Source organism: Dipteris shenzhenensis, chromosome 24 (genome assembly GCF_047967505.1).
Source record: "Dipteris shenzhenensis isolate YYH24624 ecotype China chromosome 24, Dip_SZ_1.0, whole genome shotgun sequence".
Lineage (NCBI taxonomy): Eukaryota > Viridiplantae > Streptophyta > Polypodiopsida > Gleicheniales > Dipteridaceae > Dipteris > Dipteris shenzhenensis.
The window spans coordinates 31021301-31085243 of NC_141619.1; the positions used below are offsets into that span (position 1 = coordinate 31021301).

Here is a 63943-nt window from a genome sequence, read left to right on the forward strand (position 1 = left end):
AAGTCTGAAGTTCCTAGGTTCTTCCTGGAATCTTGGCCATGTGTCTTCAATATGCTTCCACACAAGAGTGTCTGCAGGAGATCTCCACTTGCAATCGGTTGATCGATGGGAGGAATCCCATGCCATGAGCTCTGTAATGGATTTGCACTTGAACATATGTTGGATGAGAGGGACTATGGGAAAATGTCATAGAACCTTTTGAGGCACATCCAAATTTTTGAGATCTACTCTATATCTTGCCTCGCCACAAGTAGGACACCCTCGAGCCTCCTTATGTGCTCCACGAAACAGAACGCAGTCATTGATGCATGCATGGATGCGCTTGTAATCCATTATCCAACCCTCCAAGAAATGCCAAATGCTACCTTGCCATATCTTATGAGGTCGGTAATTTATTATCCCTTGGAAGCATTTTAGACAATAGCCTCCACGTCAAGACTGTAGATGAGAAAAAGTATTCTAGTAATTGATCCATTAGCATAATTCACCATGATATTACAAAAAGTCTACTTGAGTAATGCATTCAAACTTGCATTGCTCCGGCTACAAGTTTAGTTCTCCATGCTATCATCCCTACTTGGGGACTGATGGGCAAATAAATCTCACACCATATAATCGAACACCTCCTCCTCCATGGACTCATGAGATAATGGTGGAGGGCTACTATCACCTTCACTCCATGCATCCATAGTGGTCCCTCCTGAAGATCCCACCTCATATTGCTGATGCTTCGCCTCCTCATGGTGAGCATAGGGCAACATATGTGGGTGTGGTGCTGCATCCTGTATCAAATTTATAAAGGATCATATATCAAACACTTGAGCTTCTAGCAATGGAGAATGTCATGGAGATGGAGGATGGTGGTAGGAGACAGAGGTTGCAGGAGGGAATGTGCAGAGTGGCAATCATCATGTGGCCAGGGACATGCATTCATTCATGCGTGTTGCAAGGTGTGTGACATAGGATGAAACCTTCATACACATGGCAATTGTGCCACCAACAATATAAGCGGCCTTCAACACATAGAGGGGTGGTAAAACAAATAATAAGGCATAGAAAAGAGACACATCTGGATTGCAAGTGGTAATGATAAAGGATTTGATTCCTAACATGCAAAAGATTCTATTTGAGGGGTTGATTTTGAACTGTTACGGCATGGATGACAGGAAGAGAAATTCATCCTACCCAAATATAAGAGCAGACTTGACTGACATAGGTGCCCTCACAACAATCGCATTTAAAATACTTAATAAAGAGTTTATCGAAAAACACGAGGAAATAATCAAGCATGGTAACTATGTGAGAATCGAGAACTTTTGGCTTTCTAAGAAAAAGCTACAATTTGAGAGAGGGGATTTTGAGTTGACATTATAAGTGACAGCAAGTACAGTTGTCATGGTATTGCCAGTCCCTAGAATCCAATTGAATCTCTATGATACTACAACCATATCAGAGTTATTACAGAGCCCGAAAACATATCCAACTAGCGACATTGCGGTTGTGGTTTTGGAAGATGTTGGAATACATACGGACAAAAGATTCTCAAATTGTTTCTTAAAGGTGACTGATGGAATGGGTCTAGATGATTGCTCAATTGTAAGCCTACAGTAGCCAATTTACATATGGTCACCATCTGAATGGAAGGTTTATATAAAATGTGGTGATATCTTAGAAACAGAACCAATACAAAGTATTTACCATGATGGTCCAATGGATGCACCACACTTCGAGCCACTTTTTCAACTAGGTAACACACCTTCAATGTGATAATTAAATGCACAAACCAAAATTAGTGTTTGATTATGGTGGCTCAATTTTGGTGGCAAAGATTGCTCGAATAGAATTGGCCCGAAAACATCCTCGCTTGCTTGGAGTGCCTCATGAGACGTTGCATCAATTCCAAGTATGGGGACGAACTCCTAGCAGACATTATAGAAATCTAAGAAGGCTAATCTGAGTTACGTCATATTGATGAATGTTCCAATACATAGTTGTTGTAGAATCCGTGTGTCCTTTGGATCACAACTATTCATATTTGTTTTACAATGATTGAATTAAATAAACATATTTGCATTATTTCCTATACATCCCCTTAATGCTAATTCTATGATTTGTTAATTATTTTAAGTCCTAAATTAAAGCAGCATGATTCATGTTTTGATGTAGGCAATGGCTTCGTGAGAAAGTCTAACCACCTAAACTCTGTTGGAGTGTGATCCAACTTGATCTTATGTTCTTCAATCATTTCATGTATGAAATGATATTTGAGGTCTACGTGTTTCGTCTTTTTCAAATGTTTCGGATTGCTTTGCTAGATAGATGCATGATAAATTGTCACAATAGATCTTCAATGACATCTTCGAAGTAAGCTTCAATTCTTCAAGTAACATCTGTATCCAAAGTCCTTCTTTGGTAGCTAATGCCATAGTGATCAATTTCTTCACAATTTGAGGAACATAATACATGTGACCAAATATGGTTACGAGATTGCCATTGGATCACTTGATCATGGCATTGGCAATGCCTTCTGCTTGCTTAATGCCATTATCTCCAAATCAAATGTCGATTGGTTAGAGAAGGGGACGACAATCTTAAAGCCATTCTAATCTGGATGTTAAATTGTAGGTCGCGCATATGTCTAAGATTTAGGTAGACTTTGAGGCTTCAAGAGGGCTGTGAGAAGCGGTGTAGGCTAAGCATTAGGGGGAGAATTGGGGTCTCAAAAGGGCCTCCAATTAGTGTTTCCTAATTTCAAGGGATAAGAGAGTGATTTGAGGTGTACCAATGAGAGTGCTAGAAGGTGTGGAGTAATGGTATGTTGAGGTGGCAGGCCAAAGAGCCCCTATTGGTTGCTCCCCTTACACTAGGGACCACCCAAACCATCCCCCCCCCTCTTAACCCATGTTTGACCCTCCTACTAGGTGTACCTCCCCCACATGAGCCCAAAACTACCTTCAATGGGATGGTAGGGCCCTTCTCGCGAATTTTCCTTCTCCCCTTCCTCTTTCTATGGCCTCTGCCCCCCATTGTTTTGGTCCAGCCTGCCAAATCACTCCATTTGAACCAAATCCCACACATTTTTCCTATTCCCCCTCTTTCTCTGCTCCCTCTTGCTCTAGCCTGCTTGTTGCAGCTCCTCTCTCTCTCTCTCTCTCTCTCTCTCCCCTTTCCCTCTTTTCGATTACTACTTGTAGATGCAAGCCAGAGCAAGAGCAGGGAAGGCACCCACACGACTCAGCCCACAACACCATCGCTAGCAAGCTCCAAGCTTTGCCATCATCAAACGACCTCTCCAACGACAATAATCTGCCTCCCAAGCCAAGCTCCAATGATTGTGGATCTATAGCTGCGCCCTCTGCATCTCCAACATAGCCTCTCAATGGACTGCCAACCTCCAAGCTCCAACGATCCTTGCTCATAGCAAGACGGCTCCCTACCTTCAATGCTGCTCGACAACCCATGCTGCATGATCGTCAACACACCCCTTCACAGTCGCACTCGCTCCTCAGAGCACCTGGCTAAGCATCACACGAGCGAGAAGAAGACGCAGCAGAGGGAGAGAAGTGGAATGCCCACAACCAGACGTGGAGATAAGGATAGGCTTGGTTAAAGAGGCTTGGTTAGTAAAGTGGAAATGCCACGTGGCAGATAGGTGTAGTTAAGTGAAGTTTATGGTTAGGTTTGTTTAAACTTTGGGTTAACTCATTTAGTTAAGAGTATGCCACATGGCATAGGGCCACCTAAGCACAGAGCCCCTGCCAAGCACAGTTCTGCAAGCAGCATATGAATGTCTATGCCACATCATCAAGGCCCCCTCTTCTTCACAAAACCTTCAACAAGGCGTAACTTGCAATCCAGAAAGAATTCAGACATGCTCCAAAAAGGAAAAGTGATCGTCTTTTTGAGCTCTACACGCCTGTTAGATCAGAATCATTGTATGCAATTAGACACTGCCAATATTGAAAGAAATCAATTGGTAAGACCTTTGAAACAAATGAAAAAGCAAAGCATGCATGCAAACATCGATGTAAAAAGCAAGCCAAAAGCACAAGTGTATGAGATGACCATAGCCCGAAACATGGCATCCACACATAAAGCATTAAGGCACATGGAAGAACAAAGCATCATGCATCAAGCTACGTTAAGAGAAGAAGACAACGACATCGACATGAAGCATTGAAAAGTAAAATCCTTGCCAACCTTGCCCATATGTTTGAAATGAAGCCTGACCACCTGAGAGTAGCTATGTAAGCACCCAGGGGAGGTATTGACATGTAAAAACCACACTTGACCACCTTAAGTAGCAATGCATGCACTAAGGGGAGGTGATGGATTTGTAACTCACATCTGACCACCTTGCAATAGCCAAAGGATCATGGCACCACGGGGAGGTGTTGAGAGATATGGTGCCATGAGCACATAGATTAAAGGGCTAAGGTATGGTATAGGAAAGAATTAAAGTAGCCACCCTAGGATGTGGACTACATGATGTGGAGATGTGGATTGAGGATATCCACAAGAAGAGATGTGGATGAGAGGATCACACATGTGTTGACTATTCTAAGGGCTCTCTGTATAAGAAGCCTATCTCTTGTATTGCAAAAGCATAGATTTGGAATGGATTGATTCATAGTTGCTCATCATCTCTTTCATGGAGTTTCTTCTATGCTTTGAGCCTCCGTAGTCTTCTGCTCAATAAGATGCACTAGGTTTAGCATGATCTTACATTCTCCCATAGAAGGGGCTCATCTTGAAGTTCAAGTTTGGGAAGAAAGGATGGCTTGCAAAAGTGCAACATGTTTACATGGGGAAAGATATGCAGCTTCCTCCATCATTCAATCAATCTAGGATACCATCCAAGGATGTTTTTATCGAAGGTATAGAAATATATTATTATAATATACTGGCGAAATTTTTCATAAATTATTTTTAAAAGTTTCAAAGAATTGGCGAATTATATCTTTTGTTATAATTTTTGTTTCAAAACTTGGCTAAATATTCTAGGACATTTAAAAAACTTTCAATTTTCACAAATATATTAAAAACTAGTTATATTAAAAACTCTGTCTTTTCCGTTTTACATAATTTCAAAATACATGAAATCGATAGCATTTAGGATACTGTAGAGTATGCAAAACATAAAATTGTTTAAGGATAATGAATATCCTTCAAATCCAATGGGGGAAGAAAATTCTCAAAGTCTAGTTTAAATAGTCCAAAAAAACTAATTATAGCCTTTTCTTTTACAGCTTGACTTCTAGAGTGCTAATGCTCTATCATACGGAAAGCTACTAACATCATAAGAACAAGAATATAATCTCAAGCTAAGATCTAAGTTATCATCTAGCTTATTACGAAGCTTATTTTTCAAGTAACCGAGAGTACTAAAACACCTTTCATCCTCAACTGAGCCAAGAATAAAGGTTTGACATAAATTTGCAAGCTTAAAGTACTCAGAAATGTTATCTTGTAGGAATGTACTGCGAGAGAGCTCGTTCCAAAGCCGAACCATCGAACCTTGCATTTGAACATTTTCCATTAAATTACTTTGCTGGTGCATGACTTCTCCAAAAAGGGAAGACTGTGAATAAAGCTTTCCAAAATCCAACAAACCATTGTACTTTATATTGTCCATGTCAATGTCCCGTCCAAAATGTTTTTTGAGAGCATCCAAATGATTCTTTAGACCTGCTTTGATATTTTCATAAGATCCATTGACCCAAAAATGTGGAAATAGGATGGTAAATGCTTCCATTAGGTGATTTCGTGGAAACCTACTTCTAATCTCATCTACCACTGCACTTGCAACTTCACTAAGGGCATTTTTCACCGTTTGTACTTTCTTTAAAAAAGCCTCTTTTTTAATGTATTGTAGTCTTTTGTGTCGTTTGTTTTCTCTTGTCATCCTAAAAATCTGATTGGTTGCACAAAGGCAAACATATCCTTCCTGGTCACATGTTAAAAGTGAGGAATCCCCATCTAGGTCTATTAAACTTTTCCAATCTTTGAACAATTTCTCGTCTTGAAAACTGGAGCTTGACTTCTTATCGTATGCTATTGTTATACTCAAATTAGTGAGTTTTATTGCCTTGACATATTCATTGATATAAATATCCTTCGATTGCGACATTTTACTCAACATATTCATTTTGTCTAAAAGTGGAATAATTCCACACAATCCCAATTCGAATCTATGTTGGTCAGTTTATGATACAAAATATCTGCCTTTTCAACCTCTTCTTCTACCTCCATGTGCATTAAATAGACCAAAGTCCTGTATTCATCCCATAATCTTTTCACTGGCTGAACCAAAGATATCCATCTAGTATCCACATTCTTCAAAATCTTCCTCCCTTTTGTACCCACTGCTTCTGCAATAACTCTAAATTGATTGTATCTTTTTGGACTCTTGCAAAAGTAAGAGTAGCTTTTTTTAACCAACGTCTCGATTCGTTGTACTGATGGAAATGTGGACACAACTTTGTAAGCTAGATTTGTGCGATGAGCCATACAATGTATCCCAACACAGTAAGGAGCATATTTTGTTTCTATTTGTACAGAGACACCATTCCGACAACCTTGCAAGACTGAAGCACCATCACATGCAAAACAAACAAGTTTCTTGACCCATCTCAGACTCTGTCACACCTCCATACTCTTTTAAAGCTTGGATCAAAACTTGCACTAAGTTATTAGCATTGGATTCTGAATCAAGTTTGTGTACATGTAAAAAATATGGTTTTCTCTTATTGTTTTCCACCACGTACAAATGCATTCCCAACCACGATGTAGTATCCACAGCTGTGTACTCATCCAATGACACAGAAAAAAAGTCTGCAAGTTTTAAAGTCTCCTTTAAATCATCAATTATGACTTGGTTCATGTGGTTAGCCATATCTGTTGCACTACTCCTTGACCAATGCATGCTTGCCAAATTACATCCAAAAATTGAAGATATGATTGGTAACCCGAGAAGTCTATCAGTGAGTGGCCTTGCTTCAATATTTGCATGATAGTTGAGAATTGCACTATCTTTTCTCTATCAACCTGATCATCGATACATTCCCAACGCTTTTTCAATGATCCTTCACTTTTATTTCTGCTAGACTCTTGTGCAAGCAAGAACTTATTGTACTCAATCTCATTTTTTAAGTGGCGGTTATTTTCCTTGTCCCATTCTTTGATCACTTTCTTTTCATTACTTGTATCTTCTACAGTCTTGTAAACCTTCCCACAATGCTTCTCAATTGTATCAATCTTCAATTGTAACCGTGCCTCCTTTTTCCTTGCCCATGTGCATATTTTACAAATGGCCCACTTTGGTGCATCCCCAGTGTCCACTTGTTCTACGTCTAACCAAGGATATTTGGCTATCCAATCTTCTTGAAAATTCCTACGAATATCCCAAGCTCTCTTTCTCTTCTGCTTACTTGAAGAGTTGCAACCTTGTGATGCATTATCAATGGCTTCTTCAGTTGGTGTTGACATTGATGATACTCTTTCTGACATTTTTCCACTTTCCAATCCAGTTAAATCCACTACCTCATTATTTGTCAATGATGTGCCAGCTGATGAATTTTCAATTCCAATTGCATTCCCTTGATTACAGTTTTGTGATCCTATCTTCCCTGCTTCCAAGACTTGAAAACTCAAATCCCTGTTAAAACTATCATCGTTAAGTAGTGATCTAGAACATTGATTTCTAGCATGATGCATTGTGCCCGGAGCATGTTCAGGAGTCCCATAAATTGCTTCATGATTCATGGATGATGAACTTGAGAGTAAATTCTCTGGTGTACTTGATGTTGTAAACATGTTTATATTAGTGCCCAATGATGTGGAAGGTAATAAGAAAGATGTCATTTTTGTATTTTTCTCTAGAGCTTGAACTTTCTTCTTTCTTCCCATGATAAGTACCTGTTTAAAAAATTATGTCTTTATTAGTTGAGCATAAAATAGAACATAATTCCTTTTCTCTAAACACATGCTGAAAAAATAGCATAATAATTCTTATCCTTATAAAATTATGTGCACTTCAAGTGTGTTGCAAATCAAGTATAACACACCTTCCAAGAGAAGAAATACTTTAATTTATTTTCATACAAATCTACTATATGAATACAAAATGAATATAAGTCCACCACATGAATACAACAACAAGATATTGCTAGCTTCAAAGCAACATTCATCTCATCAAGGGGCTGCATTGCTAGACTTGCATTACATCCAAAGCAACATTTAAAGGTAGACTGAGTATACTTTCTATGTTGCTAGCTTCAAAGCAACAATCATCTCATCAAGGGGTCGCATTGCTAGACTTGCATTACATCCAAATGTTGATAGGATTCTATAGGTATCCATAAGTGCTATTCTCTCTAAAGATTTCTCAGTCATCATCTTTTCACAGGCATGTTTTTTAATACACTTTAATAGTGCACTATCAGGCATGTGGCGAGACTGTTCAAAATACCCAATTGCATCTTCCCAAAACTGTATAATCTCTGTAATTATCCATCCTAATGCATATATGTCTGACTGAGGGCTATACACACCTCTCCTAGAAAAACATTGAAGCTCAGGTGCAAACCACTTCTTTCGTGCATGCTCTTGCTCTTTCGTATGCTTCCTTTGTGTAAATTGTTGGTCAGTCTCTAGAGGTGTCTTCTTCATATCCTTAAAAGCTTTTCTAGTCTCTGAAGAAACTAGTGCCATCCCCCAATCAATTATGCCAACTCTACATGCACCATTTGCTGTGAAATCTAACAGAATGTTACTAGGATGTAAGTCTGTATGAATCCATTGACCCTTATGTAACCTTGCTAGTCCAGCAATGAGTGCATGTATAATGTGGTGCACATTTGAACTAAAGTAGTTAATTTGCTCTATTTGCTCCCTTGTGCATACATCTTCCAATGTTCCTTGTGCCCTTGCCTTCATTTCTTTGCCTCTTTTTAGGACTATGTCAACATAGCGCCTAAACCTGCCTTGCTCATATGGTAAAGTTCTCATGAAGTCCATCAAGCTACCACCATTAAAATATGGTGTGATAGTCCATAACGGCTCTTCTGGAGTTGTTACAATAACACGAACAAGCACAAGATGCCGAATTTGCATTTGTGCCTCCTTCCTTGCCTCTCGTGTACGATCCCCTATGTCACCCTTATATTGCTTTCCAGCATAGCATATATGCTGTAATAATCCTGGAGCACCTATGAGTTGTACTTTGTAAACAAATCCATATGTGCCAAAACCTATCTTTTCACCAACTTGGATCTCATTTTCAGTTATGTACATCATGAAGGACACATTGCTTATATGACTTGCCCTAATCTGTAGCTTTTGAGAATCACTACCTTGTACTTCTCGTGTTTTTCCATTCAAAATCCTTGCACTTTCTTCTCCTTTTGCTACTTCCTCCGCCCTTCCGAAAGTAATTGCTGACTTTTTCTCCCAACTTACAGCTAGTATGGTTTTTACATCCGACTTTATAACCTTTGTCTTATTTTTAGCCCAAAAGGAATTCCATAAATGCATCTTTTCCTCATTAATATCATTTGCAAATGTTGGGTTCCTTGCGCATGCTTCATTAAACCGGGCCAAGACATTCCCAATCTTGCTTTCTACCCATAGCATAACATCAGTGTCCCATTTTGTGATCCCTACAAGGTGTTTCCTGTTAGGATCTAGTTCTACTTGACGCCTTGTATTCAAAACAACTTTACTCTTTAGAGTATGCAATCTAGAAGTGCCTTCTATGGTCATCTCCATCTCCTTTGCACTCATGTTATTTATCTCTGCAAGAAGCTCATCTCGAAGGACCTGATTGACATACTTCCACTGTCCTTTAGATAACTCAAAATCAATCGCCTTACGCTTAGATCCTTCCATCCCTAAACCATTTGTAGGATCAAAACAAAAGAGCATTCAAAAATAGTTCTAAATCTAAGAAATGGAACAACTTTATCATAGCCCACCATACATGAAATTGATATCAACTTATTAAGAAAATAATAATCACATCACATCATGCATACCAAACAATAATGCTAGCTACATATTCACAACAGAAACTTTTAAAAAATAAATAAGCATATATTTCTGCCAGTTGTCCACTACAACTAAGGAACTTGGTCCTAGGTCGTGGTGCCTCTTAGCCCCCTGCCTTGTGAGCGCAGGAACCAGACACCACTTCCTGAACCAAGCCCTTATTTCATGTTTGAAATCATAATACTACACTACATAAAGCATGCCAAACCAATTTCAACTTACTCTATACAATGCACCAATAAATACATTAAAAAAGAAAGAGCACATCACAGGCAATGATGCATATGCATATTCACAACAAAAACTTTTAAAAAATATATAAGCATACATTTCTTCAGCTTGTCAACTAGATCTAAGAAACTTGGTCCTAGGTCATGGTGCCTCTTAGCCCCCTGCCTTGTGAGCGCAGGAACCAGACACCACTTCCTGAACCAAGCCCTTATTTCATGTTTGAAATCATAATACTACACTACATAAGCATACATTTCTTCAGCTTGTGAACTAGATCTAAGAAACTTGGTCCTAGGTCGTGGTGCCTCTTAGCCCCCTGCCTTGTGAGCGCAGGAACTAGACACCACTTCCTAAACCAAGCCCTTATTTCATGTTTGAAATCATAATACTACACTGCATAAAGCATGCCAAACCAATTTCAACTTACTCTATACAATGCACCAATAAATACATTAAAAAAGAAAGAGCACATCACAGGCAATGATGCATATGCATATTCACAACAGAAACTTTTAAAAAATATATAAGCATACATTTCTTCAGCTTGTCAACTAGATCTAAGAAACTTGGTCCTAGGTCGTGGTGCCTCTTAGCCCCCTGCCTTGTGAGCGCAGGAACCAGACACCACTTCCTGAACCAAGCCCTTATTTCATGTTTGAAATCATAATACTACACTACATAAGCATACATTTCTTCAGCTTGTGAACTAGATCTAAGAAACTTGGTCCTAGGTCATGGTGCCTCTTAGCCCCCTGCCTTGTGAGCACAGGAACCAGACACCACTTCCTGAACCAAGCCCTTATTTCATGTTTGAAATCATAATACTACACTGCATAAAGCATGCCAAACCAATTTCAACTTACTCTATACAATGCACCAATAAATACATTAAAAAAGAAAGAGCACATCACAGGCAATGATGCATATGCATATTCACAACAGAAACTTTTAAAAAATATATAAGCATACATTTCTTCAGCTTGTCAACTAGATCTAAGAAACTTGGTCCTAGATCGTGGTGCCTCTTAGCCCCCTGCCTTGTGAGCGTAGGAACCAGACACCACTTCCTGAACCAAGCCCTTATTTCATGTTTGAAATCATAACACTACACTACATAAGCATACATTTCTTCAGCTTGTGAACTAGATCTAAGAAACTTGGTCCTAGGTCGTGGTGCCTCTTAGCCCCCTGCCTTGTGAGTGCAGGAACCAGACACCACTTCCTGAACCAAGCCCTTATTTCATGTTTGAAATCATAATACTACACTACATAAAGCATGCCAAACCAATTTCAACTTACTCTATACAATGCACCAATAAATACATTAAAAAAGAAAGAGCACATCACAGGCAATGATGCATATGCATATTCACAACAGAAACTTTTAAAAAATATATAAGCATACATTTCTTCAGCTTGTGAACTAGATCTAAGAAACTTGGTCCTAGGTCGTGGTGCCTCTTAGCCCCCTGCCTTGTGAGCACAGGAACCAGACACCACTTCCTGAACCAAGCCCTTATTTCATGTTTGAAATCATAATACTACACTGCATAAAGCATGCCAAACCAATTTCAACTTACTCTATACAATGCACCAATAAATACATTAAAAAAGAAAGGGCACATCACAGGCAATGATGCATATGCATATTCACAACAGAAACTTTTAAAAAATATATAAGCATACATTTCTTCAGCTTGTCAACTAGATCTAAGAAACTTGGTCCTAGGTCGTGGTGCCTCTTAGCCCCTTGCCTTGTGAGTGCAGGAACCAAACACCACTTCTTGAACCAAGCTCTTATTTCATGTTTGAAATCATAATACTACACTACATAAAGCATGCCAAACTAATTTTAACTTACTCTATACAATGCACCAATAAATACATTAAAAAAGACTTGCTACCCATGTGGCAGTAGATCTGCTGCCTATATGTCAGCCTTAATTCTTTCCCTACTGTAGTCAATCCTCTACAGCTACTAGCTATGGTGTATGAAAGACCAAAATTCAAATAGACATAGATAAGGGTCTATTGGAAAAGGTTCCTCTTCATCAAATACTGCAGATTGAATTCCATTTTATGTCTTTAGAGGATGCTGCACGATGCTAGCTTATGCAGATGTATGCATTTATTCCTATGTACTTTAAGAGTGGCTACTTTTTGCAAGTAGTTTTTCTCGTTTCTTTTTTCTAGACTTCTGAGCATGTTGAGCAATGAAGGTGCTTCCTTCTACTCCAGATTTTAAGAATCACATCTGGTAAGCTTCCTGCTTGATCGTTAAAAGCTTTGCCATGGCTCACACACCTATTTCTTAAGGAATGATAATGCCCATTCTTTCCAGGGAATGACATGAATGTTATTGTGTATTACCCCCTTCATATGTCTGACAATGTTCCGTAGTATGTACGAAAGAGTTTGTATTTCTTTTATGGATAATGAGTTTGTATTTCTACAAGCAACCTACAACTATGCAGATGAAGAGAGAACATCACCAAGCTACAACGTAGATTAAGAGAGAATTTTGTCAACGTGTCTCTACAAATATGCAAATTAATAGAGAACGTCATCATTGGAGGGTAGAGAAAAAACTTCAATTGCTAAGGGCATCCGTGAGCTTGTAGAACGAACAAAGAAAGAGGCAATGATCTGAGTTCTCACCAGATTTTGCCTGGCACAACCAACAACCAACAGTAGCTGATTTCAACACGTCAACAGCCCCTAATCTCCCTCAAAGCTTCGACCTATTGGTAGCCACAAATTCAAATTTATGTATCTGAATACATCTTCAATGCACTGATCAGTACTTTGGAGACTACCAAGCAACTTTACATACACTACCACATAGAAACATAGCAGCCCCAACACTTGGATTATACAATGAATTAACAACTCAAAGAATCAAAGAACTAGCTCAAAAAAAAACACGAATCGGACGAGAAAACTACACGTCTAAAATTAGAGGGAGAGATGCCTGAGTGGGATACTCACATACGAGAAATTGTGATGCTGCCCAGTGCCAATCGAAAGATGCAGAAAAGATCATCACTGCTAGATCACGAGAGAGACAGAGAAGAAGGGTACTGGTCCTTCTACTGAGAGCAAGATTCGGGCTGCATCAATCAACGGGGCGGTGATTAGTAGTGGATGGTCGATGGAGGGAGTCGATTGTCTGGATATATTATTATATAAAAAAGAAAAGCTCTGCGCAGTGTGGATTGTGCTCTCAATCAAAGGTGGTGTCAATGAAAGGTGGTGCGCGATCAAGTTAATGCCATAGGGAAACCTCGATGTACTACTATTGACATATAACGTAATCCACAAAAGGAGATGCCAACAATGACTAAGTTTCGGTCTCAACACACAGTAACGCAGGGAGCAGTGCACCCAACGAAGGCAGTCTGAGAAATCCCTCAGTGCTTACTGCAGGAAATAATTGCAGAGGGGAAGCACAACAGTTGTTTCGGTTGATAGTTTTCAAGCCGACGTCTAGACTGTGTTGAGCAGCTTCGACACCCTTAGTGTCAGTATCGATGCTGTTTCTTCCAAGCTCATCATGACACTAGGCTTGAGGATCCATCAACCCCTCGTACTCAGATGTTTTGGGTTTACTGGTGCAACCACCCATGGTGCCCGCAGCCCGGTCCTTGGAGATGAACAAAACAATGGTCACATGGTGTATGGTGTGATTCCTCGAGAGGGATTGTAGCAGCACGAGCGAGGGAGGGGCGTAAAGGAGGACGCTTTGGTATTACGCTGTGTGGCTAACTCTCGTAATACAAATGTGTTCCTGCAGAAAATCGGCCATGTTGGAGGTTGGGCAACCCGGTGAACTCCCTCTCATGAGTGAGTTAATCTACAGTACCCTCTCGCAAGTCTCCTGTTCTCGAGCCTCCTCCTGGGATTGCTGACTTAGATTTGCCTCTGGAAGGGTCTGAAACTGATGCAGTAGTTGTGTAGAATGATAACTCAATCTCCGAAGGGGAGCTCTATTCCCTTCATTGTCCATATAGTGGTGTATCTCTTGATGGCATGGATCAGAGGAATAGTGGCAATTGCAAACAACAGGAGGGCGAGCGGGCACCCCTATCGGATCGATCTGTGCAGGGGGAAGCTACCTTCCGCTCCACCGTTTATATAGAGCACTGCTGATGCATTGCCAAAAAGGCAATTGACCATTTTGGAGAAGCCCTCCCTGAATCCCAGGCGATCCAAAACACCCAGGATGAAGTCCCACCTAGTACGATCATACGCCTTTTTGAAGTCGACAGCCAGCAAGACAATACCTTGATTGGAGTATGAGGCATAATCTAGGGCTGTAGCAACATTTAGGATGTTAGCAAAGATATCTCTTCCTTTGACGAAGCCGTTGGTCGACCACCTCTGTACATAGATCCCTGATTCTAAGGGCTAGGGCTTTCACAATCCATTTGTATGAAGTATTCAACATGCTGACGGGGGGCGCCAGTCCGCAACCTTGAGTCGATTGGGTTGTTTGGGAAAGAGTTTCACTAGCACTGCGTTCACGTCCTCTGAGAGAGTGCCTAAGCTCATCGCGGCATTGGCCATCTGCATCAGATCTGGGCCCACCAGGCCACGAAATGCGCGATTGAATTCCGCTGTTAGCCCATCCGAGCCGGGGGATTTGTCGTCGTCGATCTTTGTGAGTGCTTGTTCCAGCTCATGAATTGTGAAGGCAGCTAGCCTGCCTCTATGGTAATCGGACAGCCTACATTGAAGGTCCCTCAAAATAGCATTAAGGTTGGATTGCCGGGGTTGGATTGCCGGCTGGCTGTTGCTTGCTTCTGCTTCCTCACCTACGATTGCTCCCGGCTCTCTGATAAACGTATCCGCAATGTGCCAAAAATCTGTCACCATTTTATCTTGGGCATCCACCACTCTGTCAATGGTTTCCCATTGATTTTTACGTTTCAAGGACTGAAAAAAGACCCTTGACGGTCAGTCGCCCACTCAGAGCCACAATTGACGGCTCTTTAAAAGCAAGCAGACTCTGCTGCCTCTAGCTCCGCCGTCACCAGTGCCACCTCTGTTTCCACTAGTAAGGTAGAGAGGAATAGAATCGGCCGTAAGGACTGCATGGCGGCCGTCAGGGAACCGGGGGGGTGCCTTACCAATCGGAGTCGGTGGCAGTGGTCGCAGGGACACTAGACGAGCGACCGTCAAGAAAGGCTCTTTCAGATCCCAGCCACTGACGAACGTCGATCCGAGGTTGAGCTGGGACTTGGGACGAGAGACCTTTGTCGCCATGGACCCCAACGATGGAGTCGCAACGGATTATCACCAACGAGAGAACTTTAGAAGCCACCTTGAAAAGCTCGGGGTTCTCGGTGAGACGACATGATGGGGTCGGCAGGTGGGGGGGAAGTCGATTCTGCACAATTGGAGAACTCCAAATTCTGTAGGTGACTTAGAGACCGAAGATTCTACAGCAAGAGAGAGCACTGGACAGCGAGAACCTGACTCTCCAAACATCATACGAGTCTACGACATGGTCGTAGCGTAAGAGATACAATGAGGATGGATCATGGGCCAAAGTTGGTCTGGGCAGCAAGGTGCATTTGAAAGCCATGCTGAAGCAAAGAAAGTCGTCCCTTTCGTGGAAGACGCAAAGGATGCACGGAGATCGACTAACAAGCAAACGAGTTATTCAAATGCAAGATCCTCGTAGGACTTCACTCCCCCGGTTGATAGTACGACCCAGCGTCCACAAAACCCTCCAGAAGGAAAGCAGTGCTGCAATGCAGATGAGCGAACTTCCGCCATCTGCGAACTTTCGGCACACAATGTAACTACTAACTACTAACGTGAATCGTGATTCGTGATCACGCCCATATTTTACGACACAGAACACTACGAGTAACGACTCACGAGACCATAAAACCACCTCCAGGCTCCAACTTACACAAAATGGTGAAGCGTCACGATAGAAACTTGAAAGGCGAAGCGTCACGACTCACAAATCACGATAGCAAAGGTGTCGAGCATGGGAGACGAGAGGAAGGCAATCTACGAGAGAAAAGACCAAGCTGCACTCTGTCACAACCTAATATCTCATAACGGCCTACATTATGACCACCTAAGTGGTAGCGCCGTCGGCTTTAACCCATTCCTTTAAAAATAATCAAATTAATTAATACACCTTAGAAAAAGGAATGCCCTCCTCCCCACCTCTAGAATTTGATCCCATAGGTGGTCTCCTTTAAGATCTAGTGGGTAGCTCGTGGCAAGCCACCATGGTCTCATATTATATATATAATTCCACAGCTTTGCAACTACTTGTTTTTCAGAATTGTCAAGTATAAATCGTTATGTAGTTCGAATTTATGAGCTTCTGTAATACAATTGAATGGACCCAAATCAGTTTCACTGGCAATGGATTCCGGGTGCCGTTACCACTCTATCCATGAAGATCCATGTACTTCTTAAAATCTGTGTCCATGTATTCAAATACTAGGTTCAGAAGCAGCTTGCTCTTCTTCTGAACATGCTCTATGCATAGTAGGCTACAAACAATGGAAGGGTTGTTCAATGTGCAAATGGAAGTAACAGGACACCACAGTTAGCAAGGAATTAGTGAGCAAAAAGAGACAGAAGAGAAGCTAAAAGTAAAAGAGGAGTTGTTATGACAAAAAGCTCCAACGAAAAGCCGTAGCTACTATATCAACACACAAAAAAGGGACAGCAGCACCAAGGTACTAGTGGATAGCCTAGCTGCCTATGAGAGCCATAGTGCTTGCAGTTGCAAGAGAGGGAAGAACGAGACCTTGCGAGTTGAGTAACGACCTTGAATGTGGAGTATGTAGTAGAATTGCAGAGGAGATAAGGGTGCAACATAGAAAATAAAGCCCACAGGAAGTTGGTGCGCTGATAGCCGAGCCATAAGTGGAGACAAATAGAGGCTTGAATGAAGGGATGGGTTATTTGTAGAAGGAGAGAACCTGTTTGAAGGAGGCATGGTAGGGAAGGCACTTGAGATGGTAAGAAGGAGGAGGAGGAGAGCAAGTCGGTTGATGAAGTTGGGATGTAGTGAAGCATAACCAAAGGAGTCGAGAGCTTAATAGAGATGGAGGAATTTCAAAAAAGGAGGCAAAGAGTAGGATGGAGTGCTCAGTGCACCAAAAAATAGGGGTTACAGAGGTGAGGCGCAAGTGTGAGGATGTAAGGATAAGAGCTAGAAGGTGGCAGTGCATAACGGTGCATAATGGCTCCAAGATGGCGGTGTATAATAGTTAGGGGGTGTGGTTTGGTGGGTGTTGTGTGTAACTGAAGGTGCATGTGGAGATAGATAGCACCTTTCATTTGCACTGAGTCCAAATGAGTAAGAAGGTAGAATGATAAATTAAAAAGTTACATGGTAAACAACCATAGGAAATTAAGAAGGAAGCAAGTAAAGGAAAATAATCACTATATAAGTATATATATAGGGAAAGTATCTAAAGACTCAAATGCAAGTTTAAAATCACATATACCATAGGAGCTCATTAATCATGTATTTTAGATTACGGATTGCATTTACATTTCATGCAATATCAAACGGCTTCATGTTCAAATAGATAAAACCTCTACATTATTATCATTCTAGCAAACATTAAATGTTAACACTAGATTATACTTGATTGCACAAGTCTTCTTTTGGTGCTTAATTCTATAGATCCACCCAAATTTTTAAATTGTATATATAATATGTTGGCGAAAGTTTCCAAATATATTTATCTATTATATAAAACTTTGGCGAATTTTCATGGACTTTATTTATAATTTTATAATCTTAAAGGCTAAACTTAGCTCTTTTTTTAATTTTAGTTTCAGATTCTGGCGAATATACTAAGCTCTTATTTTTATAAAAGCATATAAACTTTCACAAGCCATATAAAACTTTCGCTTATTAACGAAACTAACGTGAAAAAATCATCCATGATACCATCACACTATGAGCCTTTCTATCTATGTACCTTTTTCACCTGTAAGTGTAATGAGTCCATTTGGAAATTTTGTGTTTGGTTTTTAAGAGCTCTTATTCATGGTGGCAGATGTTTTCCCTACAGAGTGGGAACCATTTGAATCATTCATAGGCAAGTTCACTGTGATTCATGAGGATTTAGGTAAGCAAATGCATGCCGGGGAGAAGTTGGCCTCCTTGCGATGAATGAAGAATATGTATTGGTATAATACAACATACATCACTCCAATGACATCAAGCTATGGCCATCTGCAAACCATTGCACCACCACAACTTCAAGACATGAATTGTAGCAATGTGGACTCGAGGACATTGCAATCATACAAGGACAAGGATGTGGGCATGGCCATGAAGTTTACATTTGGATCCAAATGGGCAAGGTTATCTTGGTTTATGCCTCTACACATTTTTTCTTCTTTATTTCATAATATACATATGCATAGAACAAAAACTATGTGGTTCTGCAAGCGTGTAGATGAAAATGCTCTTGAAGATTTACTTGGGATGAATTGGGAACCAAGTCAGGTGACCAGAAGGGTGATGTGTTTCAATGTCACGCATGTAAAGACAATGTGGTTATTAGATACCATTTGTCATGCCAAATGTTGTATTTAGCTTTTCAGTACAGGTGCTAGAAGAAAACAAATGGCCGGTGGCTTCCCCTAGACTCTAATGATGAAGACAATATGGGGGTAAGTCTGTCTATTGATGTTGAATAGGGATATGTCAAGAATGTGAATGTTACATCGCAATGGACTCTGAGGGATGTGTGAGAACACCTATTGGTCATGGAGAATGGCATGTTAGAGTCCTTATACTTTACCTTAAATGGTGGTAAGATCAGCCGCCACCATGTGGAGAAGTGCATGCATAGTGCCAATTTCTTTCCTCCTACAACTTTGAAGATTGCTAACAATGTGTTTGACTAGTGCAGCATTTAATTTTTTGTCTGTCAAATCCTAATTATTGCTTCAAAAGATGATGGACAATTAAATTAAAATGTTATTTCTTTTAATATTTTCTCCTTTCAGTTCATGGTAAATGTTTTTCAAAAAATTTGGAGATTTTATGATTAATTTTAATTTTTAGGGTTTTGATATATATTAAGGGGTAGGAGCCCTTTTTACATCACATTCTCACTTTCACGTTTAGAGAGCCATAGAAACTCCCATCCTTAAAAATTACTCCTTCCATCAGTTGTTATTTGCCATGGATTCAACTAGAACTACATTCCATGACTTCATCTGATGAACTGCATTTGCAAATCGTGAGGAAGAGCTATTTTTAGTGTTTGATAGGACTTTAGATGTCCTAGGCACATATATGCGAGCCAAAGATGACTTCTCAGATCTCATCCATTACATGCAAGATAATTTCTCAAATTTTGCTTACACACACTTGACCACTCTTCAAAGAGATGGGTTCCCATAGATTACATAAAGTATCTGTTCGTAGAGAAACCTAAGTTTGTAAAGCGCTTGGCCCACTTTTGTGACAACCTTACAGACGAAGGGTTTAGGACAGTCGAAGTTCAAGACATCCTAGATGTGGGGATCATAGGAAATACAAGCACCAAATTCCTTTCATGGGAGATGACATTCATCTTCCTTCTCCAAGAAGGAAATTTAGAGGAAGAAGCCTCATCGTCTAGCACCCCTTCTAGTAGAATTGTTGATTTGGTTGCTAGTAAACTTAGACATGTACATGGAAGAGAGTCTTAACAATGCAACAGAGGAGGTGGAAGCAGCTCAAGCATTGAGCCTACTTCAAGAGCCCCCAATAGAGCAAGAATCTACATCGAAGGCTGCTGACCCAGAATCAGAATTATGGTCCTTGTCCCCCCTCATCATCGATGGACAAGAGTATGTATTCCTACATGACATAGAGGTTCTTTTTGGACTACGAGAGGATGAGGCACTCGAAGTCCTATCAGGGTTCGATGTTGACACAAGTGTCAAAGATCCCAGGGTTTTAGGTTTCGAAGACCAGACAATGGAAGACTCTCTTAATGATGCTGGTTTCAATGAGGGATGTAGACATGTTCGTATACGATGCACAACCCTCTCATGCAGAAGCTTCCACCTCCAACACAGGTTTGGAGAAAGCGTCCACTCCCAAATGGAACATCACACACCACCTAGTTCCATCAACATTACATATGAGGAAGGGATAGAAGCCGACGACGCTATAGTAAGTTCGAACAATATTTTTTATTTTGATGTTCTTTCGGTATAATTTATTTTGTCGGTCTTCCAATGTTTGTTGAATTATTGTAGGACACGTTTGAGCTTGATGAATTCTGATCTCGATGAGGTAATGTTCACAGTGCATTTGGGTGAGATCATTCTTTGTCCAATTACTTTGGCAAAGTCACAAAGCATATCGTGGTATTTCACAGCAAATTTTCTCCTCGAGGTCCTTTGGAACTGCTAAAGTGCAAGGCATTGTCGCGCGCTATCGGATACTCCAACATTACTCGAAATGCCGACAAAGTCATTTTGGTACACCGCCTGGCTGCTATCAATGCCTTTCGATCGAACATTCATGGCAGGGCATTGACAGCAATGGCTATGTCTTTGGCAGTAAAAGAGGAGGACGTTAGTGCTGTTGCGGCTAGATTTATATCTAGGAATCCACTAGGGGATTTAAAGACCCCTATTCGCAATATACTCGAACTAGCCAAGAAGAAAGATAGCCTGTGAGGCCTTTTGTATATATAAACATATATTTAAATGGATATTTCAATGGATACATGACTATATGTCTTTATTATTTATTTTAAGTTATTGTTGCTCGTCATGAATTCCATTGTATTTTGTTTAAGTCGATGGTATATTTTCTCCATCATTTTAATTGTGTTAATTTAATACATTTCTAGCCAATTTATTATCATTTTCATCAATTCTAGGTATCGAAAGTTCATTTCTGTAAAATCCTAAGGCAAAATGCCCAAATTCATGCCGTGGTGGGTTTTAGGCTTTCTAGGGTCTTGGCGACGTCCCAGACACTTTTCCCTTCTGCATGACGGTGAAATTCATTCAGGATTTGATAGAATTCAAAACTTACATTAAAATAATCAGTTACTTCAATCATAGAAATGGAGAATACACAAGAATGCGATAGTGTAGAGAATGTGGATATATTTTATTAAAAAATATCGGCCCTTGGGCCTTAGATACAAGATAGTGCCTTCAAGGGCAGGGGGTGTAAGAATGGGCTGCAAGAGAATCTAGGGCTTCAAGCTTGGGTCACTCTGTAGCTACTTTGCCAGAGCCATGTCCTTGTCCATGACCATGACGTGCTTTGCGTGGATGGCACACAAGTTGGCATCCTCAAACCGAGCGGTGGTCACTTGCTCCACAACCTCCTTGAGCGCCCCCATAGCTCCTGTGCTGAATTGCACATTGTCCTTGTATCCTTGTGCTATCTCCCGTACCACACATTGGAAGGGAGCACACGGGATCATGTTGTCGATGGTCTTCTGCATTTGCCTGATCTCCCTTAGGGCTTGCGCTCCTGGCTTTGCTTTGTATGGTTTCATGACTCTTGGTGGAGGCTTTACAAGTACCCAAACACGACCCCACGACCTCCTGTCTACCTTGAATTTCTTTCGCTACTCTTGTCTGCATTGATCCTCCTCCGAATCCTCCTCTCGTGGATGTCTTGAGATTTGTCCTTCTTTCGGATGGGGCTTCCTTGGTGTTTGCTTTACCCTCTTGATGGACATAGGTATCATTTCTACGATGGGCTGTATCACTGTGAGAGGGAAGATTGTGCTCTTCCCAGTCTGTTGGCCCTCAGGAAGCCTCTCTATGTCCAGGAGGTTATCGAATACATTTTGTTTGATCAGGGGAGTGCTCTCATGGGGAGGGGAAGGTTGAGGGGAAGGCTGAGGCTGATGAGGGGAAGGCTGAGGGGAAGGCTAAGGGGAAGGCTGAGGGGAAGGTCAAGCTCTTGGGGATTGGGAGTGGGCTCACGAGATTGGGGAGTGGGCTCACGGGACTTGGGAGAAGGAGAAGGCTCACGAGACTAGGGAGTGGGCTCATGGGACTTGGGGGAGGGCTCACGAGAGTTGGGGGAGGGCTCACGAGAGTCTTGGGAGACCTCACGAGAGTTGGGGGAGGGCTCACAAGAGTTGGGGGAGGGCTCACGAGAGTTGGGAGAGGCACCACCAGACCCAGATAGGTTCGTGTGCACAGATGCCATGGAGGTGGTAGAGCTAGAGGAGGAAGAGTGGAGGCAGCATCCCATGGGTCTAGCAGTGTTCTTCACTCTTGCCATTGAATCATGAGAGTTAAGGTTTTTTTTTAACGTTTTATATAGGCCCATCATGTTTTGACACCCCTTTTATTTAAGTTTAGGGTTTCATCGTGCCCCCTTCCCCTACCCTAATGCCTCCAACCCCCCCACCCTCATCGCCCTCCCCTCCCATTGCCCTCCCCCTACTTGCCCCACCCACACCCATCACCCTCCTCCATACCCCCCCTCCCCCCACCCTTGCTACCACTCCACCCCTCCCCTTGTCCCACCCTACGCCCCTCCCTTCTCTCCCCCCTCCTTCACCATGTCCCCACTTTCCCCAACGTCGTGTGAGTACAAAAATTGTGTTCAAAATAAGCAAGATATTAAAGAGTGAGTACACAAATTGTGGTCAAAATAAGCAATATATTTATTTGACATTTGTATACAATTACACCATAGCTTCTGTTGGTGGTTGGACCCACGTGCTCCCTTCTCTCACTCTAGCTTGCAACCAACGTGCAACTCCTCGACTCCCTATGGATGCCTTCCAAGCAATATGCCTTCTATTCTTTGATACAATTTGAACTGCTTTTTGCACATTCTGATGCCTTCGCCTTTTCAGACGATCTTGTTGCAAGGAAAGTTTTGGGAATTGGATTTCAATTTCTCTAAAAGCCTAATTCCGACCTGTTGAACAATTTCTGTATTTCTCAGAATTGTGCAACCAGAATCTCCTTCTACAATGAATTATGATCATGAACAATTTATCTGAAAGCTTAATTCTAACCTATTGCATGACAATTTGTCTCAAAGTAATTCTAGCCTACTGAATGATCAAAGAATCTTCCGTTGCACAATCTTTCCACAACGTTGCCATGTTCTAACGATGGAATCTATCATTACAACAGGGATTTTGAGATGCACATGAACGCACCAAAAGTTGAATATGTGAAATGCACACTGTTCCTATCGATGCAATTTTATGCAAAACCAAAAGTTCCACCCACCTGATATGGTTTTTGTTGTTACCTGTCTTCTCTATATTTGTTATAGAGAAGTGCATACAAAGACATTAAGAGACTATCTTTCAATGCCGTGCTTATATAAAGTGTTTCTTATGAGTACTTCCTAATTTAAAATGAAGCAACAACCTTGCTTGTTTTTCCGTGAACATTCCAAGTTCTGAATGCCATTTTGTAACACTTCCATATTTTGACGCTCATCCTGTCGTAGCTTAATACAAAAGTTTGAAATTTTGAAAGTCTGAAGGTCACGTTAGCTTTGAAATGAAGAGCATGATCAGGACCTTCTCTAACGCAAGCATAAGAGGATAAATTGAAACAACTCCATTGAGCGAGCATTTGTGAACACTCATATCATCCATGTCTCTACATTAAAGCCTCCGACATGATCCTCTCTGACTTCCACGATAAATTTGTTCTTCTTCTCAAATCTTGTCTTCAATAGGAGGAGAGTCTTTTTCTTCCCACCTATTTTTTTGTCCTCAAAAAAATATAATTTCTTCTCAAAACTCTTCCTTTTAGTGGCTTGGAAGTTTGAATGATTTTGCTCCTTCAGACTTCTCAAGTAGTCTCTTGAAGTCTAGAGGACTAACACCACCTTGTTTTGGCATCTTGTAGCTCTTTACAAGAAGACTTTGAAATGGTCTTTTAACATGCACCACATCATCTTCATAGAGTTAGCTTAGTTTGATGCCCAAGTTTTGTACTCGGACTTGACATCTATATATGTTTTCTTTCTCCATATCCAAAGTGTTATTTATCTTCTCACGTGCGCGTGTTGAAGAAGGATATAGTGAATGTGGTATTTTGGCACATCTTCTAACTTTGTTGTTTGGTCAACGATTCCTTTGATTGCCCCAAGAAACACCTCGCTGGTTTCTCTAGGACGTTCTCATCTCCTCCGATGTCCAGTTCTAACTTCTCATTGTCTGGCTCCTGGGATAGGGAGCTCCGTCTCTGGGACCTCAACGCTAACACCACCGCTTGACGATTCATCGTCCACTCCAAGGATGTGCTTAGCGTTTCCTTCTCGAGCTATAGCAGGCAGACTGTTTCCGCCTCCAAAGACCGCACCATCAAGCTCTGGATTACCCTCGGCAAGTGCAAGTACACCATCTAGGGCGGTGATGCTCACACAATTTTCGCATGTGACCAAACTATCAAGGTGTGGAATCTCACTCCACTTTAAGAGTTCTCACAGAGACAAAATTTGTTTGCATTAGTAGCAAGAGTGTTCTCGCAGAGACAATATTTTTGTAAAAGAATCTCGAGGATGGCAGCAAGTGATCGAGCAATGGAAGGATCTCAGATCAAAGGACGCAGGATGCCATCATTCCCCTCCTTTATCTTGTTCTTAGGGCTTCCTGATACAGCTGTTATAGTTATCTTGACTCAGAGATTCTGCTTCAACACCGGTGCTTCCCGCAACCAAGATTCACTTGAGGGACAGTGCAGGACGGAATAACTTCCATAAGATAGGTTACAATGGGTCATAGTCTAAAGAGAGTCGAAGAGGCTGTAGCCAAGTTGCTGAACTAAACCATTGTGTAGCATTGCCATGGAACATACTTAACAGCGAAGGCTAGAGTGAAGATGCTATGAGGGAGGGAAACGATGGAGGAAGAGAGCGGCTAGAGGGTGACTGGCAATTCAAATGCCAAGGGAAAAAAAAGGAAGGAGAGAAAGAGTGCTTTGAAAAAAAGAAGATTGGGGCGGGAAACGTTATCGTTGCTCTCATGCCATCCCTCAAATTTGCAAACAAGGTGGGGATCCCACTAAGGCCCTGCTGTCATTATAACTCTAAGTGTAAAGTTGCTTGGGGGTGTTGAGAAATGCGGTGTGATTGGTAGAGTGGATTGTGTCGACGAATCGATGACATGTGTACTGGAAAAAGATGATGTTGATCTTGTACTCTAGGTAGATGAGTGAAAGAGACTAGAGAAAAGAGGTGAAAGAGGTGGGTATGTGTATGTGGTGGTGGTGGATGGATCATTAAATAAAAGTGGGACAGAGCATTAATAAAAGTGGGGACGTGGCTATTTTGGCAAGAGTAGTGTCTAGAGAGAAATACCCAATAAAAGACAAAAGCATTTAATACCTCCACAAGAGGGCAAAAACTTGACCCTAACAACACATTAGGAGTAGATTAGAAAGCCTTAAACAACCACTAAACCAAAACTTAAAGTGGTCAAGTTGACCAAATAAACTGAAAGAAGTGGGATGGACCTGATTAGCAAACAGGGTGGGGATCCCACTATGGCCCTACCTTTTGGAGTGTCATTATAATCCAAGTATAAGTAGCTTGATAAATATTTCGAATAACTTGTGAAAGGAAACGATAGGTGTAAATCAGAAGGAAAGGAAAAGAAAAAAAGCAAGTGAAGGTGGAGGAATATTGGGAAAGGTAGATGAGTGAAAGAGAGGAGAGAAAAGAGGTGAAAAGGTGTATGTGTGTGGGTGTGTGTGGTGGATGGGCCATTAAATAAAAGTGGGGACGTGCTTATTTTGGCAAGGGTGTCATACAAGAGACAAAGAGAGCCTCCATTTTTAGAGAGAAATACCTAACAAAAGACAAAAGCTTTAGGATGAAAGACAAAAGCATTTAGGACCTCCACAAGCAAACAAAAACCTTAAACCCTAAACACATTAGAAGCCCTTAAATTTCTACTAACCCACCTTTAAGCCTCATGCTATCCATAATTTGCAAGGTCAAATTGACCAAATGAACTAACTTCAATACTATGGCCCTTGATTAGCAACTCACTACCCATCATCCCTTAGGACCCTTGCAGGGCCAAAAAGATTGGGGTGACAAACGTTATTGTTGCCCTCATGCCCTCCTTCCTTGGCATGTTTGGTCAAAGAGGGGTGCCACGTGGAGGGCCTAAGAGTGCAAGGAAGGGTCTTCGTTTGCTCGCCATGTGGCACCTTCTCTATAAGAAATATAGAGATAGAGATAGAGATAGAGATAGAGAAGAGATAGAGAAGACAAGAGAAGAGATAGAGATAGAGATAGAGATAGAGATAAAGATAGAGATAGAGAAGAGATGCATATACATTTATTTAATTGAATCATTGTAAAACAAATACGAACAGTTTTGATTCAAAGGACACACTGATTCGTAGAACAACTATGTATTGCAACATTCATCAATATGACGTAACTAAGATTAGCCTTCTTAGATTTCTATATGATATCCTGTGCCAACGCATGGAACCAACCCATGCTAGCCTAGATTGTCTCTGACGCTCGCACAACTCTGACTAGCGAAATCTGTACCAAATACCAGATTCGCCATGGCTAATGCCTCAGCATCTAGAACATTCAAAGTAAACAAACTCACTGATACGAACTATCAACCATGGTGGATGACCATGCAACTGATCTTGCAAAAGCAAGACCTTCTTGTAGTAGTGGACGGATCAACCCCGATGCCGGATCCGACGGTCAACACAAATGCACAGGCCATGATCGATTAGAAGGCCAAGGATCTTAACACGCACCTTGCACTTTTCCTACACATGAAGTATTCACAAAAGCAATTTTTATCGCCATAGCCAATGCTATGTGGGAACAACTAAAAATGACCTACAAACACACAGATGTCTCCTCATAGGTTTCTTACTTAAAGAAACTAATGAACTCTATGTTCCCTCCAATGTACATGCCATATGTCTATTGGCTGCTCTATCTCCGTCATGGCAACCTTTTATCACCAGCAAGATGAACCAAATCAATGTTACGATACCACTGTTGATCCTAGCCATCCTTCAAGAGCATGCTATGCGTGATAACCTGACACAACAAACCACCCAATCATTAGATATGACAATGTATGCCAAATGCAACAATCCTTCACAAAATTGAAACAATCGATTCCCTACCCAAAATTCATCTCGACGTTTCCAGCCAGACAAAAATCCACAACGGCGTGCGAGTGGATCCCATAATACAAATCTTCAACAACAGAACTTTCGTGTTGACCTTAAATGACATTGTCATACTTGCGGTCCAATCACATGAGACCAAAGACTGTTGGTTCAAACAATCAAACAAAGCAAAATAAAAAATGTGATCTGCAAATTGCGCATCAAATTTCGGTAGTCAGTATGAATCTCCACCCGATTATGATGCACAATCAGACGCATCTGATACCTCAAGCATAGAAGACATGCACCATTAGGGGAGAGTTGGGGTCTCGAAAGGGCCTCATAAGGAATGCATTAAGAAATGGATTAGTCCTAATGAAAGGGCCAAGGTAGGTCCCAAAAAGTCCTAACCCCCCCTCACCTAGGTGGGTTAAGCCCAAAAGTGACCCCACCTCTTACACCTCTTACACAACTCTTACTCCTAGGTGGGAACCAAAAAATTCAATATTCAAAATTTGAATTTTGAATTTCCTTTCTCCTTCTCTCTCCTCTCTCCCTCCCTCCCCCTCCTCTCTCCCCCTCCCTCACTCCCCCTCCTTGCTCCCTCCTCCCCCTCCCTCCTCCTCCCCCTCCCCCCTCCTCCCCCTTCCCCTCCTCACTCCCTCCTCCCCCTTCCTCCTCCTCCCCCTCCCTCCCTCCCTCCTCCATGCCTGTTCCTCCTACCCTCCCCCTCCCTCCCTCCTCCACACCTGCTCCTCCTCCCCTCCCCCCTCCTCCACTGCTACTCCTCCTCCCCCCTCCCTCCTACTCCTCCCCCCTCCCTCCCTCCTCCTCCATGCCTACTCCTCCTCACCCTCCACAAGTGCTGGTCTGCCCCCCTTTCCTCCTCTTCAACTAATGGTCCTCCCTCCCCCATCCCTCCTCCTCCTCGCCCTCCCTCTTCCTACATGTTGCTCCTTCAAGCTTGCATCTCCACACCTTCTCCTTCTCTGCACTCCTTTAGTCATGGCACCATTCGAGGACATCTCCAACAAGTACACGGTTCACTTAGAGTTAGAGGGTGAATATGCAAGCACACGTAGTCTGGGATTGAGGGGAGCTTCTAAAATCCACAGTCTTCGTTCGCAAGGAAAGAAGCATCTCGACCTTTGGGTAGAAGGATCCTTGTATCCTTTAGATCGTGCCAACCAAAAGAGCCCTCCTTTCCATACAATGCATGAGCTAGTTTGGTTTGTTGGAAATGGACATGCGGGATTGTTTGGTTATTGCAATCGGTCAAACAATGCTCAGTCAATGGCTATGCAAGCAAGCGAGATGTGTAGAGCCCAAGCATAGATGCTAGCACATTTAGAAAATAGCACCATTGTTGCAATGCATAACTCTATGTAGGATCTTCAAAGGAAGAACCAGGATCTTCATGATAAATCCAAAGCAGTGGACTTGGAGCGACAGAAATTAGAAGAATCACTTTGTAAGCTAGTTGAGTCCAAAAAAGGCTTGGAAAGATCTATATACAATCAAGTTCAACGAGCAGTAGAGAAGGAACAAGAGAAGGTAGAAGAATGAGTGCAAAAGATGAAAGAAACACCTTTGGGATTGAAGGAGAGGAAAAGAAGGTACTTACATGACATGGATGCATTGGCACCCACTGGTGGTGCTAGAAAGAGGAGAGTCCGGGCTACATGGTTAGTTATCAAATGTTCCAATGAAATTACACTCTTTTGTGCTACACTGTTTGTGACTAAGTTTTTCTTGTGTTCTTCTTTAGGAACTTCATGGAAGATGTGATGGGAAGAACAAACAGGGATGATATGGGCACATGGCAAGAGTAGCCAAAAAGGACATGGATGGTGACATATGGGCTTATGTGATTGATGGGGAAAAGAATCTATAGGCAGCAATTGTAAATGGGTGAAGGAGGGTGACAAAATCTCTATAAAAGGAGCCCTCCTCTCCCTTTTCATAATCTCTTTGACCATTAGGCCTCATGTTGTTGTAGCTCTAATCTCCTCAAGCCTCTTCCATGAGCCTCCTCTCCCTCTTATAGATATTCTCTTATGTAGACTCTTGAGTCCATCTCTCTCTAGTTCATTCTCTCTCTATGAGTAGTCTTGGAGCTTCCGCTCCCTCTTGTACATATGAAACCTCTTCTTCTCCCTTGTGTTTGTAGTATTTTGAGTAGCATTAGAGTGGAGTCTCACTCTATTGGTAATGAAGGTCACTTCAAGTTTTCTCTCTTTCTCTTCCCTTTTTTCCATTGCTTTCTCTTCCAAAGTGCTCAGAAGTGTTGTCTACTCAGCTGCTCATTGCGCATACATGGTTTATCTATTTCCCAAGCCACAAAGAGGGCTCTTTCTTCCCTCCTAGGTGACCTCTATGGGACTTGGATCGTTGATGAAGTCTAATCATGGAGGTAGTATTCTCCCAAGTCGGCACCAGTAGAAGGAGTAGGTGTTTTTCATGACAGTTTCACCCCCTATCAGTATTTTGCTCATAACTTTTCGCTTGGTGGCCCGATTTAGACAAAAATTATATCAACATGAAGCTCTTTTCAAGGAGCATCATTTTATTTCTTTAGTTATTGTATTGGATGTCAAACCAAAAAATCTATGACTCTCTGTGTGTGACTGTTTCTTTTTCAGACAATTTTTACCCCTGTCCAGTAAACTGTCCATATCTTTCCGACCGCTTCTCTCTTTCTCATGAAAATTATATCAAAGTGAAGCCCATTTTGAGGCACATTTGGTTATGTGTTTGAATATTTTATATCATGACTTTGCTGAAAGTTATGGGTCTCTATGTCTTATGACAGTTTGGAGAGTGTTTTGAGCTAAGTGTAAAAGTGTCTATGAAGGAGGTGCAATGTTTTCTCGGAGCCTACCCATCCAACCCAATCATCCCCTTCAAAGTCCTTGATATATATCAGTTCATGTCATGTTGAGCCACAAGATCTTCTTTCAAAAATGTATCGCTCTTCTCTTTGACGCAGACCGGCTTGCTAAGATAATGGCCTCCGCTGATCCTTTCCTTCTCCCTATGCTTGAGTACAACATCACTTGGGATGTTACCATCTTCATTCTCAACTAAGGGAGGAAAGTATGGTGTGGTCTCTTGGTATAAAAGCTTCTTTTAATGTCCCTTTCCTAGTGATAAATATCTCTATCACTCAGTTCAAAAGTAGTAGGAAGTGAAGAGGTGCGTGAAGTTTATTACCCCCAACTTCATGTCACAATACCAACGTTTCTACAGAAGATTTAAAAAAATTAGGTGGGGTATGATGGGGTTTGTTTCGGTCCCATCTTGCCCCACATGATTTTTTTCCATTAAAGTCATGATTAAATGTTACAAATGTGGAGGTGTACATTACAATTTTACAAAGAAAGTCTAAAAAGTAATGGCAATATGCTACAAAATGGAAAATCCACCGAAATAATGCACTACAAAATGGCAAAAGTGCCAAACTCTAAAATTGCAAATCCGCCGAGGCAATCAACTACAAAAGGGTAGAAGTGCTGAAATATTGAACCACTAAATGTCTTATCCTATTATTGCTCCTCCTTGTCCTCCTCGCCCTCCTCACCCTCAATCTCTAGTCTGCGTGTGCCCTCCTCGCCATCCTTGCCCTCGGTCTCTCTATGTGTACCCAATCCCTCGCCCTCCTCTTTTGCATACCTAGCCGTTTCTTTCTCAGATCTCATCTCTCCGTTCAAATCTCCGGATGGGTCGAACATGCCTCCCTAAGAATGAAACAAGTTAGAAAAACTAAGAGTGTTGATTGTAAGATAATGGTGATAGTCAAGCAATAACAAAGAGGGATAGGGTATACTCAAATGACATGCTGCCACCATTTCCCAATCAATGTGGACTCCTTCTCCCCTGGCTCTAATCTTGAAGGCCCTTCTGTACTCCTCATTGTCTGGAGGCCTTCCAATCACAGATTCCTATGTATCCAAATTCAATTAGTTAGATATGAATGACAAGACATTTGAACGATTTAACATATCAAAAATTAAGCAGAAGATAAATATATACTTACCACCCATGCCTCATTTTCGAGTCTACCATCGCTCCCGAGGTCCAAAGGACCTATGGTCTCTAGGCATATCCTCGTTGGCCTCCGCTGAGGCTCAAACGCATCTAGATTCTCTCTGTAAAACTTCTTCACTTTCTTCCAATCCTTTGGGTCCACCCACCCTGGCTTGTGCTTACCCCCCTTAATAGCATCCCTTAGTTTGTATCTATGAGACCTAAGGAGCTCCCCCATGCAAGTAAGCATGGCATTTGTTTCAAACTCAAACCCTTTAGGATTTGGAAATTATCTCCTAAGGGCTTCTATGCAGGCTTCCTTGGCTTTATTGTCCAGTTGGTTCCCAAGGTCTGAATATATAATTGGGGAAGTGGGTGCTCACCTGCGATCGCCTTCGTCCTATATAACCTCCCCAATGTTGTTCGCTCTGCAGGAAAGGTCCTCATGCAAAACAAAGTCCAAAGAATTTACGGTGGATGGAGTAGTAGAGCTAGAGTGAGGGGTGGTGCGAGCGCTTTTAAGGAGCAAGGAGTAAGGGAGCGAGTGGTCTCTGGGGTGCTATAGCCTGTGAGTGGAGAGGGAAAGATACTTGACTAGTACTGCATCTCATGAGGAAGTGTGTATAATCGTCTACATCCCTCGAGCTAGCAGAGTAGCCTTGACCCTTACTACTCTTTCTGGACCTCTGATGGGTACGCCCACATGATGACCCCTCGGAAGGGGCTACAGGGGACGACCTTTGAGTAGGTAAATCCATCAATGTCCCTAATCTACCCCCGAGGGGAGTAGGAGAGGGAATAGTTGAGGTCCTCTAAGACAGTAGAGAGAAGAATCTTGCTGCCTCCACATCACTCATGGATGTGACAAACTCGTTGGAGCTCCTGACGAAGCCAATGGGCTACTAGAGCAAAGGATTTTCCCGAGGCATAGTCATAGGGGTAGGCGTGAGAGGAGTTGGCTTGTGGGGAGTCCACCCAGGGGTGGTCGTAGGGGTAGGCCCCTCAAGAGTCGGCTCAATGGAAAGAAAGTCATCTAGAGAGTACAGATCATGACGTCTCCTCCTATGAGGGACCCCATGATCACGGGCTCCATACTCTATGGACGTTCAACATGCTAACATGTCTAATTTGAGGGGATTGGACAAACACAAACACAAACACAAGAGCGGGTAAGAATCGGAGAGACAATTTACTTAAAAGACAATACTTACACTTTACTTAAAATACAATTTATTACTTAAAACTCAAGTTCAATTTACTAAAACTATGAAAAGGCAATTTACTTAAGACTTAATCATATATTATCATATATCTCCATAAGTTACATTACCATATGTATCCAAAAGAGTAATTATATAACAAATTTGGGTCCAAAAGAGTGTTCAAGTACAAAATTTATATCCAAAAGAGTTTTCATATACAAAAATACTCGCAAAAATAGTATTATTAAACAAAATTTGTCTCCAAAAGAGACATTCTCCAAAAATGCCAAAAGAGAGGAGGAGGTCTACTGATCGTCCTCACCACTAGACAGGTCACTCAGGACCTCATCTTCCACTTCTTCTAATATATAATTATACTCTTCTTGGACTATGTACTCGCGGTCCGAGAAGATGTCTACACAAACCATTATGTCTTTTATAGTGTCCTCCTTGCTAAGTAGTTGGTCAAAGTGGGCTCTCCAAAGATAACAAACATCCCATAGGTTGCATTGTTCCTCCCTCAGAAAATGCCTCTCCATGTATGATCGGTCTCGACACCACCCATGCGCATGCACTTTGACCTTATACTTTACTCAATTTGCATCATGTGCAATATTTTTTACTACATGTGATAGCGGAGTTTAGATGTCCCGAATGACAACAGCAAGATAGGGAACTGGGTTGGGGTTTTCAAAAGACTGTCATGGAGAAGGGCATTCCATTTTTAATCTATTTGAAAAAAAAGAACCAAATACGGGCATATACAACATAGTACAAATCATATCAAGGCACTCATTCAAGATATGTAAAAGAATTCAAGGTGCAAACAAGCTACATTCACATTCACTTCTATTCAACAAATTATATATATTACACAAGCCAATATTTTCCTTAAAGATAATTCTAGCTAGGAAACGTTATTGCATCCACTCTCCTTTATTCCACAATCTGCACCAATCACGTCCTCTATCACCCTATTTGCTTTAACCTCCTTAGCTTTTGTACGTTTGATTCTTTACCTTTTGTATGTTTGATTCTTTACCTTTCCCTTCTCCGCTTCATCCTCCCTCAATCTTTAAAGTCTCCCCTCCTCTCTTCTTTGTCTCACACCACTCTGCTGCTATATCCCTTCTCACACCACTCCCATCACATTCCTCTCTCGTCGTCGCTCTCTTGTCGCTTCCTTCTCGTTGCTCACCTCTAGTTGCTCCCTTCTCTTCTCTCTCTCTATCTCTGCTACTCCCCATGGCCCCTAGCGAAAAAGCTATGGTAGCGTACTTGGATGAGATGTATAGACAATATCACGATATAAAGGATGGGAAGGTAGATGTACCATCGCTCCCTGGTGCGCATCTATGTCTAAATGCACATGTCGAGGGTTGGGATCATTCTGACAAGGACAAGACCGATCGGGAGATCCTGGAGGATTCTATTGAGGAGATGCAGAGCTTGATCTAGGAGGAAGTCCACATGCCTAAGGAAGCTCCTTGGGCTAAGGAGCAAAAGAAAAAAGAGGTGAAGGATAAGAAGAAGAGAGATGACAAAGGAGAGGGTAGCACTTCATCGAAGAAACGATGAAGAATGTCTTTACAGTTTATAAAGTACTCCAATTTGGAGAATGTTAGCTACAATTTCTAGTGTATGAGAGGGAGCCCTTTCTTGGATATTTGTTGTAACCCCTCTTGGATATTTGTTATGACCTATGATGAGATTACGATGTATCCCTCTCTTTGTTATTCGTTATACTGTATGTTTTTTTTAAGATAGAAAAGATAGGGGAAAAAGTTTGAAAAGATAGAGAAAAAGATAGGCTCCTCGCACTTGTGCAACCTAGGATTTAGCACGCATTTATAGACTCAGATCATTCTTTGAATTCTTGGGTCTCAAATCTTAGACTCCAGTTGCCATGACAGAGAAACCAAATGTCCAAAATGCATTTGAGACAATCGAGACTCTCATGAATTCAAAGAATGATTTGGAGAGGGGCGCAGTGACACAAATCTGCATATGCTTGCTCAATATCAGGCTGTTGAAGCTTCAAGTGGGTGGGACCTCAAGCAAAAAAGACAAGAGAGGATATAAGAGATGAAATAAGAGAGGGGAGAAGGACAAGAGTGCCAAAGAGAGAGGGGAGAAAGAGGACATGAAAATAAGAGAAAGGGAGAAGGAGAGAGTGAAGGAAAAGAGAGGATGGAAGAGGAAAAGAGAGGGGGGAAAAGAGGGAGGGAAATGCGAGGAGAAAAGAGAGAAAGGAGAGGAGAAGAGAGAGGAGATAAGAGAGAAAGAGAGGAAATAAAAGAGAAAGAGAGAGGGGAGGAAGAGGAGAAAAGAGAAGACGGGAAATAAGAGAAGTGAGGGAAAGAGAGGAAAAGAGAGGGGAGGAAGAGGGACAGAAAGAGGGGAAAAGAGGGAGGAAAAGAGAGGAGAAAGGAGAGAAAGGAGATGAAAAGAGAGGCAAAGAGAGAAGCAAAACAGAGGAAAAGAGAGAAGGAAAGAGAGGAAAAGAGAGAAGAAAAGAGAGGGAAAAAGATAGCAAATAAGAGAGGGGAGAAGAGAGAGGAAAAGAGAAAAGAGAAGAAAGAAGAAAAGGAAAAGAGAATAGAGGTAGAAAAAAGAGAATAGATCAATGAAGGAAAAGAGAGGATGGAAAAGAGAGGAAAACAAAGAAGAAAAGATAAGGGAAAAGAGAGAGGAGAAGAGAGGAAAAGAGAGAGGAGAAGAGAGGGGGGAAGGAAAAGAGAAGAGAGGTAGAAAAAAGGGAATAGAGGAGTGAAGGAAAGAGAGGATGGAAAAGAGAAGGAAAAGAGAGAAGAAAAGAGAGGGGAAAAGAGAGGAAATAAGAGAGGGGTGAAGAGAGGAAAAGAGAGAAGAGAAGAGAGGGGGCAAGGAAAAGAGAATGGAGGTAGAAAAAAGAGAATAGAGGAGTGAAGGAAAAGAGAGGATGGAAAAGAGAAGGAAAAGAGAGAAGAAAAGAGAGGGGGAAAGAGAGGAAATAAGAGAGGGGAGAAGAGAGGAAAAGAGAGAAGAGAAGAGAGGGGAAAAGGAAAAGAGAAAGGAGGTAGAAAAAAGAGAATAGAGGAGTGAAGGAGAAGAGAGGATGGAAAAGAGAAGGAAAAGAGAGAAGAAAAGAGAGGGGAAAAGAGAGGAAATAAGAGAAGGGAGAAGAGAGGAAAAGAGAGAAGAGAAGAGAGGGGAAAAGGAAAAGAGAGGAAAAGAAAGAAGGGCAGAGAGGAAAAGAGAGAAGAAAAGAGAGGGGAGAAGAGAGGGGAAAAGGAAAAGAGAATAGAGGGATAAAAAAGAGAATAAAGCAGTGAAGAAAAAGAGAGGATGGAAAAGAGAGGAAATAAGAGAAGAGTGGGGAAGATAGGGAAAGAGAGGAAAGGAGAGGGGAGGAAGAGGGAGGGAAAGAGGGGAAAAGAGGGGGAAAAAGAGAGGAGAAAAGAGAGAAAGGAGAGGAAAAGAGAGATAGCTGGCCATTTTACGGGATGGGCTATAGCGAAGCTCGTGTGGGCACCGTTGATGGTGTCGCAGTTGGGGGAGCCAAGTAGAGCCGTAGGTGGCTTGGAAACCTTTGAGATACTAGGCCGCCGATTGGCCGTTGATACTGCATGGAGTGGGGCTATCAACCCATGGGCTTGGATCTTTACTCCTTGAGATTTGGAGGCAGTGCTGCATGTCAGTGTGGAGGCGAGCTCATTGAAGGAGATGAGAGCGTGAGTGTTGTAGTTGATGAAGGGACTTCTGTGAGCTGTCACCTTCAATTAGGGATCGTTCTAGCATACGCGTTTGGCTATGGCATTACAGGAGCCACAGGAGCCATTTGGAGCCACAGGTCGGATGTTTTGGGCTATTGTAGAGTCAGTTGTTGGAGTAGAAGGAGCCGCTCAGTACTGCTAGAGTTATAGAAGAAGAAGCTACCTTTGCTATTGTCACGGTGTAGCTTGCATGTGCACCTAGTTTGGCAACGCAGGAGATCAATGCACATATGAAAAGTCGTTGGATGACTCCCGACGACTGAAGAGGCTTTTTAGTTGTAGATGTATGAGGAAGAGCGAAGCATGCTAGCTATTGAAGAAGCTCAAAGCTATCGAAGGAGCCCTTGAAGGTGGGGTGGCCTTAGCTCTTGAAGGTCCTTGCTAAGGACCTTTGAAGCCCATTTCTCTCAAATACTACAATGAAGTCTCTCTCAAACTAAATGGATTTTAGTCTCTTTCTCTCAATGAACTCACAAGTAATTTCTCTCTCACTCATGAAGAAAGTCTCACTAACACTCAAGAAGAGTGAACGGAATAAATCAAAAAATGGATGGAAATTCTCTCAAAGAACTCTTGATGAATGTAAATTTTCTCTCACGAAAGAGAACACTCAAGAACTCTCAATCTCTCGATCTACCACACTCTCTCATACTCTCGCATACGGATCGTAGTGCCTCAACGGAAGGCAAGAGAGCTCTGACACCATGACAAAATATGAAGAGGGGAGAGGAGAAGAGTGGAGATGAGGAGAGAGGGCACAACTCGAGAGCACACCACAAATGACTAACTGTACACTAGATTTAGTTGAAAATGTAGAATATATACAAACCCATTTAGGTTTAGGGTTAGGGCATCTAACCCTTTCCTTTATAGCACTCTATATGTGTTAGTGCTATGCACATGTAATCACATGATAATAAGAGTGGTCTTTCAACACCTTCTTCAACTAGCAACTTCAAGAGCATGTTCCAACCAATCAATGGTGCATTTAGTTGGCATTTTTTATAACTCCAAGGGATACTTCTTACAATTGGCCCTTCACCAAGCTTTTCTATCCTGCTCTCTTTTAGCTCTTTCTTCTTCATATTGTTTGATCCATTTCTCCATAATTGTAAAGACAAAAGGTATTCACTTTTTGTTGCAAGGTGTTACTCATTGTCTTCTACTTTCATTCCCTTGTCTGATCTCTCCTACACCATGTGGGTCATCGCTATCATCCCAAAGTCGAGGCATATCTGGAATGAGTCTTACAAAAAACTTCATAATGTAAAACATTGACTCTTGTACGAGCCAGACATTGACTCTTGTACGAGCCAGCCTTTTGCCATGCTTCCCTCTGGTCTTGCTTTTTGTGTTGCATACCCTTTCAACACCTTCATAAACTGTTCCAAGAAAAACATCCATCGGATATGCAAAGTGCCTGTAGATGCTACTTCATCTGCCAAATGCACGAGCAAACGCAATTGGATGTCCATGATACTCGTTGGAAATGCCTTTTCAATCAAACATATGGCTTTGACTGTGGGAAGTCTCATTTGCAGAATGGATGGTTTCGTGATCTCTTTTAACAATATCCACCTACATTTACATGTCGATGGTAAGTAATGGAACTTGCTTTTGCAATGAGCACAAAATTTTGGCATGCATTTGTATATCCTCTAACATAGCTTACAAATACATTGAGCTTGTTGATGGCCTCTGATGCATCTTGCGTACTACATCCTTGCAAAGCAATTGAAAGTAGATACTATAGAAACTATGCTTTGTCAGTCAAATTCAAACAAGAGGTCAAAAATGGATCGAGCTAAAGTGGAAGCAATGTTATTTGAATCATATTGTGCCAATCATGAAACTTTAGACCACTTAGTTTTCCAAAGTAATTAAAGGCACCCTTTAAGTTATGCATGTATTCAGTTGGGGTTTTCATACCCGCGATAATGCTCTTCACCCAGGTCTCCTCTACTTTTGTCAAAACCCAAGGTGCCTTTGGTAAAATCACCTTGTCGGTATAGATTTCTCATATTGGTTGGGGCTCTCATACCAGTGATAACGCTCTTCACCCAGGCCTCCTCTGCTTTTGTCAAAACCCAAGGTGCCTTTGGCAAAATCACCTTGCTGCCACAGGTTTCTCTTGGTCAAAAGGCTCTTTTGGTTTTCATCACTTTCAAATCATCTCATGCCTTTGGGGTGTGTCTATCCCTAATCATATGTTTCCACAAAATTTTAGACACATTTTTTAATATATGCATTGGGTCCAACACATATGTGACTTTGTGTTGCCTCCAGTAAGAAAGAGTATTAGATATGGAGAGACGTTGCATGCCAAGTGGAGGTGTTTGGATTTTTGGATCATGCCAAAGTCATCCCAATCTCCAGACCTCATCACTAGAGGATAGGAGCTAATCCTAGCCCCCAAAAGATGGATCCACATGATACGGATGGTCCATAGAAAGAAACCACTTGTGCTTCTCATATACCAACTTCTTTAGGTATTTTGAGTGCTGTGACTAGACAAACTGTCTCCACAATTTGGACACGCAAAGTATCCAAGCACTTGGAGACCTATTAAAATTCCATTGGAAGGACACAAGTTGCATATTGTAAAAGTGAAAGACCACCAAGGCAAAGAGCATTGGCAAAAGTTACATCTTCCATTTTAATAGGCAGAAGAGAATTGAGAGGAATAGAAATTTGGTACTTGACCAATCATGCAACCTAGGATAATCATGCATGGTCCACATTAGAATGCCTTTCACTTTGCAAATGATGTTGACCCAAAGGCTTTGAAATAGGTTTGAAATGTCATAAACTTGCATGCCATTCCATAATATTTGGAACTCATTCACCAAAGGGGCTAGATACACATCCGTGCTTTCCAGCTTGTGCTTGCCTGGCATAATGAGTGCCAACATCAAATGGCCCTTATTTATGGTCATCCAAGGGGGAATATTGTATATTGTGACTACTATTGGCCACGTGGACCATGATCTAGACTGATGTCCAAAGGGATTAACACCATGTCCATAGCTAGCCCAAGATACAAATGATTAGCCACCTCTTCTCTACATGTCTCCAAGCCTTTCCATCCACATGGATCCTCAATATTCCATCTGTTGAGCAATTGTGAGAATGCCAATCCATAAGTCAGCTACTATCGATCCACAACGAAACAAGTGCATGATGTATGTTAGGATCGGCATGTGTCACGATACCTTTTCCAAAATCTTGTTTCCTTGTGTGTCTTGTCAGTATCGAGATGCACCACATGCAAATAGCTTATAGAGTGCTTGTATGTTCCTCTGTAAATGATGTAATCATTGGGACATGCATGAATTTAATGTAATCCTTTCCTGATGATGCCAGCATCTTCTTTGCATCCTTTCTTGAGTCGGGCATTGTATTTTCTTTTTGAAGTAGGGTTTGGAGTAACCTAGAACATTGACTCATTCAATGAATTTGAAGCAACAATTTGGAAATACATGCATGAAACTATAGTTTAGACTAGATCAAGACTCTTACCAAAGGACGGATGTAACGCTAGTGTCTGACCATCCATAAGTTTATTGTAAATTCAAGATCAGAAGAATCGAGGCAAGATGAGAATGGCTTGCCCCTTCATACAGCATGGTGCTTGCTACACATTGCAAGCTCTCCTCTTCAGGACTCATGGTATCCTCCCCATTCACTTCCACATCTTCATCTCTTTCATTTTGTGGTGAAGGAGCATCAAAGTAAGTGTTTATCATGTCCTACATTATTTCATCCTCATTCAGGGCATCTTCCTCTTCACTATTGTTGCTCTTCCAGTTCTCCATCTTCCCTTAGAGTGTTTCGATATCATTGGGTCAACATCGACTCATGTGGACGATTATACATTACGTGTGCTCTCAAACTTCCCGGAACAATTTCATCTCTATGCATGAAAATAATTTAGTTAATTGTCTCACATAAGTCACATACAAGCATGGAAAGTTAGTACATGAAATGAATTTAATGAATTCACTCATAAAGAATGAATTCTACCTCATCATTCAACTATATCTCTGGAAAGGTTGAAAGCGACCATATCTCCTTATCTGTGTTATTGATAAATTGTGTAATCTCCTTATTTGTCCTTTGCATCATGCACAATCACACAAGACTCATTGATAAATATTTGCTCCATGCACCTTATTCATTGAAATTTGAGAACTTTTGTCTTCTTGGAACTTCAACATGCACAAAGTTCTTCTACCCAAAAGTATACAAAGTATAAGAAGAAGCCATGTGATGTCCTCTTTGCCTTAGTTTTTCTTCAATAGACTCAAATACTTCTTCTTTTCTTAAGCCCACTTGGAAGGTGCTTTTTAGTGACCTCTTCATTGTTAGGAAGTTTATGAGACAAATGGGGTTGAGATAAACCATTTTCCTCTATAAAATCATCAAACGTGCTTCTACCTTAAAGTTGTGCTCCTTGTTTTCGACTTCCTTTGTGTTTGTGTGTTTGTGTTAGCACTCCTTATTTGGCCTTTCCGACCAAATCCCACTATATTCCATGTGATGATCCCATAATAGGTCAATATGCATTAGTGCAAATCATCTTTCCATTTAAAAGAGAATCGATCTTGAGTATTAAATTCCTTTTCTTGTCATTTTGAAGAAAGAAAGAAAATTTTGTGAAGATGCATTCATTCCTTTCAATCCCTCTCCTTTCCTACACATTTTTTCCACATGTTCTAATATCAAGCAAGTCAACAAAAGGCATGCATCTTTGTTTACAACACCTAAATCCCAACATATGCTCCTCATTAATCATTCTCATTCTCTTTGGTGGCTTAGGAGGATTTGTTTGGACCCCTTCCTCTTCATGCATCTATATGTTTGTTTTGGTTCCTCATGCACGTCATTCTTTGTATTTGTTCTTTTTTCTCCCTCACAATTTTTTTCACATTCCATCCTTTTCATGTTGCATCCTTGATAAATGTCTATATCAAAGTCAAAGACCAAATAATCCTTTGGTAATTCTATCCTTACGTTTGATATAATCAAGGATTTTGGAAACCAAGTTTTGTTTGCTTTCATTTTGAGACTACATCCTTTTGCATTAAACGTGTTGTAAGAGTTTGAGAATCTTTAAACTCTACTACCCCCTAAGATAATATCACTCATTGACACACCTTGCCTACTTTTCACAACACCAGAACTTCCTTCACTAAGTTTGTTATTATCAACAAACTCATCCACACCTAACAACACATCACTAATGATACCTTTCCCTTTCTTAATGTTTATGAATTCATTTAGTCTAGATAAGGCATAAGTTTTGAAACCTTTTACTTTTTCAATCTCAATGAGCTGATCACTCTTGATAATGTATCACTTCTGTAGTTGAGTACTAAACATCCATAATTGAAATCATCCATGTTTGGGATACAATTTGTATAATTACTCCAATATGGTGATTAATTTCTAGAAGACTATACAAGCTTAATGTGTGGGAAAGATTTTTTGGTCCTTTGATATTGTAGTATAACTTTGTTATTCATGTCTCATTTTAATCTCCAAAAATTTCATACTCCATATCATAGCCTTGATTACCTCATAGTAGCGACCATCCAAGGAGGTTGTGTTATCATCCATTGTTCATGAATTCATCTAGTCCAGATAAGGCATAAGTTTTCAAGCCTTTTACTTTTTTCAATCTCAATGAGTTGATCACTCTTGATAATGTATCACTTCTGTAGTTGAGTACTAAACATCCATAATTGAAATTATACACATTTGGGAAGCATGGATGATGTCATAATCCATCCCAACCATCATCAACATCTCTTCACTTCATCTTTGGAATTTGGGACATGCAACATCTTTTGGAGCAACCTATTACAATTTGCATATCCAAGGAACCTTGTGAATGAGATACTAATTAATTACAACAATTAGGAATGAGATACTAAGATCGAGGCTCTACACAATTAAAAGGAAACTAGAGTACACACACAACTACATGAGTGGGGTTGTCCGTCCAACATTAACTATCTGTGCTTTAAAAGAACTACTTGAAACACCATTGTACAAGGAAAATAATGTTAAATTAAATCCATTGTGGCTTGACCACATACCTAACTTGCAAGACCATATGAGACAACATGAACAAATGAGAAACACTGATGGGTGCATTGACGATGAAGATGAGGTAAATACAGATACATTGGTCCATGGTATATACACTGCACAACAAGTTGTTGATTTTGAGGACAAAACAATTATGGTTGCTTCTTCCAAAGGCTTTTCCCCACTAAGCATTTTCAAAGACAAATTCTTTAAAGAGTTAGCATTTCCAAACTTGTTTTATGGACAACCAAGGAACTACAACATCCCTACACATACAACCTATCAAGAAATAGCTCGATGGGAACTTATAAACAAAGACTATCAATTCACATACTCTATAGAGAACCTATTTTTAAGACAATTAAAATTATTGTGTGACAGGTTCTCTCCTCAATGTGGGTTCGCATGAGGAAAGGACAGCTAAGAGGAAGAACACTAAAAGCAAAAGAAATAGTTGAAGACACGAACATCAAGAGGCTGTTACAGTCAAACATAGGATATTGATATCTCACATGCCTCCGTATATCCTTGGATTACAAGTATAAGCCAAAGAAAAACTTGTTTGCAATGATTCAAAAACTAGGCCGTCCTATGTTCTTCATCACCTTCTCCTATGCAGAAAGTCCTTGGGAACCATTAACAACATGCCTACTGTTAACATATTGGTTAACAATATGCCACCGCTGGTTAAGTGATGTGAGTTGATGGACAGTGGCAAGTCCATAGAGCCAGGATTGTGTCTTGGAGCTAGATGGGCCCAAGAGGATGGTAAAAGAATGAGAAGAGAGAGTGATATAAAGAGATTAGGGCTCAAGGATTAGGGTTGGCCCTCCCTTCAAATGTTGACTTGTATAAAAGTCCAAATGGTTGACTTTGGTATTCATTGTCGTATGCACAAGTTTTGAATACAAGCTCCCTCTTCTCTTTCAAGAGTGTCTTTGGGTGTTATCTTGTTTCCTTTGTAGTGCCTTTGTGTTTGCCACTCCATCCCCCTTCACTCTTCTCTTCCCTTCTCCTCCTGCCTCCCGTCTCTCCTCTCTTCTCCCTTCTTCCCCTTCCCTCTTTCTCTCGTGGAAACACATTGCAACAATCCGGGAGCTGCTTGAGTGACACATGCGGACAGCTCGTGCCTTGCATTGCTCTCACAAGGAGTAGCTTGGAGTAGAGTCTCCATCAACATTTCTTCAAGGTCCCCAGGACACGTGAGTCACCATCGAGACTACACATTTTTGGCACCGCTGCTGCCGGGGAGATCAAGGTATGCTTTTGCATTGTATTTTCCTTCTCTCGTCATCTACCCATTGCTCATTGTTTCAAGCTTAACTTGGGGCTTTGATAGTGGAGTTGTAGGAGAGGAAAGAGTGAAGAAGTCTGAGTTTGGACGAAAAAGTGAGAAAAACTGACATTTTCTATTGGAAAGTCATTTTGGATCATTTGAAGCTTGCTTTTTATGTTTTTTAGTGTTTTGAGTCAGTAGGAAGATAGTTTGGAATATTGCTATGGAGTGTATGGTGTCAAAACTCACAAAAAGCAACCAAGAATGATGAATCATGCTAAAAATGGAAGTGGTTTTGAGTGTTGACAGTCACCTCTTCAAGAAATCTCTCATTTTTATTCAAATGTTGTTTTTCTTTCTTCTTTTTTGCATTGGGTAGGTAGATTAGGTAGTTTAGCATCCCCCCATCACAAAAAAACATGAACAAAAACCTCCAAATAATTAAGAATCATCAAAAACTAGTGGGCAAAACTATGCATTCCTATCCCCACAGGTCGTCACCATCCTATTGGCTCGAGGGGGTCAGTCATCATATGCAACCCTATCACGTGAGTTCAACAGAAGGATATTTTTAATATCTAAATTTTATAGAAATTAATTTACATAAGGGAGTATTTAAATTGATTTTGGGAAAAATTTACAGATTTATATAGAAAAAGGGTACATTTTATTAATGGAAAAATTACAAATAAGGGATTTTACAATTAGGCCTTGAACGCACATGATATTGAGGGTTTATACATAGTGACCCCCCCGAGCCTATCGGTCAAACTTACGTTAACTCGATGCCTTGGTGCTATCTCATCGGTCAAACTTGCATTGACTTGTCAGCTTAGCCCTATCCCCACGACCTGACACATGTCAGTACCTAACCCGCCGCCCTGATTAAATACTGTCAATCAGCTATCCCACCAGTCGAACATGCGTTGACTGAGTGCTATAAGGCTATCTTACTGGTCGTTGCCTTATGTCTATCCCTACGGGTTATCACCATAGCTCTATCCTATCGGTCAAACAGGCATTGAATCATTGTTTTAACTCTATCCCACTGACTTGCTATCCCCATGGGTCGTCGCCATAGCCCTATCCCACTAGTAAAATAGGCGTTGAGTCGTTACCATAGCTCTATCCCATCGGTCGTTGCTTTAACTCTATCTCGTTGACTTGCTATCCCCATGGGTCATTGCCATAGCTTTGCCATAGCTCTATCCCCATGGCCATAAGGATAGCTCTGGGAACACAAGATCAAGAAAGAGTCCTACAAGCTCACCTTGAGCCTAAAGACAATGCCTCCATACCTAGCTTGGCATCCTCAGGTTAGTAAGCTCAAAATTTGGTTCTCACTCATTGCAAGAACCACCACCAAGTGAATTATCCAGCTTGAAAGAGTTCCTAGAAGACATGGGTGAACCCTCTAATGTTAGAGCCGCAGTGGCTCCCAACTACATTCCCACAAATCTCCACTCTCCTACCCCATCTACAGCAGTAGCTACATTAAGGGAAATGTTTTCCAATATCATGGGAAGGTTTGGATTGACAGACCCAATAGAGTGGCTAAACCCATTTGTTGGACAGACTAAGGCAATGTCAGAGGCTCAAATACTGGCCCAACCATCGATGTCAGAAGTAATACTCAAGGAACCAAGTCCCATGATACCTAATGGCAATCATTCCCCGTAGTATCAATTCTTTGATGATACACAATCCTATCGGGATGGATTTGGACCCAGGACCCACATTCTCACAAGGTCCCAAATGCTATAGCAAAGGGGGCAGAGGAGTAACCTTGAAGGCTTGCAATTAAGACACTCCACCTCAGAAGCCCCTATGATGCCTCCTTGGTAGCAAAACATGGGAGATATTCCCTACCCAACAAGTGCCCCTTATAGGCCAATGCTTGCAGGGAACATAACATTCCCTGGAGGACCTTTAGACCAACCAATTAAGCCCAACCTGACCCAAGTCACAATGCCAGTGCCTAGTGGGCCTGGATCCTCCCATCGCAATCTTGTGCCATCAAATCCATGGAACCCTTCAGCAGGACCACCAATGTATGGGACATCCCCCACCATTCCATAGCCTCCTCCTGTATCACAAACGGTCCTTACAAATGAAGCTATGAGAATCCTAGTACAAGCGCTAGGAAGGGGGGCCGTCGCTCCACCACCAATGTTTCTAGGAAGGGATACCAACCCCTCAAGGAGCAAGCCTATCACAATATCCAAGCCAATGACCAAGTTTGTAGGAGAAGGAGACCTAGTCTCCCATGTTGAGATATTTGAACAAATCTATGAGACCTTTGGTGATATCGGGGAGATAGACAAGGTCAATGCTTTTAGCTTGAGTCTTGATGGCAAGGATGGACAATGGTTTAGAGCCTTAAACCTTGAGGAGAAAATAAATTGGGACACATTGTGTAGATCTTTCACTGTGGGGTTTTCCCCCACTAGTCCCAAGTGGAGCCCAATTAACCAGCTTTATGAGGTGAAGCAAAAGGACAATGAGTCCTTGAGAGACTATATCACTAGGATTAAACATCGAAACTTGCGATGTTAACCCCACAAGAGAATGAGTGACGTGCAGCTTCTGCCACACTTCCTCATAGGGCTACCGGATGCTAAGCTGCATGATCATTTGTTTGCTATGAATCCCACATCATTTGAGCTATGTAGCAAGATGGTGATACGCTTAGGGGATAACATGAGGAAGAAGCCCAAAGAGGATAAATCCTTAGGTTCCTCTGATATATCCCAGACGACAAAGGCTTCAACCTCAGAAGCAACTAGGGATGAAAGCATTATGCCCAAGGTGCTCAACATGGAAGAGTTGGCCACACATCTATTAAACAAGTTGAGCCAATAATGGAAGATAGAAGCACCAAAAGATGCTCCTAGCAACCCCCATCTATTTTCACAAAGAGATAACATATGGTGTCGGGTATGTACTGGAAATCATCCCACTAAGGAATGCCCTCGTCTTAGAGCCAGGCCAACACTCTACTGCATCGATTGTGTTCATTGGGGAAATCATGACACATCACAATATCATTATCCTAGGGTAATTCTTCAACCCACGTATCAACAAAGGTCGCATCTACCATTGCTTGCACCACCTAATCCATCCAATCAGGCACAATAGGCAATACAAGGAGCCACATTAGCCAATCAAGGGCAATTTAGGGTTGAAATTAATCCATTACCCCCGCTAGTACTGGGACCTCAACCACCACCTCCACGAAATACTCGTTTGAATCAAGTATTGGTGGAAGAGCTACCTAGTGACCCTAGACCTACCTTTAATGGACACAATTAATCCCAAAATGGTGACAATGCAAATCGTTCTAGAATTATAAGTCACTACATTATACAAGGGGACCAATACATTCCGGTCTACTACACGGCACCAATTCCTCAAAAAATGGGATATACGAACATCTTGGACAAGACACCACCCATTCAATGCCATACGTGCAGTCGAGGGCAACACCTAGCCACAATGATTGTCCCCTCAAGGGAGCAACGAATTAGCCGGTCACATGTGCACCATCTATTGCACCACCACCATTGTGCACTAGGTGTGTTGTGGACCATCTTTTTAAGGATTGCTCGATGAGAAGGCCATCTAAGTCCACAAGCCTTAACTTGTTAAGAATTGAGAGAGGCCAATTGTCATGATTATCCTTGAATGTAATCATGAGGTTACAAGCTAAAGCCCTTAGTAAAGAGCTTTGCAAACAAGCCAAAAGGGATAAAGCTAGCACGTCAAAGCCTAGACAGCCAACTGAATCATCATGAGTAAGAACCAAGGGTGCAACAAAGATTGGGAAGGGAAAAAATAAGGCCATCATCCAAGATGGGTCAGATGAAGATACAACCTCCCTAGCAACATCATCTTCCTTTGGTGATATTCTCTCGAACAGTACCAACAACAACCTCCCGCATGAGGCAAATGAGGCAAAAATAATGGCTTCAACCCATGTCCAAGCCAGAACACCTAAGGGTCACGGTGAATATCCCAATGCATGGGTGGGGAAACAAGGTCTCACCGAGGTGCATAAGTTGGAATGCAAGTGCCAAGAGGAATGTGAGCAGAGGCTCAAGGCAAGCAAGAATACTAATACAATTCATCCAAGATATGAGATAAATGCTCGAAGCTCAAAAGCCTTGCAAATGCCTGAAAGGGTAGAGGAAGAATGTGTGTCATGCCCTCCATTAGAGGGATGCACCCTAATGCAACAGATGTTTGAAGAAGACCCCACCTTGCAACAACTAAAGGAGGATGACAACATGTTCTTATATGGCTTAAAAGAGTCGAAATCAATAGGCATGAAATCTATCACTAGTCCTCGAGACATTGCAGGATCAGCCTCATTCCTGTCCACTAAGATCAAGATACCCATCGTGACACTATTACAGGGTAATCCTAGTCTATGGAGAGACCTCTCGGACTGGATGAATGGGCAAATAGTGACACCCCAATCCAAAAATCATGAGAATATTGAATCTCCCAATCAAGCTCAAGACCTTCCAATCATTCCAGTCGACAAACTGGGCTAATATTTTGAGAGTAATGACATGAATGCACTGTTACCCATCTCCTTCCATGATTAGAAAGCTATGGCAATCTTAGATGGAGGAGTAGGTGATAGCATCATCACAAAATAATGCTGGAAAAAGTGGGAAGTCCTAATCGAGAGAGTACCTCCTTGGTAGTTAAATTAGCTAATGGAGGCACGACTCATCCCATAGGAGTAGTCAAGGACATTAAAATCAAAACCTTTGGTCTCACATATCGGGTGTGTCTTGTTGTATTGGATTTCCAAAACAACCCTAGGTATGAGGCTATTCTAGGGAGACCTTTCTTGCATATGGAAGGATTGATCCATAATTGGCGCTCTAACAACATTTATCTAAGGAAAGATCAGCAAGTCATGAGGGTTCATCTCCAAACATGGAAGGCTCACACCACTAGGAAAGAAGGGAACTCATTTTTGGGCCCTCTAAGAAATTCACTATTTACCTATTTTTGTTGCACTCAAAATATGGGAAATGCCATAAAATATGGATACCTACTGCAAAAATGCCACTCTAGTACTCAAGCTTCACATTAAATGTATATATAAGATCCTTTATTTCCTGTGTAAAATTTGTTGGTTCTAACATTGCTAGCGCATTTGGAGCAGCCAAAACCCCCAAATTGACCCTAGAGACACCAAAAACCGATGCCTGGAGGCTCTAAAAAGGGAAAAAATGCCCGGAATGGGGGATTTGCACTTAGGGGTTTTGGCCCGCTCCAATTGCACTAGCAATGTCAAAATCATCAAATTTTGCACGGAAAATCGTCTTTTGAAGATCACATTTGTCAGACATAATAAAAGAAAAGGATTTTGAATGTGACTTATTTTATCTTTTTACATTGTTTTTGGTATTTTTCTAACGTTACATTGGTCCTCGTCTGATTGGTCAAGAGCCTATTTTTCTAAACCCTAAAAGTCCCAAAATGAGCTCCCTTTTTTCCTAATGTAGGTCCAGAAATCTATTTGCAGTTGAATCGAATACCACCGATAGGTTTGTGGCAGTAAAGCTAGTTAAAAAATATGAGAAAGAGGATACTGAGAAGAGTCTTGATGAACCTTGGTGTGCTCCTTTACAAAAACTAGAAGACTCACTTGATTGGATGCATACACTGGCAGAAATAGATCTACCAACTACTAAGGGCACTCAAGCGATGCACCTTGATGATAAACAACTTAACTCCATTACACCTTCTTACACCATAAGAGCGATACTACCTAATCAAATTGAACTAGGAATTGACAATGCCATTGATCCTAACAAGATAGATATGACTCCATCTCAATTGGGTAGAGCTGACATCAGTAGGTACAAATGCCAAATGCAAGCCATGGTATATTGGCAAGCAAGCCACAACCTCATCTCCTGGGAAACATTAAAACATCTCAGCCAGGTACGCCTTCAAGTATGTGATTTTGAAATTTAGTCCATAGAGGGTACCTCTATTAAGGTTATTGGTTCTTCAATGTTGAATGTTTCCTTGGACAATTACATTGTGCCTTGCAAGTTTTTGGTAGCTCTTGCAAGTACATTAACGAAGTTGCCATTCTTGGTACAATGTGGATCCAAGGCACTTACAAAGGATTATTTGGTGATGAGTCGACCCAACAAGATGTGCTAAGCACCACCAACCGGCCCAACATTCAAGCATCAACATCAATATCCACTTGGCTTCTCAACCTCGGCAAGAACCTCACCAACAAAGAAAACAAAGAAGAAGAGCAACCAAGCATATATGGGTCCAAAAGGATCTATCAAAGGCTCAAGGATGCTTTGAGGGCGAATCATATTTTTGGATTCCAAAGAAACCTCAACATATGAAGCCATCCCCTCCTCCAAACATCAAGCCTCACCATTTCTAGCCACCCCCTCATGTAAACAACAAACCTTAACATCAAAGAAGAAGAAGACTCCATCCAACAAGGAAGGTACATTACCAATGGGTTCCCACAAGACTACTCGAGGCCCAAGGATATTACCTTGGCAACTCTTATATATGAGTACCCAAGCCTCACCAGAGCAATCAACAGCCCATCCATGTTTGCCCTAAGCCTAAATGTACACCATCTCCATGGCAAAAGCAGGAGCGGAGCCCCAAATCTATCAATACAAGAGCATCAACGATTGCAGATGCACTAGTAGTCGTCACACTCTGCAAAGATGCCAAGAACAATGAGAAATTGCTTGCAACAAGGATAAGGGGAAAGCACCAATGTAGGAGGATTATACGCAAAGCAATTCATCTATCGCCTCTCGAGTAGCTACACAAGAACCTGTCTCAAAAAAGGAGATGATAACACAAGAACCTACGCGATCGCAAGTCTATCAAAAGGGATGTCAATTTATTGCATCATCTTTAAGGTAATTGGCAATAACACAAGAACCTATCTTGAAAAAAGAAATAGAGTAACACAAGAACCTGCCAAGACAAATGCTGAATCCATGTTGGGAGCCTCACGAGAACCTTCCTTATTGAGAAATTTGGCATCTATCATCAGGGTAGCTACATAAGAATTGGCCACACAAGTAATGCAACGAACGTCCCACAAGAACCTTCCAATGTGAACAACAAATTATCTTCATCCCTGACAACTTTCTTAGCTGAAACTTGGGCTCAACAAAAGCAAAAGATTTTTGAGACATTGCAATCCTACTCACATTTTATACATAGAACATATATCACTTTATTATGATGAGTATCATAGAAGTAGTACATGTGGGAGATCGCAATGTTCAATGGTGGAACACCAACAATAAGAAACATGCCAACAGTAGATCCACAAGAACCTGCTCCTAAAAATGGAGTAGCTCCACTAGAACCTACTACTGCAATCAAGGATCTCAAAGAACTTCAAGCAATCTGCTACCAATGGGATGACAACTACTTGCCAACAAATATCTCCAGTGATGTCTTAGTGACTCTCCTTTGAGTGATTATTAGACTAACATGAGGTCCCAAATAGCTATACAATTCCTATTCCTCTAGTGGTCTACAAAATGATGTTCTTGCTAGATCTGGGTCACAATTGGTCAATAAGTCACATGTGGAAGTCCTAGGTGAAAATAGGACTAGGTGAAAATAGGCGGTCAGTACTCTTCTGGTCCTCAGCATGGCACAATCAACAAATCACAACTGCATCAGCCCAAGGGATCCTTAAACAGGAAGATAAGCTACAAACACTATGAAAATTTAATACACCAATCAGCATCAACACATCCCGTCAGTAGAGCGAAAACACAAGAGGGCACTGACTTATGCCTAAGTCTTCAGGGTCTTGGATTTGAGTTCATACATGGAATGACAAGTGGTTCTCCACAAGAATCTCTAGAGGATGCATTTAACTCCAGGGTGAAGGTGATTACACCAATATGGGTTTGTATGAGTTTCTTGTGACTCTCAAAGCTTTTTTCACATTCCTTTACTAACATCACCTTGAACTATCTAATTTCTACTCATCCTCTTTTCTTTATTTTTCTTTTCTTTCAGTTACAGCTTAGAAGCCTTTCCTAGAATCCCCCTTCTATAAACCTCTTCAGCCATAGTCCTCATTTTAGGGGTTTGTATGGTGTATTATCAGACTCCTCTCAATTTGATGACTTAGACAAACAAATCTCCAGATGGTGCCACAACCTTGCTGGGCTCAAATAATTCCAAGCAAAGCCCTTAATGAAATACAATCCATTAAATGGATGTTAAAGGAACTTCAATGCAGAGAAGCAAGACAAAATGTCATGCACAACTCCTGATGTTCAAACATGGCATGTCAAAGACATAGTTTGATGAGAATCCATTGGAAGTCCCACTCAAATAAAATATGGGACTTAAGAGGATCATGAGAATGCACTTTACTTACTTTGCTAACACTAACACCACTAGGATCTTACATCAATCCCCACTAATAACCTACCCTTTATATTTTATTTTTCTTTATCTTATTCCTTCTTTGAATGGTCACAAGTACTCAACTCAGCTCACACAAACCCTGAGGTGCTAGTTCCAGAAGAATACTTCCAGCAAACATTCCATAACAAGGAGCCACTATATCCCTCTACTGCAATGGACCAAAAGAAGATTCAGCCCAGTGCACACAAAAGACTACTTTACATTAAAGTTCATTGACAACACTCCAACAACCATGAACGTTGCATGATCTAAAGGACTGGACAGTGGCAAGTCCATAGAGCCAAGCTTGTGTCTTGGAGCTAGATGGGCCCAAGAGGATGGTAAAAGAATGAGAAGAGAGAGTGGTATAAAGAGATTAGCCTCCCTTCAAAAGGTGACTTGTATAACAGACCAAATGGTTGACTTTGGTCTTCATTGTTGTATGCACAAGTTTGGAATACAAGCTAGGCTCTTCTCTTCCAAGAGTGTCTTTTGGTGTTCTCTTGTTTTCTTTGTAGTGCCTTTATGTTTGCCACTCCATCCCCCTTGACTCTTCTCTTCCCTTATCCTCTTGCCTCTCATCTCCCCTCTCTTCTCCCTTCTTCCCCTTCGCTCTTTCTCTCATGGAAACACATTGCAACAATCTAGGAGCCGCTTGAGTGACACATGTGGATGACTCGTGCCTTGCATTGGAGTGACACATGTGGACGGTGCCTTGCCTCACAAGGAGTAGCTTGGAGTGGAGGCTCCATCGGCATTCCTTCATAATCCCCACGACACGTGAGTCAACATTGAGACTACACACCTACAACACTTCCACAACACATCAATGAACACTGAGGGAATCAACCCACTCAAGACAATAAGAGATCTTATCAGATCGGACCCTATAACCACAGCAAGATACTATGTCAATAAGTTCCAAGCAATGAGGAGGTGGTTGAAATGAGATCTAACAATACTTCGGAAAGTCGTCGACTATTTCTTCATAAACTAGATTCCCGAATCGTGGCAGCCAACATGACCATTGTTTGTTGTGGGTAGAAAATTCTCCATGGTATGGTATCTCAACAGATAATGACATTACCAACTTCATAGACACATACATTACAATAGACAATACAAGGATAGCATCAACAAACATTGACCTATAGACACATAAGCACAAAAAAACATGCACGAAGCGGGGTAGGCATTGTAGGTTTGGATTTCCAAGACCACCATTGCGTAAAACAACTATTATCTTTCCATTAGAGCCTACACTATTAACACCCACGATAAAGGAAAAGGTAAGAAACATTGAGAAGGCCTTAGAAGACCCTTGAATAATGATTATGGACTTCAATAGCTTCTTGGGAAAGATGGGCTTGATAGAAAATGAATACATTTACTGCCTCCGGGCAAGAGTCACACAGCCAACACTAAATTATGCTTCAAAAGCAACCTAAGGATGTATACACAAACAACTTCAACCCAAAAATAACTGAATTATGGAATGCAAACATGAACATATAGTACGTCATGAACTCACATAGCACATGTGCATACTAACAACTGTACATCTTACATAACCAAAGTAGATAAGGCAACAACCAGTGCAATCGAGGAAGCTGCAATGACAACATGGTTAGCTACTAACTCTCCGGCATTAGAAAGAATACATAAGGTTGGAAATGTCATTCTTAACACAAAACACATTAGTGCACAATAGGATATGTACATTGCACTATCTCTACCTTTAACAAGTAGCACGCGAAACTTCCAATACATTAACACAAGTGCTACTGAAGATAGAACGCTTTTGCCTAAAGAGACACCACCAGCTTGAGGCAATGGATCTAGAGAGTATGAAAGTATTGCACTCACAATGGCAAGGGCATGGAGCATGTATGTCTCATTGATTTCACTGCAAACTACACTAATGAGGAAAAAGATAACACAAGAGAATATGTCCAAAGGTAATGAGGTTCAACAATTACAATATTGCAAAAGACCCAAAAAACCACTACGGGAACTATGCTTGCTATACTTGCCATTCACTACAAATGAACATGTCCTTGATAATACATTTCCAACGTGGCGCGATAAATTCAAAGCAAATGAAGACATAGTAGAAGAAAACAAAAAAAAATACAACTTGCTAGCTGAGGAACCTGCCAAAACAAGCCAGTATGCAACAGTCACTACTTTGTCAAGCGAGTCAGAAAACATAGAGCCTCATGAAGGCCTCGATCTCGCTACTACTGATCTTAATTTACAATATAAAAAGAGAGGTCCAACTACATCACCAGTGAGCTTTACATACAAAACAATGCCTGATGAAGTGTTCCACCATAAACTCAGACAACTCACACAACAATAAAGGCTACTGCTAGAAGATTTGATGCTAAAGAAACAAAGAGATATAAACACATAAACTTGCTCCTCACAGGTAATGCAGGGATAGGGAAGACACTCACATTGCTTATCCTTCGACATTACAGTCACAAACAAACATCAGACATTGATCTTCCAAGAGTTCTTCTACTAGCATACACAGGCAGACTGGGATTCATCATAGGAGGTGCCACAATCCATTTTGCATTGCACTTTCCTCTTCTAACATCTGCTTACACAAGCTTGTCTTCAGACAAGTTGCAACAACTATCAGCACTATACAAGAACGCAGAGCTGATCGTGTTTGATGAAGTCTCGCTAATTGGTCAAAACACATTCATAGCCATGGACATGCATATGCGTGAGAAAACACAATCACCAAGAACAATTTGGAGGAATTATTGTAATCTTATGTGGAGACTTGTGCCAAGCAAGCCCAACAAAAGACGCATGGATAATAAGCCCACGAACACAACAATATTACCTTCTGTATGGAGAAATAGTTTCAAATATTATGAGCTCACTGGATTCATGCATCCTAAAAATTCACACTACCTACAAATATTACTAAATAAAATTCATGTGGGAAAGCACACAAGCGACGACATTGCATACCTCAACACAAACTACAAATTACAACCACTATATAAACATAATGTACCACATCTTTCCTACACCAATGCAGCCAAGGATAGGCATAATAGTGATGTGTTCCAACTCTTGGATTCTAAAGTGGCATACAATAAAGGCAAAAGACACACAGCATAAGACATGCAGTAAAATAATAAAAATTCAAAGTGACCCAAAGACTACTGCTGGATTACATATAGAGCTAAATCTAATGGAAGGGATGCTAATAGAGATTTGCTTTAGGAACCTAGATATAGAAGATGGTTTGGTAAATGGGGGAGATGGAGCATTTAAAGGGACTAATATTAACATAAATAATAGTATACTGTGGGTTGAATTCAATGACAACAACATTGGCACCCAAACACGTGCACATAATAAACACTTGTATAGTGACAGAACACCGACTAACTAGATCCCCATTCGTCCAGTCACAAAGGGAATTCCAAATTGGAAAAAATAGCCTAACCGTAACAAGAACTCAGCTCCCTATGCAACTAGCTGCAGCAAGAACAATACACGGAGTGCAAGGACTATCAATGGATAAAGTGTCTTTCAACCCATCAAGTATTAAATCACATGGACTCATATACAACGCACTCTCTAGGACAAGGGACCCTGCCAACTTGTAGTTGCTTAACAAGATTGAATCCAAGCACATTAAGATGGACGATAACGTTCTTCAAGAAATCACAAGGCTGCAAACAGATTGCACATGGAAAACAAAGTAAATTGCAGACCTCTCAATGGATAGAAACACATGCGAGAACATGCAATTGCTAAACACAAGGTTTTTCCACCTGTACAAAACAGACATCTTGCATTGCAAAAGCATCTCGAGTGCAATGCTTCTATGTCTACAAGAAACACATGTAACCCATCCCCAACAAATCAACCTCCCAGGTTTCAATGTCATTTGTCGGAATGGTAAATCTAGAATTGTAATATTCTACACAAAAAACATCATCCTATTACACACTCAACAACACAATCAAAATGGAATCGAGACCTTGCTAAGAATCCACGAGGATAATGACAAGAACAAAGTGGCTATAATTAATGTTTACAAATCACCAGAAACAAAAACATTACTCCTTCAATCAACAATTGCAAGTATATTATCCACAATACCAGACAACATCAAAACATATGTTCTCGGCAACTTCAACAAAGACCTCAACATTCATACAACAAGCACATCGAAATTTGAATCTTTCATGGACAAAAACCATTTCACACAATTAATACACACACCAACAACAATATATGGATCATTATTGGATCAAATCTGGACAACTAAAAACAACTTCACTCATGTAAGGTAGGAACAAATTACATCTACTGGTCTGACCACTTGCTTATCTATACTTTAATTCTTGATATTTAAAAACATTTGGGTAGGCCACTTGAACGAAATTTAGCTTGTTTAGTATGGAGAGTTGTGGTTGGTAAATTGCCTTTATGGGATCGCATTGCCAAATGGCAACAAATCTCCCCTTTTTGTACTCTTTGTGGCATTGCTATCGAGTCTCAATTTCACCTACTTTGGGATTGCCCCAAAGTTAGGCCCATGTGAAAATTCATTCAAAACTGACTTCAAAAGGTCATTTATGTTGCATTATCAAGTGGAGACAAGCTTTGCTGGGGCACAAAGGGCATCTCACTCACACAAGTGCAATATCCTTTATGCTTCTTGTTCGCGCTATGGTTTTACATCATGTTTGGATATGTAGGAGTAATCTTTTTCTTAGGAAAATTAATGTTCCGAAGACTAATGTTGAGAAGACATTAAAGGAGGAGTTCAGGACCTCCATCCTACAGATGCTTACCATGTTTGCATGGCGCAATGCTGATTTTAAAGCTGTTTATTTGGTTTTAGCGACATCTTTGTAATGAGCCTCCGTGCCTTTTTCTTATTTGTACTTTACCAATACTAATATTTGTAAAAATCTAAAACAGTACTTGCTTGAGTGAGTCAAATTGATGGAACTTCCTTTAATGTCATTTAGCTATTGCTGAAAAATGTCGTCCTCCTTACATCATCAATAAGAAACTTGAGTGCACCTACGGAAGCCAAAAGAGCAACCAACGAGTACAGTGCTGCAATACCAATGTGAAAAACCCAGCTAAGTAAGCTGAGCCTTTTTCTCCTTACTCGGATGGCAGCAATCAAAGGGAGCACAAAATCCAGTGGAATAAACCCCAGAGCTCCAAAAAGAGGGACGAAGCTTCTGTAGAAAGGCATTGCCGCTGCAGCGAAAGTCACAAAAGTCATGAATAGACTCGTCACTAAGAATCGTATGAGGCAATTTCGTAGGGAGAAGGGTCCTCCTTCCACAACCATTAGATTCGACTCAAAGAGTGAGTAAGTCGGCCTGCAATATATCTGCCATCAAAAGAGAGGTTTAGTGACATTTTATTAAATAAGCCGCTTGCAGGGAGGCATTTCTGCGTGCCACGGATCAAAGAATTACTATAACCCACCACAACGACACAAGCTGTAGCATACAATTTAACCTGATAACAGCCAGCCATCTGGAGTATGCCCAAAACATTGATCAGAACGAGTTGCCAAGCTGGCCCTTCCAAATAAATGATAAAGTATGGGTGCGATGCCGCCCCAAGTTCCCAGTACCCAACAAAAGCAACTGTGCAGAGTGTAACGATTGCCAATGCATACACCGTAGACATGCCTTTAACCATGGTTTGCTTGCATGGTTCTTTCACTGTTGACTGCAGGAAAGCATAGGCGGATCACTAGCGTCTCCTTGAGAAGGTTGAGATAATCAAAGCAGGAAATGCAAACACAACTCCTTACTTTCTGACCTGTATTTCGGGCAACACTGCATTGCTGAGTGAAAAGGCAATAGTACCAAGAGCGCTGAAAACTGCAAAGAACTCACTCGCCTGGGAGTTGAAGTGAAGGTCACGATCAACCGCCGAATGATTTAACCGCTTCCCTGAATGTCAATCATACGCCACACGATGACAAGCTAGCATAAGAAAATCTTATATATCTCACACGTGAAGTCTTTCTTGTGTGAGTACTAACAAGATATATATGGATACAAGGGCAATCAGAAAAGAGTTGACACTACCTTTTGAGATGTTGTGATTAATGCCACACAATTCGTAGGTTTTGTTCATATGAAATCCTACAATCCAAATTAAAACTCATGCAAAAGAGAGAGAGAGAGAGAGAGAGAGAGAGTAGTTATAGAGGAAACCAGAAAAGGCGCTTCGAAGTTAGAGGCTAGAAGAAAGCATCAATCCATATGCTAATATGGATTCAAGTGGAGCACTTTACAATATGGATTGATGCTATCATCAAGGGGCGAGCATTCCAAGGTTCTGGGTTGGCCTTTCCTCCAAAACTAGGGGATTCTTTTCAACTCTCTCTTGCTCTATCAGCTCTTTCTCTGTCTGTTTGGCTAGAAAATGCAAACGTTGTCGTGTTTGACCAGAAAACCTTATGCCTTGGTCCTGCTTTGGGCATACAATCCAAAGCACGGTCCTCTTCCACCCATGATTTATAAAGGACTTCCATGTTTGACTACTCAAACTCTCTCTATATATTGTTCTAAAGTTATCTACCATGAAAATCGTAAAAACTACAGACGTTGCGTTGTTCTTACTTCATCGATTCTACGTGCCTACTGTTTAATTTCTCCACAAGGTAACCATTATGTTTGCTCATAATTTCGGTACAGTTTTCCAAAGTCCACAAAGGAACACGTATAATTAGGCTTGTGCATAGCTCGAAACCTTACCATTCTGTACTAGCATGACGACCGCTGTCACAGCAAAGCCTACAGTGCTCAGAGTGCAGACTGCGTTCAACCATCTTAAGGAGTGGAAATCTGGAAATTGAGACAGTCCAAGCTGAAATACCCCAAACAATGCGATGAATTCTTGTAGTGTAAACTTGTCGTCTGCGTTGAAGGCATGATAGATAGCCTGCGCATCACCACTACATCATTTTCTAACCCAGAGACCGAAAACGGGCATCGGATCAAATAGTGCTGCCTCTCATATATCAGAACAAAAGAGCAGTTTAAGACAAGAACCAAAACCTTGAGGCTACTGCCCGCCGCGATATGAATGACGATACTCTTGCCTATGGAAGCTATTTCTTGGAGAACTGAGACAACAAAATACCCCACTTTTCCTGCACAATCGACCGAATCGGAAACCAAACCTGATGATCACATGCTCGGATTTCATGTGCGTGGCCGTGCCATTTGATTAGAATTTAAGAAGTGCAGACATGATTCCCATTATTGATGCGCTGAACGTGAAATTGAAAAAAACGCAGAGTTGCAAAAGCTGAAAGCACTTACCGAAGATGCTGTCTCCAAGGTCTCGGTAGTGGGCATATGCAACGCCATCCCACTCCCAGAGAGAAGCGATAAAGATGCTGCTGTAGAGAATCACCACTGTAGCTAGCAATAGAATCACAGAACCTGCTTCCCTGAAAAGAACCGATTGTTGGATCACGACAGTGCAAAACGAATAGAGTTCTAAGCCTCTAGCATATCAGGCTAACTATACTGAATTGTCAGAGAGGAAAAGCACACGGCATGAGATTGACCAGAAAATATTGAGAAAAGTGACCTGCTGGCCAACCAAGCGAAGCCATTGCGCGAGGAAGAGGTGCATAAGCTGCAGGAGTGACAACCGCCGTGGCTAAGTAGAATGCAGCATGAAACCAGGTTGCTCGTCCGGCCTTTGCCAAAACCTCCTCGGCTGTTTCTTCGTGGACGTTTCGCACAATATACCTGTATGTTGTGAAAGGAAAGTTGAGACTGCCATCGCGTTCCCGGCGGGACTGCTCCTGAGAATTAGAGCGAATAGACTTGAGCGCATCGATCCTGAACGACACGAACTCTCCCATACTTTTGTGATCACCTTTGAAATGCTGGATCTTAGTTTAACAGACTGACACTAACACTGATACAGAATTTGCATGCGAAAATCCAGGAGACACAAATCCAATTACGGAATCTTGAGCCCAAAATCATTGCATCGCCCGAGGGCCTGAAGCTCTTGAGCAAGCACGAAGCGCCAAGCCGAACGTTCTCAAGTCACTTAATGGAAAGGGAATGAAGAAGATCCTTCAAAGACGGATAAGGCGGCTTGCGTGCTACATAATTTGCAATCGGAAGCTTGCCGATCTGTCATCTCTTGCAGGACGAGCTTCGACGAACCCCTCCTGCACGAAGCAACGGCTTATACTGGAGAATTCACGGGTCGAAGAAGAAACTATGTACTTTCTTCAAGCAATTGCTGCGAAAGCCTGACATGAATGAAGCCAAAAAATTTAAAGGATTGTGAAACTAGTTCCAGCTTTTTGACGCACTGTTGAGCTGTGCGTCGTGAGTCCTTAACCCTGGGCCTGGAGTCTGCACTGTTTGATGAGGATGGTCGTCTGGAGTATCCCGATTCTGGCCTCTCGAGAGGGCTGGTCATTCATTGATACCCTTCAGCTGTGAAGGAGCAGATGCGACGAGCGATTTGAATTTTCTGCTAAATTTTCTGCTAATAAGCTATAATTGATTCAAAATGCAGAGTCGGTCGACAAGGAGAATTTGGCACAGCCTGCCAAATATACTGTCATCTTGCCAAATTACAAAACGCAAATTCTAGTAAGAGCTTCCAGCAACGATATTCTGTTGCGCATTTAAATCCATATATAGTACAATAATCAATTCTCAATTCCTGCAGTCTCTGGACTCTGGATTTGTCCGACTCAAACAAATCCTTTACACTAGAAACGATGTTCAGTATACGAGAATTCTGTGGGCCAACTAGTTGCTATAGGCGATATGCTATAGCTGCAAGTCCGGGACCCGGGTCCGGGGATGAGCATAATATAAAATCGAGCAACAGCATCCTGTTTACAGCTGCACGTGATACGAATCAGCGATCAGAAGGTTGGTCTGTAACTTTAAAGGCTGAGAGCTATCTACTTAATTGTCTAGGTTTTGAAATGATTCTCAAAAGGATGTGAGCAGAATGGCATTCTCCGGAGTATGAAGGCCTGAACTTTGAAAGTAGCAGGTCACCGAAGAGCATCCTTAAATAGACCTAGATCTGCAACAGGCAAGTTGGCGAGTTGATGATAACGATCACATGAAAGCACGCATGCAGCAAACGTGCAACGAACCAGATTATGAGAACGGATCATGCAACGTGCGCAGCCTTGTTATTTGCCTGGTGAACTCGATTAAGACTCGATTAAGTGGCCGTGACATGGCCACGCTTCGTTACCTGGCACGTCGACGCGGCGGTGGCCTGAATGAATATATATATATATATATATATATATATGTGTAATCTAAGGGTCTTAGAGGCCATCCCCATACACCACCATCTTACTTCTTATCTTCTTATCTTATCTTACTATATATTAAGGAGGTCGGGAGGCAAAACTCTGCGAGGTGTCATCCTAGGGAGAGAGTCTCAAGTGTCATGTGTCTCGTGGTTAGAGAGTGGAGGGTGCCACATGTCATGCGGCTAAGACTAGAGAGGAGGAGAGGTGCACGTTCCAGAGGGAAGCTGGCGAGGAGTGGAGGGAGCATCGGCCTTCATGCTAATTTGAATTAGTTTCCTCCCGCGCTCTGACAGAGCTTGAACAACTACAAGCCCAGTCGCTGACTTCTTTTAGGTTGGTTGCACAACAAGCCAACCCCTGAAATGTTTCATGCCCAATGCTAAGAGTCTCTCTCTCTAGTGACTTGGCATCTACTACTCTACCTCTCGCAGCATGGTGTCTTCCATGCCCACCCGCTCTCACAGCCTCTTCAACAAAATTCAGCCTCTTCAGGTTTCGACCCATTGTAGCAATAGCAAAGAAGAAGAAAAGTTCTCCAAAACAGAGCGGTCTCAAGATCTCTAAGAAAGCTTCAAACATAACACCAACAGTGATTGCCTGATCTTGGCCGTTGTCCATCTCGGCCAACGTGAAAGCATAGAGAGTCTTCCGATGCCTTGACTCTTAGACATCTCGATTGGAAGAGGGAATCTGAAAGGCAGGGTCTATGGATCAAATGCAGGAAAAGATAGGGAAGAAGGTGTGGAAGAATGGAAGGATTGATTTTGGAGTGTGGTGGTAGAGTGAAAGAGGAGGGGAGCTACGGCTGCTATTGGAGAAGAAGGGTTGCTCAGTGCTGTAGCAGGAATCAAGGTGTGTAATGGTGAGAGGGCAGTTGCCAAGAGGCCAAGTTCCTACTATCAAGCTACAAAGACACAGGATCACTAGAGAAGGTGCTCTCCTCTCTTCCCTCCACTCAACCCCTCGATCCCCCCCTCTCCCTCTGCTCAGCCCCTCCTCCCCCCTCTCGATGTTTCTCTCTCCCCCCTCTATGTCATTTAGCCCCCACTCTCTCCCATTTAAGCGGAGCTGCTAAGGGACACTACCAGTCATGTTGTTCTCCCACAATGAGAGCACTTGGAGGGACGGAAGGAAGGAAGGAATCTTCCCATGAAGCTGATTGTGAAGCTTGATCACAATAAGACTTTAGAGTATTAGTTCTCTTGCACATGTTGATCAACAACAATTGATATTAACAATGAGAAAGAATGCCTCAAGCTTACTAGCTCTTGAAACATGAGGCTGATTGTGACGATCGAAGAAGAGAGGGCTTTAGTCACATGAAGGTTGATTGTGATGATGGAAGAAGAGAGGGCTTCAGTCAGAGAAACTAGGGAAGCCAAGGAAATAGCCAAATTAAACAACCATGATTCTTGCTGGATGGTACCTGCAGTGGCAAATGGATGCAGGTGTTCGTAGTTTTTCATCTCCCCATTGATGTTTCTTCCATTGATCATTTGCTTTTGCTTGATCATGTTCTAATGCAGGCAAACTCGGGCACTCAGGAGTGACGTTCTTCCAGATCACGAGTCTTAGGAAACAATATGACCATCCAATGACTTATCCCAATTTCTGCCATTACAAAGCTCTCACAACCATCCAAGAAGATTTGGCCCAACCTCGGTATCTATCACATCAATCGCATCTTCAAGAGAGGCGCTCAACCGCTCGAGATATATACTCGGACTTTTGGAGATCCTAAGGGGATCTAAAAGCTCTACTCTCTGACGAATTGCTAAAAAGATGGAGCTTTTGTTGATTATGATTCAGGCTACGATCAAGCAAGGCCACTTCTCAAACCTTAAGCTTTGGTCACTTTCTATGTTGATGAACTTTGTTTTCCCAGGATTTCCCTTCTTTTAATGCTATGATTAACAAACGTGTATCTTCTCTTCGAGTATGGCTTTATCATGATTATTGACATCTTGGAACTAGGCCTTTCACAATTTCTCAACATCCATTCTTTTATACGATGGATGAATTGTCTTTGCATGTTGAGCACGCTTATATTCACTGCAACAGCAAATTGTTGTATCCGTGTACAATGGTACCTAAATTTCTCACGTGAATAATCTAGGAAATCCATGTTTACTGAGCCTAATCTGATATATATTTGCTTTGAAAAAATGATTACATCCATAAAGGGGCATGCAAAGCTAGCCATAAAATTAGATGATTGGGGGAGGTAGCAAGCTAAGGGTGTCCACTTCCCGGACCACTTGTGGGTGAGTGTGACACCCCCTCCAGTGAAAATACAAAGGTTTTGCTTCGGTGTGAAATACCTCGATCGAGGTATCGTCTCCAATGAAATTCGCACATGAGGACAACCGAACCAAGCCAATACCTCGATTGAGGTCCTAGACTT

General features: G+C 41.5%; 1 protein-coding gene across 1 annotated transcript; it reads right to left on the reverse strand.

The window, feature by feature from the left end:
* Positions 1 to 24442: 24442 nt before the first annotated feature.
* Positions 24443 to 60099, reverse strand: LOC147886484 (GABA transporter 1-like). The gene is made up of 8 exons (XM_087395262.1): positions 59783 to 60099; positions 59546 to 59676; positions 59279 to 59373; positions 58976 to 59162; positions 58032 to 58165; positions 57690 to 57938; positions 57244 to 57591; positions 24443 to 24703 (listed from the first exon to the last, which is right to left on the reverse strand). The coding sequence occupies exons 1-8, from the start codon at positions 60097 to 60099 to the stop codon at positions 24443 to 24445; spliced, it is 1722 nt and encodes a 573-aa protein (XP_087251388.1).
* Between the last annotated feature and the right edge of the window lie 3844 nt (positions 60100 to 63943).

Bases quoted from the DNA above. Each gene is read 5' to 3' on its own strand.
- LOC147886484 (XM_087395262.1), bottom strand. From the start codon at position 60,099: ATGGGAGAGTTCGTGTCGTTCAGGATCGATGCGCTCAAGTCTATTCGC. The intron at 59,163-59,278 runs GTTTTGGTTCTT...GGTGATGCGCAG, and splicing joins CGGCGGGCAGTAGCCTCAAG to GCTATCTATCATGCCTTCAA. The intron at 58,166-58,975 runs GTAAGGTTTCGA...ATTGACATTCAG, and splicing joins CGTCATGCTAGTACAGAATG to GGAAGCGGTTAAATCATTCG.